The 72,089-nt window shown below is 39.4% G+C and overlaps 2 protein-coding genes, 1 long non-coding RNA gene and 2 pseudogenes across 3 annotated transcripts in view; 4 read left to right on the top strand and 1 right to left on the bottom strand.

Moving 5' to 3' along the window:
- The window catches only part of LOC113084449 (von Willebrand factor A domain-containing protein 7-like), a 3,960-nt gene extending 2,274 nt beyond the window's left edge, over positions 1-1,686 (top strand). Inside the window, exon 7 of the mRNA XM_026254838.1 lies at positions 1,140-1,686. Coding sequence (XP_026110623.1) covers positions 1,140-1,269 — 130 coding nt within the window. The 3' untranslated portion in view covers positions 1,270-1,686. The remainder of the gene's footprint in view (positions 1-1,139) is intronic.
- Positions 1,687-4,979: 3,293 nt separating this feature from the next.
- LOC113084450 (cdc42 effector protein 1-like) lies at positions 4,980-12,072 on the bottom strand (annotated as a pseudogene).
- Positions 12,073-26,002: 13,930 nt separating this feature from the next.
- LOC113084447 (alpha-2-macroglobulin-like) lies at positions 26,003-35,978 on the top strand. The gene is made up of 34 exons (XM_026254837.1): positions 26,003-26,183; positions 26,353-26,536; positions 26,599-26,755; positions 26,873-26,925; positions 27,010-27,030; positions 27,160-27,325; positions 27,408-27,492; positions 27,558-27,672; positions 27,777-27,897; positions 28,013-28,122; positions 28,187-28,357; positions 28,968-29,192; positions 29,274-29,483; positions 29,560-29,709; positions 30,429-30,554; positions 30,635-30,728; positions 31,173-31,287; positions 31,496-31,721; positions 32,120-32,243; positions 32,312-32,433; positions 32,517-32,568; positions 33,103-33,186; positions 33,283-33,459; positions 33,565-33,640; positions 33,716-33,872; positions 33,947-34,021; positions 34,189-34,351; positions 34,420-34,604; positions 34,693-34,911; positions 34,996-35,117; positions 35,361-35,442; positions 35,527-35,610; positions 35,690-35,795; positions 35,880-35,978. The coding sequence occupies exons 1-34, from the start codon at positions 26,107-26,109 to the stop codon at positions 35,918-35,920; spliced, it is 4,275 nt and encodes a 1,424-aa protein (XP_026110622.1). The 5' UTR covers positions 26,003-26,106; the 3' UTR covers positions 35,921-35,978.
- A 10,249-nt stretch (positions 35,979-46,227) lies between these two features.
- On the top strand, positions 46,228-46,626 carry LOC113084448 (uncharacterized). The gene is made up of 3 exons (XR_003283743.1): positions 46,228-46,268; positions 46,342-46,404; positions 46,487-46,626. It is a non-coding gene; the product is annotated as an uncharacterized LOC113084448 (long non-coding RNA).
- Positions 46,627-50,225: 3,599 nt separating this feature from the next.
- Positions 50,226-61,165, top strand: LOC113084446 (alpha-2-macroglobulin-like protein 1; annotated as a pseudogene).
- The last annotated feature ends 10,924 nt before the right edge of the window (positions 61,166-72,089 follow it).

The raw sequence follows: 72,089 nt of genomic DNA, 5'->3' as shown, positions 1-72,089 counted from the left end.
AGAGACAGATAGACATCTTTGTATAGTGTGCATCTTCACATTATACTACTGGGCTGTTGAATGCTTGAATCTGATCTTTGACACATTTTCTAAGGTGTGCTAATATTTTCTGGGAAATTATTTTTAACTGCTTTTGTATGCTATCAACTCAAGCCTCTCAAGTTTTGAAACTAACAACAGTGGCACTGTAAAAAACAAGAGCATTTGAAGGACAAAAGAACAGTTTTAAAATGCATCATCTGAACAATGGCTTTAGGTGTAGTAGCCATATAAGAGGATCAGCCTTAAGAGAAAATGACTCCATTACAACTTCAGTAAAATTCTTAGAGTATCTGTTTAGTCCTAAAAGTTTAAACCCAGATAAATTACCTAAAAAATAAAATAAGTAAAAGACAGCCATCTTAACTTTCTCCCTGACTAGCAGGAAATAAACAGATGAAAAGTTTAGGGATGGATAATCCAAATGTATTAGCGCCAGTCTCCCTACACGGTTTAAAACTCACCCAGTCTAAAAGGTCGTTATACTCAAACAACTGGGGCATTTTCAAGTTCAAAATGGTGCACAACGTTTTGCAACGATTTCCGTGTTGAACGTCATGTTTCCTGGAAACAGCGTGCTCCGGTGTGCAACGGGGTTTGAATAGAACATTTGACATTTGGTATAGAAATAAACAATGGTAATTAAGTGCTTTTCCTAAAAAAGAGAAAGAAAATACAGGGTATTAAAACTTATGAATTACAAATAAAGTCAGAATGTGAAGCTAAATAGATGGCTCCGAAAATTCTTCAGAAAGAACACAAAGAATGGCCTTCTCAGCTGCCATAGTTGCAACTCTTGTAACTATAAGCTCAAAGATGCACTTGTCAAAGAGACAGACAATGGCAGTGAAAAAAAGAAAGAGTTGATTTGTAAGGAGAGCAAACATTTATATGTTCTAAAACCAAAAAAAAAAAAAAAATAAAAAAAATAATATCTTTCAAAAAGGTCTCTTCAGTATAATGGATGAATAAAATAATGTTGAGTAAAATTAAAAAGTCAAAGCCTTCTTGTACTGGATGTATAAAAATCTACACACAGAATTTGCAGGCAGAGTAAACAAAGTAATAATTATGTTTTTTGTCTTTCTGTCATCTCTCAGACTGGTGGGACTTGATGAAGTAAGGCCGGCCGGAGGATGGCAAGATCTTCTTTTTTCTCTCTTTACATCTAGATATCCAGATGCAAGCGAGAGCCCAAATGAAGTTGTGGAAGCTGAACTAACAGATTAACATTTTCTAAAATGTCAAACATCTGAATATTTTAGATTTTTATCTCTCGTGTGCCTTTCTATCCAATGATTAAATTTGGCAAATCCAAATCAACAGTACATGAGATGAATATAATATCACTCAGGTCAATGTTTATTATAAAGCTAATTTGAATGCTTTTAGAACTGTTCAGATTTACAAATTATAACTGACACTTAGACATACATTCCAAATGGAATATAGGAAATTATGATAGTATGTATTAGAACAGTGTTTCTCAATCCTGAGCGCACCCCAACACTGCACATTTTGCATATCTCCCTTATCTAAAGGCGGGCATACACTGTGCGATTTCGGCGCGATTTTGTCAAGGTCCCAACTCACACTGTACGAGTAGATCGCTTGCGATGTAAAGCCAAAGCTCACGATTTTTAATGCGCTCACTGTACGGTTGCGATTTGACTGCTCACACTATATGTGAGGAATCAGCCGAATCAACACGTAGGATCCCTCAGAATGCAGGAAATTCTATGCGCAATTCTGTGTGCTGAAACGTCAAAAGAAAAAAAAAAGGCGCAGGCATATCTAGACGCGCAGGTGGCTCGGAGGCCGTGGCCAATATGGTTTATCCATTTTGCAACGTGAACTGGAGGAAAGCAGGCGTTTTCTTCCCTATTTTTTTTATTTTTCTTTGCCATAACACCACAAGTTTTCCCTCCATCACTTCAGTCCACGCTACACGCTGTGTCACCATGGTTTTGTTTATGGTTTCGCGCACGCGCAGTGAGGGAAACGCGGAAAATCGGTCCGTAGCCCTGCTTCAATAGTGCGATACCTCACGAGAGGCGACCAAAATTTCTGATATGTCAGAAATCCATCCGACCAACCGATTGCCGGTTGGGAGAGGTTAATCGCCTCTCGTTTCCCCTTGTACACTGCACGAACACTGCACGACAAACGACGCACGAAAATGCTGAAAATCGGCCCGACCCAAAATTCAGAATTTGGCTAAAAATCCGATGAAAATCGCACAGTGTATGCCCGGCCTAACGCATCCAAATTCAGTTTCTGGAGTTTCTTCTAATGAGTTTAAATGAGGTGTGTTTGATTAGGGAGACACAGAAAATTCGCATGACGCCGCCCAAGACCAGGGTTGAGAAACACTGTTTTAGAATGACAGTTTCTGAATTTTCATCTAGTCTCCCGTACTCATGTACAAATTGCCAGATTTGTTTCAAAATGTTATCTATGATTGCTGATTGTGGTTTTTCAATTTCAATGATAATAATTGCTCATTAAATCAATGCATATGCAAATGAATCTTGTGTTTCTGTAAAATACTTTACAGTTGTTGTAGCAACTTTAATTTGGACCATCAGTTTTGTTTCCTCTGTGAGTAACATGTGCTCTCAAACCAGCATTTCTGGGATGGGAAGCAGGGACGCTAACTAGGACTCTAGTCCATTGCCTCTATAGTGTCAGTTTCTAATGCACCTCTTGAGATCAAGGGAGTGAGGTTTTCCTGCACAGCTCTTATCAGCAGGCCTGTAACATGTGCAAATGCATTTGAAGACTCATACAAATCACGCTAGTCACATGACATTCGCAGACAAGCAGAGTACTATAAACATCCAACAAAATGTCTTAATAATGAAAGTGAAAAAAAGTGAAAGTCATGACATTTGCTAAGTATGGTAGTCCATACTTAGAATAGGTGCTCTGCATTTAACCCATCCAAATGCACACACACAGTAGTGAGAAATGAACACACAGCTGGAGCAGGGGGCAGCTATATCCAGTGCCTGGGGAGCAACTGGGAGTTCAGTGCCCTGCTCAAGGGCATTTCAGCCATGGGTGTTGAGGACGGAAGAGAGCACTGTTCATTAACTCCCCCCACCTACAACTCCTGCTTAAATCGCACTCAAATTGATTTGATTTTGAAGCACAACACACTGGCCCAACTCACCAATCACAGCACAACCTGGCCCAGTTTAACAATCACAGCACACCCTGACCCAGCTGACCAATCACAGCACACCCTCACCCTGCTAACCAATCACAGCACACCCTCACCCTGCTAACCAAGTCGGGAAGTAGTTGGGAAGTCATGGACTAATGGTTAGAGAGTCGGACTCGCAATCGAAGGCTTGTGAGTTCGAGTCTCGGGCCGGCAGGAGTTGTGGGTTGGGGGAGTGCATGTAAAGTGCTCCCTCCACCTTCAATACCATGACTTAGATGCCCTTGAGCAATGCACTGAACCCCCCACAATGCTCCCCGGGCGCCGCAGCATAAATGGCTGCCCACTGCTCCGGGTGTGTGTTCACAGTGTGTGTGCACTTTGGATGGTTTAAAAACAGAGCACGAATTCTGAGTATGGGTCACCATACTTGGCCTTATGTCACTTCACTTCACTTCACTTCAATCACAACACACCCTCACCCAGCAATCCAATCACAGCACACACTGACCCAGCTCTCCAATCACAGCACACCTTGGCCCAGATCAACAATAGCCGTGTTTCCACTGTCGAGCTTAAACCTGCTAGTGCATGCCAGTCGCATTTCCACTGTCACTTCCGGGGCTTGATCGTGTCTCGTTGGGGCTTCCTCTCAGGGTCAACAGCCAGGGTTTTCTGGCCCAACGAAAACCTTGGGCCAAAGCGGGCCAGCTGGGGCTAGAGGAGTGGTTCTGATCAAAATCGGAGTGTCTCTGCGTCTGGAGAGCGTCAGTGCGGATCATTTCAGAAAGATAACAGCTATAACATCAGCATTAAAGACTTTTTAAAATAAGATTTAAGGGGGAGAATTCATAAGAGTAAAAAAAATAGCATATGTCATCAAAATATAATAATGATTTTTGTTCGGGAGCTTCTAAAAAATTAGAGAATCTGCACTGCTGATAATTTCTGAACGATAACAGCTATAACACCAGGGGCATGTTCAAGTTCAAAACGGTGCGCAACGTTTTGCTACGGTTTCCGGGTTGAACGTCATGTTTCCTGGAAACGGCGTGCACCGGTGTGCAACGGGGTTTGAGATGTGTTTTCTCTTGTTTGGTGGGTGTGTCAGAACTGCAGTCCAATCAGCAGCAACGTGTAAATAAAGCACGTGGTATTAAAGTGAACTCGCACAATGGCTTCAAGGAAATTAATGTACAAATGTGTTCGTTGCAGCTCGGTATATGACACAACTGAGGATATTAGAAGACATGTTTGTCATAAGTTTTATTGTAAAAATATAGGATATCAACATAATGAAGTAGTTGTTTATATTTTTAGCTTCATTGCAAGTGTATGACATTTGGTATAGAAATAAACAATGGTAATTAAATGGGGTATTAAAACCGTATGAACTACAAATAAAGTCAGAATGTGAGGCTAAATAGATAGTTCCGAAAATTCTTCACAAAGAACACAAAGAATGGCCTTCTCAGCTGCCATAGTTGCAACTCTTGCGTCATCAGAACAGTGTGTACAACGCATCACCGTTTCTGTTTAAAAAACGTTGTGCAACGTTTTGTCGGGGCTGAACGCAGCCCAGCATTAAAACTCCCTCGCCCAAATCCAATCACAACACACTAGCCCAGCTCACCAATCACAGCACACACTAGCCCAGCTCACCAATCACAACACACACTGGCCCTTTATTTGTAAAACAAAAAAAAATAAGTCAAGAGATATTTTTTTCAAAGCACTTTGTCCATTAAGAATTAAAAACAATGACATGTACATGTTCCTAAATTTGTTTTATATTTATTTAACACTTATTAACCGTAAATTATATACACTTTTCTACTATATAAGAAACTCCTAAATTAATTCTGCATATATGAATATTATTAATTTGAGATTAATATTACTTGTTCGCTCAGAAATACAAATATCTGTCAGCATTAAGTATAAAACTGGACCAATTATTCTGGTAAAATATACAACTGGAATTGGTTTATAAAATCTAAATGTCACAATGAAAAAAAAAATACAAATACACACTGGCTTTAGCAGACAGATCTATAGATAGATAGATCTAGATCTAATTAACTGTAGGTGCTAAAGATCCTGGTAATTGCCTTTTGGTTTTGTAAATGCATATGCATATTTAAACAACATTAAAATATAAATGTACTTGTGAAAATATCGTACAGAACAGTTTTAATGAATATATACTTGATTCAAAGATTAAATCAGTTTATAGCTGAATGTTTGTTCATCTGAATGATGTTCGTTAATAGAGAAAGATGGCTCTCCATTCGTCTCTTTCAAGTCCTTTAAATTGTCCAAATAAAAATCCCTGGATTCTTATTTTCAAAACACATTTCAATTGGACTTATAAATAAAGATTGTAATACATTTTTTTAAATCAATCTGTTTTTTAATATCATAACTGTCCTTATGTTTTATTTCTGATATTCATACTTTGATTTCATCCTCTGTTTCAGTGAAGCTGTATGGCGTCCTTGTGTGTCTGAAAGAGGACGGTCTCTGACGCTCCTCTTCAGGTCTTCCTCCTCCAAAGTGACGTGCTAGCACACTAGCAGCCTGCTGAAACCTCCTGGGCTCGATGGTGACGTCTGCTGCGATCGGAGTTGTCTGACATTCATGATCCATCTCAAACACAGAGCTCTGCTGCTCTTCCTCCTCCTCCTCCTCCTGATCTCGATGGCTCCTAATGAGGCAGCAGGAGTTGTCAATCAACTCCAACACCTCACTCATGAGGGAGGGGCCGAGGTCCACCGTGAAGGACGAGAGCGAATCAGATCGCGTCATTGAGACCTCGCTGTTCTCAGGTAAGGAACTCCGTCGACTATCTGAGCTGAGCAACTCAGACGTTTCAGCAAAGCTCTGGTCGAGACGAGATGAACGAGGCAGTGTGACGAAACCAGAACGAAGACCTGCAGGAGAAAAGAGGAAAAAATCACATGTTTCTGCAGACACTTTAAAACATTACCACATTAGATAAGTGTGTATATTTGATTTAAAAAAAAAAAAACAATAAAAACATTTCATTACAAAGTATATCATTGGCATAACGTTTGAGAAAACAAGATCTCTTGGGGCTTATTATACACTTTACACCTTTTAGTAAGATTTTTTGTGTAACACTTTAGAATAGGTAACACTTGTTATCTATTAACTACCACATTTCTCTCAATAAATTCTTAATTTGCTGCTTATTAATAGTTAGTAAGGTAGTTGTTAGGTTTAGTTATTGGGTAAGATTAGGGATATAGAATAAGGCCAAGTAGTATGTTCTTAATTAGCACTAATACATGGCTAATATTCTAGTAATATGCATGCTAATAAGCAACTAATACGTGTTACCTATTCTAAAGTGTTACCATATATGGTACTAAAAATTAATATGCATGTATATTCAGGAGGTCCGTAAAAGTTATGTTTATTTATTTGAATCTTTATGCACTTCATATTTTCATCACAAAGGATATATTCTCGGCATAACCGTTTGAGTGAGAAGTTGTATTAGAAAAAACGAATATAAATTTGAGAATCAAAATTAATTTAAATTAATATCTTAATTGGAGTAAAATTCGCTATGAATAACAGTGCCTGCCAAATGTGTAAATATAAATGAAATATAATATCTGCATATTTGTTTTGTGTATCTTTTGTTTTATTGACAGCAGCACACAGGAGCTACATGAACAGATCCTGATAAAAAGACATCAGATAGTCATTTATTCACTTACAGTGCATTTGAATTGACTCTTGTGTTGCAGTCAATGTCCAGTAAGTGGCAGGACAAAACCAATCTGCAGTATGTGGGTTTCATTTAGTGCTCTTTATGTCAGTCTTTCAGAGTTGGTTTTGGGCTCCCAGAATAAGGGAAATTCCAGAATTCCAGAGACATTAAACACACACACACACACACACCACCGAAATCATCACTGCACTTTTCCCTCATACACTCAACTATATGAGTCTCTGCTAAATTTTCTGCAGGTGTGTGTGTGTGTTTGTGCACAAACTGATCACAGGTCAGTCTGTCTTTGTATCTGGTCATTATAGATCGTATCAGTGTTTTCTCAATGTCTCCTTTTCGAGTGGGATTGTTTAAAGATACAGTGTCAAGTTAAAAATAGCTCAACTTCAAACATAGTACGGCAGATCAATGTCAGTTTCAAACAACAGACCAATCAAGATTCATTAGAAAGAGATATATTTACATAAGGAAAAACGTATGAAGTGTTTAATAGAAATGGTGTATTGGAATTTAATTTGATTATGATTGCAGTATCGGTTCATTTCCGGCTGAACCATTATGTAAGTTTAGTTGTTTTGGTGGAGAAACCAAAAAGACCAAAGCCATGACTAAAACTGTGGCGCAGGAGGTGTCTCCTCCTGAGAGAAACACAGGTGAGGAGAGAGAGGTGGAGAATACGGTCCTGGGGCCGTATTCATGAAAACTGTTGGGGCTAAGAGTTGCTCCTTGTGACAAAATTCTTAGAAATCGGGTGTTGTCTTTAAAAATTTAAGAAAAGATCCTAGTAAAGAAGAAAGTAATTCAGAAAAAATCTTAACCCTTAAAAGAACTCTTAAGACGCTAAAATGTTAGGAGTTTTGACAAGGCTTAAGATTTTCTTTAGCAGTGGAGAAAACCAACGGAACATGAAGAGGGAGAAGAAATGCATTGCACACTACGCATGACATGCAACAACGCAACCACGTTAGGGACTCAAATACAATCTTTCCTCACTTTGACTTGCTCTCATGTTGGTCATGGATCTCTCTTTTAAAACCAAGACTCATAAATAAAATAATGTAAGCTAAATTATGATCCAAGTACACACTTTTTCAGATTTCCAAATCTGGAGTACCAGTGCTCTATAGAGAACTTAAATGGATATGGTGATGAAAAAAATAAATAAATAAAAGATGACGAAATAGGATTTTAAAGGGGTCATTAGATGAAAATCTTAACTTTTTCCATGTTTAAATGCTATAATTGAATGTCTTGTGTTCATGTTGTCAGTTTTGGGACCAGCAACTGCATTTCGTTAAAGATGTAAGTCTCAAAAAAGAAGCACCCAGTAAGTTTGGTTTTGTATCCTTTGCAAGCATGTGAGTAAATGAGCCGATCAGATTTCTCTTTCCTTCTGATGTATGAAGGGGTTCTTAAAGCGACAGCTGTGTACTTGTTCAGACGCCACGGCAAAAGTTAGCAGAAAACATGCTAACTCTTCTCCCGGTGGCTGCACAGACGAACACAAATCACTATTTAGAGTCCCAGTCTCAGAGGAGACAAGAGAAGAGTGTATTTATTTTATTTTTAGTGGAAATCCCAGAAGGGGGGTGGGGTGCACAGTAACTCATTATCATTTAAAGAGACATACACCAAAACGGTTGGTGTGAGCAGAGTATAATGCGAATTATTACAATATCTACAACAAGAACTATAACGATGACTAGTGATAAACGTGATGATATATGTTGTATAACTGGTAGGTGTGGTGTCTGTGTTGGTACCGTAGGAGCAGAGCGGTTCGTCCGGTGAGCTGGTGGAGGTGGGCAGCAGCGCCCTCATCAGGCCGACGTCGTTCATGTTCAGCTGAGGCAGAGAGATGGCGTTTTTAATGATTGGTGAGATGGGCGGCGGAGGGGACGAGAAGTCACGTGACCCTCCTCTCAGCCGGGGCATAGGAGTCTTTCTCACATGCTGCAGGGTTCGCGATAAAAAGCGCGTTGGTTTGGAGCCTGAGGGCGAATCCGGGTACCGTATCCCCATCACTGTTACCTGATCCGCCGTAGTTACTCAGAAACGAAGTGTCACCGAAGACGTCCCCGCCGCGGCCCACGTGCATGGTGTGGCGGAAGTCTCCGAGCGGCGGACTGATCATGTCCACCGACAGGTCGCTCTTAAACCGCCGTTTGCCCTGAGACGTGGACACCAGGCCCTTGATCGCCGGCAGCTTTCCCAGACTCATGGCGAGAAATATGACTTGAATGATCCTTAAACCAAAGCCAAAAAGTCCGTCAAAAATATAAGCAGCTGATGACGTGCTCCTCAAATTTAAACCGATGCCAGATGTGACTGCAGCAGAATGAATAGTACATTAATGTCAAATAAGCATTAGAAAATATTACAAAAAGTCACGTGGAACAAATTGTTTACAAATTAAAAAACTAGTTTAACGAAGTGATTAAATACCCAGAACAAGTAACATCAAATCATTCTGAAAACAGATCCAGAGAGAAAACAATGGTGGAAAAAATACTAAAAAGATTAATGTTAGTTTTATGAAGCAATTAATCAATCAGAAAAAACCCACTTGAGTACATGTTAATGTCAAATAATCATTAAAAGATATTTAGAGGAAGATTATTTGTGGAAAAATACTTTAAAAAATCTACCTCGACAAAGCAATCAAAAAAAAAAATGCTAAATTAACTTCAAATAATAATTTTTATAGATCTAAAGAGAGAAAAATGGCAGAAAATAAATGTATATATAAAGACATTAATTCAAACAGTAGTTTAAGCTAATTGCTAATAAGCTAATAAGTGTTTTTCTGTGAGCTGATCAGATTCACTTTAGAAACAGCAGCAGAAACACAAAAACTCTCACTTTGATTATAATATCCTGCAAAAATGTCACTGAAGATCTGAAGCACTGTGACAAACTCTCAGGTGAAAGATATGAACGCCATCATATCTACTAATGAATACTTAGTACAATTAACCAAATGCTTTTAAGTGTTCAGACGTCTGTAATATATGAGCTGCACTGATTTGTGAGCTGCTGCCCATCCCGAGCCGGAGTTTATAAATAACCTGTTAAAGAAGCCTAATAGGATTTACGAAGAACTTAAACACCTTCTAGCGAATGCAAAACTCCTGCACTCTCTCTGATGGTAGAAACTAAATTATGTTTCTTGCACAAAAACACTTCAAAAACCATCTAACGTGTCGCCATGCTTGTAAAAGAATCACTGAATCTCTTTAGAGACACGTTCAGATTTACATCAAGCAGAACTTCTTCCAAACATCACTTTCACACCATCACGTCTTTTACGTCTCCTTTAAAGCTGCATCTGAGTGCATGTCCACACCAAAGTTGAACAGCGTTTCTCCAGAAAAGTGAGGTTTTGTAAGATGAGTGACATCCAGGATCGTCCTCTTCCTTCGGCTTTGTCCCGACACACCTGACGTCCACCAGCGCTCAGAGAAGTTACTTTAGTGTTTCCGAATCCCACCGCAGGACTTCAGCATCCCAGGATCTCCCCAAACAGCCCGTCTGAAGCGCATCAGACGCACATATGATCCGCTGTGTTTGGTCTGTGGCTCAGAGGAGTCTGAACGGCTGGATTAGCTGGATTATTCGTCCTCGCTCTCTCCCTCTCACTCACTTCTTTTATTCTTCCTCTCGCCGGACCGTCTCAATCCAATTAGCCGCACGTCAGTCAGTATTTTCCTTTCACACCGTGACACGCATCCTGAGAAAGAGAGAGTCAACACCAGATGACTAGAGCGATGCCAGGTCATCTTTATACAGTAATGATGAACATTTTTGTGGCATGTATATGCATATGGTATACTGTATGGTATGTATGCACATGGAAGTATTTCTTTTACCTATATTCTCATTTAATTTCAAAAACTTGACAGATTAAAGTCTCTCCTGACAGACACACTCATTTACACAAATTAACATACAGTACAAACACACTTCTCCATCCAGACTGTTATTGTTGGGGTTTAATTACACCTCTGTGTGTTTCTCTACACACACACACACACACACACACACACACACACACACACACACACTGGTTTAGCCCATCAGACAGTCTGAGGAAGTGAGTGGGAAGTAATGGGAACAGTCTGTGATGTATTTAGCTCGTGCTGCTCTCTCTCACTCAAAGACCATGCATTATGCTTTTTATCACGATTTTTCATGTGCATATCAACTCCTTGGCAGCCTGACAATATCTAGCAACATCATTAAAATATTTTAAATATTTTTTTAAATCTGTTTTTATTTACAGAAGAAAAGTTTTTAATTTGCAGTCAATCTTTTACTACAAAAGCTGGTTAAAAACATTACAAGTTATATGACGTAGCAGATCCATATGCAACAGATAATCATAGAGACACCTGCATATATATATATATATATATATATATATATATATATATATATATATATATATATATATATAAACTATTAAGATTTTCAACTAATAACTGAACAATGTCATTGTCTGTATAACGTGTCAGTTTATTTAAAACTCTTCAGTTTAGCGAAAGAACACTTGTTTACTTACAATAACCGAACTCATAATAACATAATAAAATAACTAATCTTTCACATTAGTTTCTAATGTTTCTGATCAAATGTTCATTAAAAAGCCAATTTTATATTGCTTTAACGTTATACACATTTTATCTTACCTCAAACGCAGATTAATACCGAAGTTTGAGAGCGTTGATGAATAAACTCCAGACCAGACGCGCCACCGCTGAGCGCGCTCCCGAGAGGCGAGGACCACGCGCATGCGCACGGCGGAATCACAGTCAGGCGCGTGCATCTGAAAAACAGAGTTGACTTTTGTTTTGTAAAGACTCCGAGAGACACGACAAATAATACAAACATTTTACAGGAAGTTTGTGAACGTGTGAAATGTGAAATGATCCAAGTCCAAGTCACTCTCAAAAAGACCAGGATGAATTCACACAGATCGTTTCAGTTCTAATCCTGGATCAGCCATGACCTTTTGACCTTCAGGGACATTCGACCTCTGAACATGAAGCTCCCAAACACAAAGTATCTGCTATCAGGCTTTGAAGAGTTTAAGGAGGTGTTTTGTGCAGAGGTTCAGAAGAGCGTACTGAAGATGTTTACAGTAAGAGGTTTGTGCTACGCAGCTAACAGCTGATGTTATGAAGTTATGGACAAACATTCTTCCAGTAATATTAATGGAATGTTCAAATTAATCTTTTCTCAACACGTTAGCACAAAAAAATATTATTAGTTGGTCATTTGTGCAACTTAAAAAAAATAAAATAAAAAAAATAAAATAAAATGTTAATACTTAGTAGTTTCAACATTCAAAAGTAACATTCCCATAACGTTAGAAAATTCTAAAATGGAATATGCCCTTAATGTTTTCTCTAATATTCTCAAAAACTTTTTTTTAAACGTTTAAACACTATACAACTTGAATGTTCAGAGAGCATTCAGAATTAAGGTTTCCATGACTTGATGAAACTCATTTTTGTTAGTTGGGATATGTTTATGTGCATTTGGTGTAAGTGCATTAGGAGAATGAACGTGATTTCTCCTAGACATCTTTTTTTATTCTGCTCCTCCTTTCTCTTCTTTTCCCTCTGATTCTCATTCCATTCATCTCCAAGTAAAACAATCTCCAGCCGAGGAACTTTATTCAGCTTGAAGTGAAAAGGGTTTTTTGGACTTGACGGCGGACAAGCGCTCCCACTGCGAGGACAAAATTTCTTTGCTGTCATCTGCGTTTCTTTTTCTTGTTCTTGTGAAGATCACTGTGTGGATGTGTGATCTTTCTTCAGTGCATATTCTCTGTTTCACAGGCCGATTCCTCCGCTCTGATGCTTGTGAACCGTCAGGCTCCTCCAGCTGCTGTTTCTTCTCAAAGTCTGTGACCACAGACACACCCTGATCCTCGAGCCAAACTGCCCACACTGGCTTTCCAGAACACTTTACCACCTTCTCACAACATTTATGCAACTTTTAATAGTGTCTGCGTACTGCCACTCGGGGTTTATGAAGCCTCAAACTCTCCAGACGTCACACGAGGATCCGTCACGGTCCGGTTATGCTTAGAAATGGTTTTTGCTGGTATTTTCTGGTGTGGGCTGATGGTTTTGAAGATCCCAATGTTTCCATACAACATTGTTAACGTGAATAATAGTGTAATAGTGTTTCTGTTGCTTAGAAGTGGTGACATGTAGCAACTAAAAAGGTTATAGGTTTGATTCCCAGGAAATATATTGACTGTTAAAATGCACTTAGAATAAAACCATCTACGGAATGCATAAATACAAAATAAAAATAAAAATATCATAGTGTGTTTCTGATGGTTTTAAAGAGATGTTGTTACCTCTGGACTGTCCAGTTCCCACAAAATAGTAAAAAACCATTGCCTCAATTGAATAAAATTTTATATAAAACCTTCTTTCTGTGCCTGAATTACTAATACATGAGGCATTTGTGTGAGAGTAGGTCTGTTTGAGGGGTTTGAGGTTTCCCCGCACCACTCATCCATAACCATGACATCATGCAGAGATAGAGAGAAGAAAACAATTCTCTAGTAATGAAGAGGATGATTGTGTTTTAGGGGATTTTGATCGCGGATGACTCAGCAGCAATCCCAGGATTCCCTCAATGTGTCTTTCACTGGAAACTCACTTTGTAGATATGAACACACTCTTAAAGAAACACCACATAACCTACTGTAGGCTACCCAGCTTCTCTATGACTGTTGTGTGTTTCATGTTAAGATGTTGTATATTTAATCATCAAATTAAACCGGTCTCATGAATGTTCCCCCATGTTTCCAGGAAACATTGTTACTTCTGCAGCTGGTGTCGGGACAACCGGAGCGTTCGGGGAAGCGTGAGGACATTCCCATGTTTTTGAGGAATCAATCACTGCAGAAGGAAGCTCACAGTCAGAGATTTCTTTATTTTAGCCTCCGCAGCAGAATTCCACAGCGAGCCGAGCGCCGTCTCCTTGGTTTGGTTTTCACAAGTTCACAAACTAGAGTCCAGAGATAACACTCACTGTACAGTTTGTGTGCTGAGCAGCCGCAGGAGAGGAATCTTGCACAACACCCTGATAGCACACATACATCCCGGAGATGTCTATTTGGCATCTGCAAAACATGTTTTTTAGTGTTTGCTCGTCTACAATACGTCTATACGATGATAAAAATCACAATGTTGTCGAAACAAACCCCGTTCACGTGGATCTGTCACACATAAGTGTTGGATTGAAAATGTAATATGCATGTGCACGACGCTTTTACAAGTGTGTGTTTTTGTAGTTCATACTGAGACAATAACGGTATGGTTTACAAAAACATGCATTTTTAAAAACCCATTTTCAAAAGTTTGCATTTTTAGGCCCTCAAAAAGCTTTTTCATGTGAATCGCCAAAATGCATTAAAAGTTTTCAGATATTTTGATAAAAACAGAACATTTAGAGATCTGTGTTGTATTTAATATTTTGGAATGAAACAAACAATCAGGCAGTTGAGAGTTGGTATATCACACTTATATTGCTTTATGTGAGTATAGCCTACTGTACGCATCCCAATAAAGTTTAACACACCCAACTTTATATAAAGAGCTAGGTGATGTGAAGTTTTTTCAACAAAATACAAAATCAAGCATTTCATATTTGCTATAAAGTAGGATATATTGTATGTACATATATATCACATTACTCGTGTACTGTATGAGAATAAAGATAAAATATATTATATATTCAACTTTATAGCCTAGAGCTGTGCAGTAGCCTACTTATTTTTTTATTGCATCAATATAAACAATCAAGTGGGCAAGATTTGCTAAAAGCTTATAGATAGTCACTTTCTGACTGGTTGAACATGGTGAAGTTTTTTTTTTTTTTTTTTTGACGTGTAGTTTGCCAATCAACTCATAATTAAAAGTATTTACAACAATTTTAACTCAGTACAAAACAGACTTCATATTAGGTTTATTGAAATGACTCAAACTATTCTACCATATCAAGCTTAGGTCTACTGAAGTCACAGATCTCAATATGAACTCCAACATTTCTAATTACATTATTATTTTTTCTTATACTGTATGATACCGATTGATTAATCTGTGTCCGTGCTTAATAGATTTGAACAGAAAGATCTGAAAAACATGCTCTTTTCTGTGTCTTCTGAGCAGTGAAACGGTAATGTGTTTCTCCATCCGCAGCCGCTCTGATGATGTCAGATCTTATTCAGCTGTCTATTAATGGCTCAACAGCAGTTAAATGTGTGTGAAAGGAGTCATAAAGCGTCATTCTTCTGCAGCACAAAGCTCTGATTATGTGTTTGGATCAGACGGACAGAAGCTGCTGGACGCTGGGCTGTCCTTTGTTGCATTCCTCCCTCGCAGGACCGCTGGACGTCTCTTCTGCTTCTGGTCCAGTGTTCAGAGCTGTGCTGGTGGCACAGAGAGCCCATTGAGCACAAGACAGACGAATGAACCCAAGAAGCATGAAGAGACACTATAAAACTGTCAAACGCTGAGGTGAACATCTGAAACACATCAGCAACACAATAGAGCTCAGTCAGGGTGGCATCGTACTGAATCTGCCAGGAACTAAGATGAGGCGGTGATAGAGGGACAGGGTGCTGCTGTTTAACAACATAACAATTCAGCTGAGGAAAAATCTTTACTAAAACTTTGTCCGTCCATGTAGAAATCAATATGGCATCTAAAGAAGACTTTCTACAGCAGGTACAGTTAATACATAAATTGTTTTATAATTATTATTATTATTGAGAACCAAGCTTTCTGTACAAACAAAAATACATATGCCAACATGTCAACATTTATGTATAAAGAAAAAAGACAATAAGTAAATAAAATTTTTTGTATTCCTTTCAAGTTCATACTTTTAGATATTTGGGTCATTCCATGCTTTTTTTTTCTCTGAGGAAAGATAAACATAGTGGGGAAAGTTGTTAAGACCCAGTCAACTTTCAGAGCCAAGAAGCTTAAATTAAAATAGGACATGTGAAGGAGAAAACGTACATAAACAATCATGTCAATGAAGCTTTGACTCCCGACAGAAAGAGGGAGAGAGAGAGAGAGAGAGAGAGAGAGAGGCATTTGTGTCTGTCTGAATGTTGCTGCTGTTTTCATTCCGCTCATCTCACTCGTCCATCACCTGTGGATCATGAGCGGTAAGACCTTCTTTAAGATCAGTTAATAATAAGATCAACTAATGAATCAAATATTTGATTCAATGATCAATACGGCAGTATGGAGGTGATTGTCTCATTATGATTCACTATTAGTGTGTAGTGAAGCCGACTGCTTGCTAGTATAGTGTCAGTTAATGTACTTTTACGAAAAACTGAATTTATGTTGCATCAAATTTCACTTATTAAATGATAGTAAATTTCACAAGTAATTACAAAGGGTTAAGTTAAACCGAGGTGCAAGTGAATTAAATGTGACCATAGAAAGACTGAAAGAGTTAAGTTCTTTTTTTATTTCAGCAATCTTTAAACTTAAGTTTAGCATATTAGTATTTTTATGCTAGCACTGTTAATATTGCTGTAGTGTTGTGTGTCTTGTTTATATAAGATGATCTGTTATAGTGTATGTGTGTTAGTGTACAGTAATGTTTTGTACAGTAGCTACCTACACTACACTCCTTCACTATGAAGCATTCCCTGAGATTCCTGCATGTGTTTGGACCTACCTGACCTGAACACAGACCTTATCTTCATCATCTCTCAGGAGGAAGACCATGGAAACAGTGTATTGCTGTGTTTCTGGACAAGACAATCACAAATAAGATCTTCTAAATGCCTCAAACTGTGCTCAGATTTGAGTCTGCAATTAAAAGTTAGAGATGTCAACATGAATAATTTTATAGCTCTGCGCTCTCACTACACGATGGCAATTGTGTCGGTAGAGTGTGTTTTCATTCCTGTGAAGGAATTTTAGAAGTATCTAGGCAAAGGTGATGGTTAAATGAATCGTAACCTCAGAGCAGTAATATTTTGCTGTGCAGGTTTATAAGCAGGCCTGGATGAAAGTGCAGTTTGTGTTTCCCTCCAGCGGTGTTATTGGAGCATAAATATCAGGGGTGGTTCTAGGGTGATTGTAGATCTGGGGCTTAGCACAGAAAAATCCATATATGTGACTTTTTATTTTAATAAATCAGAAAGATTTACCTTGTTTAAAATATACAAGAACAATAAAAACAAAAACAAATTTAAAACATGTTATTTAAAGTATTGAGGAAAATACATTTGCTTTTTGCAAACAAAAATTAAGAATTGCAAAACAAATGAAACAGCGCGAAAGCAATGATTTTGCAATAGCCTACATATTTTCCATGGTCTATTAATTTATTTGCAACTCTGCTTTTATTTTGCGAGTCAGTCTAGTTTGAGCTTGCCATACCATTTTCCCTTTGCGCTTCACTTTTCTGCACATCTCTCTTTGTGGCACTGTTTTGACATGGGGGCGGAGTCAATGGACGGGGGCGTGTATGCAGCTCACTGATCCAGGTCCTGTTATGATGAGCAGAAACTTTCGAATGGATCGTTTATTTTTTTTCAGTAGCATTAAAACGTTCATGTTTTCGTTTAATTTACTTTATTAACAAATGTATGTGTATAAGCCGCGTTTGCTCAAGTTAAAGAAGTTGTCAACATGAACATCTTCTGTTTATTTCTCTCGATCTGCACACTTTTATAGCATGTATTTGCAAATCATTTGAGTCAGTTCGGGAGTTCGTAGCGGGTTCGCGAATCATTTGAGTCAGTTCGGGAGTTTGTAGCGGGTTCGCGAATCATTTGAGTCAGTTCGGGAGTTCGTAGCGGGATCGCGAATCATTTGAGTCAGTTCGGGAGTTCGTAGCGGGATCGCGAATCATTTGAATCAGTTCGGGAGTTCGTAGTGGGTTCGCGAATAATTTGAGTCAGTTCGGGAGTTCGTAGCGGGATCGCGAATCTTTTGAGTCAGTTCGGGAGTTCGGAGCGGGATCGTGAATCATTTGAGTCAATTTGGGGATCGCGAATCATTTGAGTCAGTTCGGGAGTTCGTAGCAGGATCGCGAATCATTTGAGTCAGTTCGGGAGTTCGGAGCGGGATCGCGAATCATTTGAGTCAGTTCGGGAGTTCGGAGCGGGATCGCGAATCATTTGAGTCAGTTCGGGAGTTCGGAGCGGGATCGCGAATCATTTGAGTCAGTTCGGGAGTTCGGAGCGGGATCGCGAATCATTTGAGTCAATTTGGGGATCGCGAATCATTTGAATCAGTTCGGGAGTTCGTAGCGGGATCGCGAATCTCTTGAGTCATCTGACTCCAGTTTGGGAGTTGGAGCGGGATCGCGAATCATTTGAGTCAGTTCGGGAGTTCGTAGTGGTTTCGCGAATCATTTGAGTCAGTTTGGGGTTCGCAAATCATAGCTGTATATGGATAGGCATTTTTAACTAAATTAGTAGCTAGTTATAATTACGATTTCCACGCTTGTTTAGGTGTGAAATGTGAACTTGTATTTTTTGTTTTAATGATGTGCCTTTTAACAGTATCAAGTATATTCAAAAACTAAACAAATCGTGCCTAAAAAGTGCATGCATCTAGGGTAATTTAAAGTTACATGATTAAATGTGCATTAAAGTTACTTTAATCATTAAAGTCATACTAGTGTGCGTGTGCATTTTGAGTGCGTTCTTTCACTGCATTATTTGGTGTATTTAAATGCATTTATGAAAGCATGTGAATGATCACAAAATTCAAGATATGAACCCTTTGTGCCAAAAGGGTTCTTTCTTGTCATTATAGAACCTTTTTAGCATAAAAGGTTCTTTGGAGTTGAGTAAAGAACCCTATGGTTCTATATAGAACCCCAATGATCCCTTTTTTCTAACAGTTTATTGTCAAAAATATCACAGACATCCCAAGTCTCCCGGAAGTTCCGGGATTCTCCCGCATATTGAAAGCAGCTCCCTGAGACCCGCAAATTAGTTAAAATCTCCCGGAATCTAGACCTAGCGAGCAAAAGTGCGCATGCGAAACAGATACTGTGTTTCAAACCGTGTAGCACGCGCACGGTAGAGAGGGAGAGGGAGCGAGAGGCCTTGCGTGTGTGTGTTAATGTGCGTGTGTGCGAAGCGCATTTCAGACAGAGAGCATCCTGATTGGCCTGTTTCTGAAAATCAACCAAACGATTGTCAGTGTGGGCGGGCTTTTATCTCTTCTCCCGTACAAAATTAATCAGTTATGTCTATCTAGAAACAATGAACTTTTGCTGTTCCAAAACTGTCTCATAAAGGTTGAGAATGCCCAGGCTAAAAACCTGTATAAACATTTAATAACACTTCAGATATGCTGAGTCCCTTTTATATGGTTTGTTTTATTTTATTTATTTTGTTTTAGCTTATTTTTATTGTTGTTTTTTTTTTTCTCAATCTAATTTGTTCTCCCTTGTAATGTGAACAGTATAGAAATGTATTCTCAGATGATTTGCTGGAGGTGTGACTCTTAGTTTATGATACAATAAGATTTATATTGTACATTTTGAGGATGTAATATTTTTTTTCTTCTTTTTTGTCAGATGTTTTATTGTTTATTGTGATAAGAAGAAAAAAAAGTCTAACTAGATACAGCAGCACCATGGCAAAGGGAAAGTGCCACAAAAAAAAAAAAAAAAAAAGTATAAGACACAGGGATACCCCCCTGAAATGACTTTTTGCAGGTTGGGATGTCTGATATCATACAAAAACAAAGTGAATGAGATTGTTCATTATCATACAAAGATAGCAGATCACCAAAACATAAACTGGAAAAAAGTAAATAAATAAAAGTAAATAAAAACCTAGTGTAGCAACTAGTAAATGTAGAAGCTAGTAAAGTTCTCAATTACAAAGAAACAGCAAGTATCACATTAGTTAACTTTACTGATAAAAGAAGTCTGCACAAGTCTAACCAAAGAGGTCTGAACTTCAAATAAATAAATATTCCAGTGAATGTGCTTTTACCAAATGGACCTGATTAGAAACAAATAAATTTTTCCATCATTCGTTTGCATTTTATTTATTTTTTCTCTAAAATGTGATTTAAGCAAGTCAGGTTTGAATGAGAAGTGGTTTGTGTTGAGTCAGGTCCAGTGCATGCAGATTTTTCTCCACAAATAAACGTTTCATTTTCTCAACTTTTGTTGTATATCACCAACTTGAAAAATATTCAATTGTAAGGTTCAATATCATATATTTTTTTTTTTTAAGTGTGTTTAAAACGATTGAGCTCACGAATGCGTCACGTTGGACGAAAGGTTCTTTATAATAATAATAAAAAAGGTATTTTATCACTGTGAAAATCACAATACGAATCTTTAGTTTTAACAATGTAGGTTCTCCTGACATTGATGAATAGCTCCCATCTGGAGTGATGATGATTTCTTGTTTTGGTTTGTAGGTGTCTTATGACCCAAAAGTTATTTGACCTTTGACCATTTTTGAAATACTAACTGAAGCAACCACACAAACAGGAATCATGCACTTTGTTTCTTGGTTCCCACACCACCTACAGTTAAAAAGAGCCACTTGAGGAGCAGCTGTTTCGTGTTATGACTGTAAGATCGTAAAAGCCTTCTGTTTTGTTTTGAATGGTGAATGGCTGCTGGGAGAGGCGAGTTCACTCCTTTCTCCGTCAGAGGAGGAGAAGCACGAGGAGCTGTGGAAGTAGTGCGACACAAACTGACTCGCATCTTAAACCTGGTCATGTTGAGACTGTGTCTGAGACAACACAAGGTGATCGACGAGCAGGACGAGGACGAGGTGCTGAACTCCAGTCAGTATCCTCTGAGAATCATCAGCCGGGGAGATGCAAAACATGACACATGCTTTCCAAACACTGCGTCGTCATTCATGCCAAAGGACTTCACAAAACTACACACCAAAAGCCAGAGATAAAACATCTATACTGACAGTAGTTTTTGAGTTTTGAATAATTTTTTTTTATGACTGTCAAAGACCAAACAGAAAAATTGACAGTAGCAGATTTTTACCCAAAGAGGGGACGGTTTATTATTGAAAAAATATCAAGTTTAGTAAATAATGTATGAATATGAGAATTTTAGTCATGATAAAAAAGTTACACTTTATTTCGATAGTCCACTTTAGACATTCTACTCACTAGAAGTAACTTTTTTAACTACATGTCAACTAATTATCATTAATTTGCTGCTACATGTCTACTAACTCTCAGACTAGACTGTTAGGGTAGGTTTAGGGTTAGTGTTAGTGTTAGGGGTAGGTTTAGGGTTAGTATAAGTTGACAAAGAAAGTGTTAGAAGATATTAAGCAGACAGTTTACTAATACTCTACTAACTGCTAGATGACATGTACTGTATTTTTCGGACTATAAGTCGCACCTGAGTATAAGTTGCATCAGTCCAAAAATACGTCATGATGAGGAAAAAAAACATATAAGTCGCACTGGACTATAAGTCGCATTTATGTAGACCCAAGAGAAAACATTACCGTCTCCAGCCGCGAGAGGGCGCTCTATGATTTCAGTGTAGACTATTCATTGCTCTTAGTTAATTTCTCTTGGTTCATGTCAAATTAATTTTGTTAAATAAGTAAGTCCGGAAAATACGGTAGTTGCAAATTTACTTACTGTTAGGAGAATGTCTAAAGTGGACTATCGAAATAAAGTATTACAAAAAATATATATATATATTCCATGTGTTTGTTTTGCTATTGCAATTTGCATTTTCAAAACATCTGGTGAATTCAATTAACTAATGTCTAACAGGTTCTTAACTAATTTGGGTTCACATTTGTAATCAAGATTCAGTTTTAATAACAAATGTTTGCATAAATGGGTAAAACTAACTAACTAACTAAATACTATGTAACCAAATCATGGTAAAAATACGCCATTGCTTTGAAAAAGTCAGCATTTTCTTCCTACATGTACACCATTTTGACCAGTTTCACTAGCTTCAAAAGAGTGAATCATGTAGCACTGGCAGACTGTGTCTAATAGATTACACTTGTAGAAGAGATTTTCAATTGCTTTATAAAAAGTTACTATGCGTTTATGGATAGAGTTCTTATTGCATTTACACTGTTTTGTCCAGCTTCAAGAGCTGAATCATTTTGCATTTTTAGGTTCCATTTAATAAAATTACTCCTTAATGAAAACATTTGCGATAGGAGTCTTTCAGCATTATTCGGTTGCTCCTGTAATTGCATTTACACAGTTGTGACCAGCCAGTGTCATCAGCATGCTTCCTGAGCTCTTTACAATAGTGAATCACTTTGCAAAGCAATTTGTTCAGTTGATTCAGTTCAGCTGATTCTCTCCCCCATCACTTATGTATATTAAATATGTAATCCAAACATTATTTGCATGCGGTGTACTCTGTGAGCATGATAAATGTCTCACCAAAATTGGGTGAGTTTATCCTCAAAACAAGAACATATTTTCTCAAAATGAAGTGGGTTTATGCTTAAAACAAGAACAGTTTTATCAAAGATATGTCAGTTTGTGAATACCACAGATTTATCAAAATATGTGGGTTTATGCTTTGAGCAAGAACAAATGTATAAATTAATGTTGATAAAAACCTGTTATACTAAAACCACTCAGACATAAAATAAAAATGTTTACAAATCTGTATAGACATTGAAATAACGCTCAGATAGAAAGAAAGTTTATTGTAATACATTTATTTCAGTTGTTTTTAGTTCTATATAATGAACTGTTATACTCATATATGTATTTTTCATGAAAGAAAAATGTAGTACATATTTCATGCCTTATTTACTTGTGCTAACATTTTATTTATTGCATGACATTTTTTATAATTTCTATAGATGTTTATTTAATTTTGTGTATCTGGGGTGTTTGTAGTCTCGGTGTGGAATCTACTAATCATACTACTCTGTTTCTCTATATATATATATTACACGGATGTTATGCTTATTAGTTTTGTTTGCCCACTGAAAGTGGATTTGACATTTAAATAATATGTATTTGGAAGATAAAAGTAATTAAAGGTCCATACAAAATAAAAGTCAGATTAATTCATGTAGCACTTTAAAAAAATATGTTAAACAAATTTCCATAGTTTGCTGCCAATTCCACACGAATGTTTCTGAAACTCTATGAAATTCTGAAAAGTGGACGTAAAATAATAGCAGACTTCGCTGCACAAGATATGTATATAATAATCAAACAACAATAATGTTGATAAAATACAAATTTAAAAAAAATCGCTCACTATTCTTGTTTGAAAACTTTCAAATACCTCAACGCTCATTTTATTGCTTGTAATGTGTTTCTTTGCTATTCATTTAATTCTAAATGTAAAATAAAATTATAAAATTTTATTTGTATATTAATTTATTTTTATTTAATCATATTTATCTTATTCACTGTGTATCTGTTGTTGTTTTTAGCTGATTTTGTATTGAACTACCTAATTTAAGTGTTTTTATTATGTGTTCTGGTCAGTGTCAGCTGACCTTCAAATATGCTTTAGAAATAAAATGTACTAATTGTCTTATCAATTTGGGTATTATTTTAAAGAGTACTTTTATAATTACATTTTATAAATTATGTATTTAATGTAGTAAAACAGTTACAAATAAGTTTTTTTTTTTTTTTTTGTTAAAAATCTCAGTATTGAATGACGGGACGACGCCCTGGATTGGCACCCATCTTGTGGAAAGTCTACAAATGTTTTTTTAAATGTTTTTTCATTTATTTATGTATGTTATTTTATATATTTATTTTCTGCTATTTTGTCTTCCTATCTCTTTTAAAACCCTGTAAAAGTTAGTTTCCCTTGTTAAACAATTTTAAATATTATATATATATATATATATATATATATATAAAATAACAAATTTAGCCTTGCTAATTAATAATACATATTTTAAAACACATATTATACAGGTGCTGGTCATATAAATAGTATATCATCAAAAAGTTGACAATTATACACTTACAGTTTGTTTCATAGTGCATGAATACAGATCATGCATCACAGTCAATTTTCATGATCTCTTTAGCATAACTGAAGTAGTCGTGAAGAAGCCCCATCAGCACATGTGACATCTTCTACATCATCAGTTTAGAGGAAAGAAGATTCTCCTCTCTGACCAGCATTCATCCGAGTCACCGCCTGCTCTTCATCAGTGGCCTAGAAAGAGAAGCACTATTGAAAAAAGAAAACATTTAATTAAACTCTATCTATTTTCAGGTAGAGGTGTATTCACATCCATAAGGATAGCTAAATTAATAAGTTTCAACACTTTGTGTGTTTGTTTAAGGTCTCGGTCTACCACAGCGCTCCTGAAAGCTATAATGGCAGCACTACTGTGAGGGCAGAATTTAGAAAGGCTCAGCTTTCTGGGCTTCAGAAAGCTTCTTTACTGAAACATTAAAACAGACATGACATTCACATACCTGACAAATGTTCATGTATGTGGAGGACTGCTCTTCAAACGGTTAGTTCACCAAATAATAAAAATGCTCATAATTTACTATCCACATGTTATTCCATACCCATACAAACTTTGCTCATTTTTGGAAAACAAATAAATATATTAAAAGTGAAGTGAAAGTGACATTCAGCCAAGTATGGTGACCCATACTCGGAATTCGTGCTCTGCTTTTAACCCATCCAAAGTGCACACACACACACACTGTGAACACACACCCAGAGCATTTATGCGGCGCACGGGGAGCAGTTGGGCACTGTACATGCACTCCCCCCACCCACAATTCCTGCCGGCCCGAGACTCGAACTCACAACCCTTCGATTGGGAGTCCGACTCTCTAACCATTAGACATTAATATTCTCTTAATTTGTGTCCTCCATTGCTAGTCAGGAAGACCAGTATTTTATTTTGAACATACATGTTTGCTATCTCTCACACAAACAGATTCTGTCTCTTTAACTCTCGTTGTGGGGACAATGAAGACACAAGCTCGATAAGTCTGAAATATTACTTGCAAAATACTTTTAACAATTACCACTTCAACACCCTCAAAATAATTATGCTAGACTTTACTACACAATGCCGTTTCAGGAGACTAACATACATTCAGTTTAACCGTGAAAACCATATCCGTCTATTAACACCTGAAAAAGTGCAGATAATGTAAAATCTTATGTAAATATGACAAAAGACATTCACGGACGTTATATTAAAAGTAGCTCTTCCGTTCATTAACGTTAAATGAGGCCGTTAAGTCCTCCGTGTCTGAGGCGAAAACCGCGTCCATGTTTTTTACAAATAAAAAGTTACGCTCCTTTGTTTCTGCCTTTCATAAAACTTTCCGCCTTTAATACAACCGGGTAAACAAACAACGATAACTTTACATTTTGAATCTTTACTTACCATAGTCTCTCACTCGCTTCTCGCTTATTTCATGCTGAGAAAATGGCGGCTGCTTGCACCGGAGACATACGTGCGTGCTCTCCTTCACATCCGCGTTCCCAACACTGCGCCGCTGGGTTAAAATCGAGACTCATTTTCAACCCAAACTTGGATTAAAACAACCCAAAGTCCAACGCAGCGGTCTCAACCCAGCGTTTTTTAGTGTGTTATATTCAAATTTTCTGAGATACTGAATTTGCGATTTTCCTTAGTTGTCAGTTATAATCATCAAAGTTAAAAGAAATAAACATTTGAAATATATCAGCCCGTGTGTAATGAATTTATATAATATACAATGTTCACTTTTTTAATGGAATTAGTGAAATAAATAAAACTTTTTGATTATATTCTAATTATACTTTTTTTTGCATGTTTTGTTTTTGTAGCATTTACACAGTTTTGACTAGCAGGCGTCACTAGAGTGTGGTGTTTCGAGCACTTTGAAACAGTGAATCATTTTGCGCAGCAATTGGTGAAGTTGAGTCGAAGCTTTGAAAAAGTTCCTTTCTCCCATCACTAGCTGGAGGTTAATTATTGACATTAACGAGCTCAATGAACTCCTCCAATTAAAAGCGTTTAAATATAAATGTCATCAGTCCAGCTGATTGAGAGTAACTAGAGCAGTAGAAGTACTGCAGGGTTTCTGAAAGAGGCACTTGATTTGATTCTAGTCTTGGATTACCATCCTTATCCACAGTTATGAATCAGTTTTGTGTTTGGAAAGGGCTCATTTTAGTCCTTTTTCTCTTTGCTGTTGATGGACAGAGATCAGGACCGTGAGTAAATGGGGTTTGAAATGAAAAATAAGATGTCTTTATGTTTTAATGTGATTTCTCAAAGTTTGTTTTAAAGTCTCTAGTATGGAGCCTACTTCTCTTATACATTTATATTGGATGTGTGCTGATCGGACTTCTGACCTTTTATTGAACGTGTTTGTTTCCACAGATCCTTCTTGGTGATGTTTTCTGCAGTGATCGAGTCTGGCTCTAATGCCAAATTGTGTGCAAGTCTTCTGAAACCCAATGAGAGTCTTGCAATGACCATCTTTCTGGTTGATGACCAGAACCAGACAACACCGCTTGCGCAGCAGAGTTCTTCAGATGCATTTCACCGTTGTTTTAGTTTCAAGGTCTGTCTCAGTGTGGCACATGCAGTGTTCTTTCTTTCCTGTATTAAAGTGTTTCTCTACAGGCTCCAAAGGTAGATGGAGAATTAGTGCAGAAAGTGAGGGTGGTTCTTCAAGGGAGGTTCTTCAAAATGACTGAAGAGAGGAAAGTCCTGTTCAGAAGTTACCTGCCTCTGACCTTCATCCAAACCGACAAACCCATCTACAACCCAGGACAAATGGGTGAGATACAAATGACCCTTGTATTAATATTAGAAGTGATCAGAACTTGTAGTTTAATGGACTTTGTACACCTTCAAGTGCATTATGAAATCCAAGTGAGCTGTTTCTCTTCTACAGTGAACTTCAGGGTTCTGACCATGGATGCTAAATTTGTTCCTCTTAATCAAATGGTAAAGCCTGAGCTGCTTCTGGTCTTCCAGGATTTTTTCTTTTTTTTTAAATAAGTTGCCTAATGTTATGTTTTGTCTTTACAGTACAGTCTAGTGGTGGTGGAGGTGAGAACTTGTTCTGGACCAAGTCTTTGGAAAGATACAACACTGGTTTACCTCTACATGTTCTTTGTGGTTTTACTGTTCTTTCTTGGGCTTGCATCTTTTCATTCCAAGCTTTTCCCCTCCAAATAGGACAATAACAAGAACCGGATCGGTCAGTGGACAAATGTTTCCTCAACTGGGTGGATATTGCAGCTTTCTCACCAGTTAAACCCTGAGGCTCAGGTTGGGATGTATGCTCTGAGGGCTTTTATTGGTGACCGTATGATTTCTCAGGATTTTGAGGTGAAAAAGTATGGTAAGTTACCACACATGATGTGCAGTGGGTAGTCTTGATGACTGACTGGGGTCCTAATTTAAAGCATTGGTTTCTGGTTTAGTTTTACCCAAGTTTGACGTCACCTTGACCACACCACAGATGTACAGTGTGGGAGATGTTGGACTGAAAGTTGAGGCTTGTGCCAAGTAAGTGTGAGCTCTTATATTCTTGACTTTTTGGGTGATCTTGTTCCTTAACCCTTTACTCACAGATACACGTATGGGCAACCTGTACCTGGTCAAGCGTTGGTGGAAGTGTGTCGTGAGCCGTTCCCGTTTTCTGTGGTACCTGGTGTGTCTCGTGTGTGTCTTAACAAAACCGCAATGGTAGGAGACCACTTTAAAGAGCAGGATTAGCGTGTGGTTTTTTTTTTTTTTTTTTTTTTAAACCTGTCCACACCCAAGTCTGACCACCTTTGTTTTGCTACCAGATGAACAACACCGGTTGTGCTTCCCTTACTATCAGTACGTCAGAGTTTTTCACCACCAAATTTGAAGAGAACCTGCAAAATTCCTTCAATGTTAATGTGAATGTCACTGAAGCGGGAACAGGTGAGCAGCTAGCTGGAATATATATATATATATATATATATATATATTATATATTTTTTTTTTTTTAAACCAGTGACTTGTTTGGTACGTCTTTATTCGTAATGTTTCCTCCCAGGTGTAATGATGTCAAAATCCACAACCGTGTTCACTACGTTTGAAGTTGGCAAGGTCTCATTTTTGGACCTCCCAGGTTTCTTTAACTATGGATCAGTGATCAATGGAAAGGCAAGTAAAGCTACATCTAAGACATCCTCATTGGTTCCCCTTCCTAACCTTTCTATCTCAACAGATCTCTGCATCTTATTTCAACGGGACTCCAATAGCAAGGAAGGCTGTCTATCTCCTGGATGGTAGCCAATGGCCCAACAAACTGTTGCTGAATCTGACTACGAACCTGAATGGAGTGGCTTCTTTCTCCCTCAACACAGCTGACTTCCCTAAAGCTGGTCTTACTCTGGTGGTACGATTTGCCTTAATCCTATTCTGAGGTGGAAGGTGATGAATTGCATCTACTTGTGCTACTATAAGGGTTTTTGTCTTCTCTCATGCAGCATGAGTTAAGATACATATTTTTAGACCCACATATTGCCTGTTCGTTCCATTTTTGACAAGTAATTTGAAATTTGCATCTCTTGAGCAATGAATGTGTGGCATTCCTCAATGACTCAATATCTGAATGATTCCGTTCAATTGCAGAGTCTTAAGTGACTTTCTTCCACATTCTGGTGGTCTTGAGGTCTCATGTAAAATGTCTCGTATATCAAAGATTTTCAGATTTTGTAGGTCTATCCCAGGCCTATTAAATTGTTTAATTACAGTTACATCTAAACTGTGCAGGGCTGTTACCCTCCGGTTTTGGAGTTTGACACCTTTAGCCTATCCCGTTTTTGCCTCCCCACTGTTAAAGTTTAACCAACTCATTTTTACTGAGTACATGAAGTGTGCTACTATATGTAGTAAGTTCACTTTAATAGTACTGGAGTAGAATTTGTAATCTCCACCTCTGATCCCACTTATCAATTAAGATTTATCTTGCATGAAGCTAAATTCATCCTTTTCTGTTCTTTCAGGCAAGTGCTACTTCACCGGTTTTTTATGGTTTTAAATCGCCCTACTTCAGTACCGAAAGGAAGAATGTGCCGCTTTTCCAAGCTGCTACTGAAAACCCAACGTTTAGTCAACTGACTATAGGGAAGCTTGAGCAGCCGCTGAAATGTGGTGCCAAGTATCCAGTGACAATCAAGTATTCTTTTGTTGGAGAGACTGGTGACTACAGTGCCGACATCGTCTATATGGTGAGTGGATGCTGGTTTTGATGACTGCACTTGTTGGTTCTCTTTTTGGCACCTCTTATGCCCCAGTCTGTCTCTTGTCAGGTCTTGTCCAAAGGAGTGATCGTCCTGCATGGATTTCAGACCGTTCAAGTGAGGGCCCTGAATGCACCAAGTGGCACAGTGTCGTTCCAGCTGTCTGTCAGTGTCGATATGGCTCCAGTAGTGCAGATTCTGGCCTTCTGTGTTCTGCCCAGTGAGAATGTGGTTGCTGCTAGTGCAGCTTTTGACACTGAAATGTGTTTCCAAAACCAGGTGTGTGGACATCTAGCACCTCGACTTTGTGGGTTGTGGCAGCATGTCCTTCAGCTTGAGCTTGTTCTTGTTCCAGGTGTCTCTGCAGTTTTCTCCCCCTACAGCTGTTCCTGGTGAGGGAAATGTTTTGACCGTGTCTGCTCAAGCAGGATCCCTGTGTGGCCTCAGTGCTGTTGATCAGAGTGTTCGGATCATGGAGCCAGGAAGACGTTTGAATGCTGAAGCGGTATCCATGTGCATTTCATTAGTCTTGTCAGACTTGACTTGACATCCTGGTTTAGTCTCAGAATTTGAGTTCTGCAGATGGATCAATTGGACGGACCAAAGCTATTGTGGCTTGTCATACGTTACTTTGCATACAACGTGTCAAATTATTGTTTGACAGTCCCAGGTGATTCACTGACTTCTGATGCAATTGCTGGTTAAACTTACCTGGATTCGCATCCATTGCTGACATGCCTATTAGGAAAAACATCTGTTTCTCAGTAATCCATTAAGTGCCAACACCCATTTTTGGAATATAGATGCGAGTACCCGGTTCAGAATTTGATTTTGATAATTCATGGATTCTTTAGAATCCCAACCTAAGGTTGAACTTTGTTTTTTTTTAAAAAACTGCATATTGCAGAAGTGGAATTTCAAAATGGAAATATGGTTTAAATTAAAGATGAAAAATGGTACGTTTGCTTTAAGTTGTGTTCCCAGTTTGAAGAGTGAGGAAAAAGAAACTGAGATTCCTGAGAGCTTATTTGACTGTTTCACCAATGTGCCATGGTTGTATTTCATTCTGCTTGGTAACTGATCTCATCCAAATGCCTAAATTTATTACTTAAAACTAAAGAGTTTAACACTTGGTAGCTTGCTGTGTGTCCACCTGGCTTTCCTCTTAAACTGCTCCGTGAGGTGTGTTTGACCTAACACTTCCCTCCCCTTCCATGTTTTTAGGTGTTCAACCTGCTCCCAGTACGAGCTCAATCCTATTATCCGTTTCCTGTTGAGGATGAACAGGAGTGCCTGAATGTTCGACCCCGTCGAGCTGTTCCTACAGACCAAGCTTACGAAGCTTTCCAGGTTGGAAGTAGTTTGCAGTCATTTTAGTCGCTGAATACTGATCCATTCTTCAAATTCATCTTTATGCTTTGCTTTGACAGAGTGTGGGGATGAAGGTTGCAACAAATCTGGCTGTCCAAGAACCTAACTGCTTGACCTACAGAGGCCTGAATTACTATCGCAACTTCCGTGGCAGTAAGTCTTTTTAGGTTCTTGATCTAGACATCCCACCCTCCCCCCACCCACACTTTTTTTTTTTTTTGTAAAGGTTTTTACTGGGTGAAGTGGCACAACCACTGCCTGAATAGTGTTCTTCCAGACTTTCAGAAATAAAATTCTGGGATGGGCATTCTCTGGCAAATCAGGGTTTACACATCACATTCTGGTAACTGTATGGCTTGTTTAGAACTTTAGCCAAGCTGGTACTAAAGTGCCAGATGTTGTACACCGGGTAACCCCTGACCCAAAATGTACATGTTGTACTGTGGCACTTAAAACTTTTTTTTTTTTTTTTTTTTTTTTTACTATTGGCTATCCTGGCACACAGTCCTGACTTGCCCACTTATTTATAGGCTTAAACAAATCAATTGGCTGTTGCAGTTCTGGTATAAAGTGTGGCTGTTCTTTTGTTTCTCTCAGTGTTTTTAAAGGCGCCTGAAAACGAGTTTGCTGGAGGTGATGACCGCTCCTCTATTGACGTGACTGTCAGGACTTACTTCCCAGAAACCTGGATCTGGCAGCTTGCTCAAGTGGGGTAAGTGAAGAATCTATAGCACTTTAGGGTCTTTGCATTTTCATGAGGACAAAGGTTTTTTTGGGGGGTTGGGTGTATGGTGTGTTGAACTCTGTTGGGCTGTGGTCCTCCCAGGAACTGCGGTTGACCTCACTGACCTAAAGCCACTTGGGCTAAACTTGTTTGCCTCTCCTGCCCCCTCATTTATATCTTCTGGTGTGCTTTTCAGAAACACTGGATCCACGAGAGTTAATATGACGGTTCCTGACACAATCACCACATGGGAGACGGAGGCATTCTGTGTGTCCTCCAAAGGCTTTGGCTTGGCTCCTCCTGTTCAGCTGACGGTCTTCCAGCCCTTTTTCCTGGAGCTCTCCCTGCCTTACTCCATTATCCGTGGAGAGTCTTTTGAGCTGAAGGCCACAGTCTTCAACTACCTGTCCAAGTGCATCATGGTCTGGATTCATATTAGTGTAACGGGTGTCTTGGGTGTTCTAATTGTTTGAGATGTGCAAGCTGATAGCGGCTCAATGGTCCGAGCTTTCACAGTAAGATGTAGCCTATTTTAATGCTGTTAGAATAAGCCATTTGAAATAGAGCCCCTTTCCATGAGTTGTGTTCCATCAAAGCAGTATCATGTGCAAGAATGACTTCAAGTCTTAATTTCGGTCACTGTTTACGAACTGCCCACAACTAAATGTGGAAAACTTCAGTTGACCGTTCTCCCTGATGGGCCTAAACCAGCCAAGTTCCTAGTGCAAAAAATTATATCCCAGAAAACGAAGCTTGTCAAAATCACACTCTCAAAGAATCTTGTCTTTACTCTGTGTGCACTAATATAATTCTTTGGCAGGTTAAAGTGACTCCAGCTGTTTCTTCGGACTTCAGTCTTCGACCTTTTAATGATCCGTATTCCTCCTGTCTCTGTGCCAATGGGAGAAAGACCTTTAAATGGATTCTCTCCGCATCGGTTCTTGGTCTGTTTTTCATGGTTTGTCTCTTCTAAATTGAGTGAGTTATTGCTCACTTCCCCTCTGTATTATAGGATCTGTAAATGTGACTGTCAGTGCTCGGGCTGATCAATCCCAGGTTCGATGTGGCACTGAAGTTGTGACCGTGCCAACAAGAGGACGCATTGACATTGTTACTGAAAGTCTACTTGTTCTGGTAAGCGTTAACCAGCTTTCTGGAGTCTGATCATGGAGCTCATGCAGTTTTACTGATTTGGTGCACTTCTGCTCCTTTTATAGCCTGAAGGAGTTGAAAGGATCTTCACCCAGAGTTGGTTATTTTGTCCAAAGGGTTTGTTTGCACTCAGTGACTTTTGAAGTGATTTTCTCCTTGTAAACTGTAGTGCCTGGTTTTTCACACCTTGTCTGCTATGTAGTGTTTTGGGTTTGAGTACACCAGTGTTAATGGACTAGCGTTCCCACTGTACATGGTTGTGGTCTATCAGTGCATGGTAAAAACGTTTGGCTTTAGCGCAAGATGTAGGCTGTATGCTTTAAGTGTTTTGCAACTTGGTATACAATCCTAGAAGTCAAATGCATAAATGCGACGTTTGAGTTTAAACTCAAAGGCTGTGATTTGTTAAAGTACTGTGAGGACCCAAACAACCGTGGATCCATAGCAGACTACAAATGAGTCCTATGTGAAAGCACGAGTCTGGCTTCTGCACTGTATACGTAACCCACACGGGCTGCAAGTGGTCTGCAGACAGTGTGTGTAAAACTGGTGTAGCCTAGCTCTGTGCTGATCTGTTCCTTCCTTATTTATGAAGCACTTTTACACTTGTCACTGAACACAGTGCTGTCCCTGTTCTGTTTTGGTCCACAGGGAGCGTCCTTTCAGAAGATGTGTCTCTGATGTTTCCAAGAAATGTGATCCAGGGATCTGCCAAATGCTCAGTTTCAGTCCTTGGTAAGGCACTTCATTAAGGGGGAAGTGGACCCGGAGATGTTCAGCAAATTAACTTTTGGTTTCTAAGGGTTTTTGATTTGTTTTTGTACCTCTTAGGGGACATAATGGGTCGTGCGCTAAATAATCTTGATGGCTTGCTACAGATGCCATCTGGCTGTGGAGAACAAAATATGATAACTCTTGCTCCCAATATCTACATCCTGCAGTACCTGGAAGGCACTGCGCAGCTCACCCCAACCATCCGACAGACTGCCACTGGTTACCTTCAGAGCGGTACAGATGACCGAATCCTACAAGTCCTACTCGGAGTTCATTTGGTGTAATGTGAATCCTGACCAAGGTTTTTTTTTTTTTTTTTTTTTTTTTTAACTTGAACAGGATACCAAGGACAGCTAAACTACAGGCACAGTGATGGTTCATACAGCACATTTGGCTACGATGCTTCCAATACATGGTATGTTTCATGCCGTTCTTTTATTGTGCATTGAATTGGGACTTTTAATGTGGCTTTTTTTTTTTTCATGGCCAGGTTGACCACCTTCGTCATGAGGTCTTTTGGCCTAGCAAGGCGTTTCATCTTCATTGATCCCAGTGTCCTCAAGAGTGCACAGGATTGGTTGATCAGCAAGCAGGGTTCAGATGGCTGTTTCATGCAAGAGGGAACCCTGTACCACATTGACATGAAGGTGCATGTTTCTTTAAATGTGGTGTAACTGATCTGAAGTCTGTCTGACAAAGCGTCATGCTGCTCCGTTTTTAGGGTGGTGTTGGTGATACTGTGACCATGACAGGCTACGTTGTTGCATCACTCCTTGAAATGGGCGTCCTTGTCACGGTAAAACATGTCTTCCAGTTGTTTATACAAGCTCCTTGACCTTCCAGTTGTGTAGTCCAGTCATTCCTGGAGACCCCTCAACATTGCATGTTTTCCCTGTCTTAAATGGCCTCCAGGAACTTTGTTTGGAACCACTGGTGTAGTGACACTTTCTGCTTTGCTTTCAGGATCCGGTCATCACCAATGCTCTGTCTTGCTTGAGGCCTGTCGTTGGGAACCTGGGAAACACTTACACGACGGCTCTGCTCGCCTACACCTTCAGTCTGGCTGGAGAGACCAGCACTCGAGCTCGGCTTTTAACTGCCTTGAAGAACATTGCCATTTCTGAAGGTGAGGTTCACTAGTCTCTTGATGTTCAGGTTCTTTGGCATCAACTTTCTGTCCTCTCTTGTCCTAAGGCAACAAGCTCCACTGGTCTCAGACGTCATCTGGTGACACTCTGGCGGTGGAGATCAGCTCGTATGTGCTGCTAGCGGTTCTCTCTGTACAGCCTCTCACGACCACTGATCTGAGCTATGCTAACCGCATTGTCAACTGGCTTGTGCCCCAGCAGAATCCTTATGGAGGCTTTTCCTCCACCCAGGTGAGACCACACACCAAATAGGAGCACAAATGATGTCTGAGGGTTTTTTTTTTATTTTTTTTTTTTTAAACCTCTGGTTTATTTTTAGGACACTGTGGTGGCTCTTCATGCTCTGTCTCTGTTTGCCACTAAAGTGTTCAGCCTGGAGGGCTCCAGCACTGTTACTTTACAGTCCTCTATGGCAGGAGAGGTGTATAACTTTGATGTGAATCGGAACAACAGGCTGCTGTATCAGGAGAAGCGGCTGAAGAATGTTCCTGGCAGATATAGTGTTCAAGCGAGGGGCTCCACATGCGTGTCTGTGCAGGTTCGTAAACTTCATCTGCTTGACTTCTACCTCCTATGCTTGTCCCAGTTCTTGTCATGTGTGGGTTTTTATGTACTACACCAGGTTGCGTGTTTCTACAACATCCCGACACCCATTAAAGTTTCCAGTACACTTGGTGTTGAAGTGAAGGTGGCAAGAGACTGCAAAGTGCGTGGAGCTGATCTCATGCTGAACATCACTGTGACGTAAGAACCACTTTGTGTCCTGTTTGACCCTTAACTCTTTACACAGCTGAGTCAAGACTTCTCTGTGCTTACGCTGTAATGGTCACATGAAAGCCAGTCTAAATGTAGTTCTCTCCCAACTCTGGCCTCAATATCCAGGCATACGATGTGTGTGTTGGGTTAAATGCCACCCCTGAGCAACATTAAGCCATCTTGATAGATGCACCCAATTACTTATTTTAACTTTGAAACCTCTTCATTTAGGTACAATGGTGCAAAACCAACTACGAACATGGTTATTGTGGATATTAAACTCCTGTCAGGTTTCACAGCAGATACATCACTGGTTCGTATGTTTTAAGAGGACTCGTATTTAAAGTCCCAAGGTGCTTGAAGCCACTTCAGATATTAAACCATTTTTCCTTCTCAGCTTGGATCTCCACCAGATTCATTTGCTCCACTAGTGCAGCGGGTTGATGCTGGAGATGACCATGTGCTGGTGTATCTGAAAGGGGTGAGGTGTGCACAGGGTAGCTTCTCTATCTACTCCTTCATATCTGCTTATGTGCTTCTCCATCCCTTCTGTCTTGCAGGTTCCTAAGGGTGTCCCCATGACCTACAGGCTACAACTGAAACCGGGTCCTGCAGTGCAGGATCTCAAGCCGGCGGTCGTTGAGGTTTATGACTACTATCAGCCAAGTATGCATTCAGTGACTTGTGCTTTTAGGCTTAATTCCCGGTTGCACACGTGTCAAGCTGACTTCTTGTTCCTTTCACTTACAGGTGATGGGTTTGAGACCACATATATGCCTCCCTGTCCATGATTTCTGCTTCATTTCTGGCTACAGGATGCATGAACAAAATAAAACTCCTTTAAAATAACTTGCCTCTTTGTTGAACAGATGCCATGTCTAAAGCTGGACATCTTAAACTCAGTTAATGGGTTCCTTTTTAACCCTGTGATATGAGTTTCTTGCATGGTGGCTTTTTTTTTTTTTTTTTCTTGCAATGGCTTTTACTTTGGACTCTCTTGCTGGTCAACATATGAAATCAAAATACTATGGCAGTTTTATTTCTATAGCACTATTTACAACCAGTGTTGACCAATGTGCTCTACAAATACTGCAAAGATTAAGTTCTTCAACCAGATTTAAAGGCCTTACTTATCAGCTAGGTTTCTAATTTAGGATTTAAAACTGGCCACAGATGAAGCCATTCTAATAAAAATTGGCAGATGATTCCAGAGTCTTCGTGCAATTTGAAACCAGTGTGATCCACTCAGTGTTGTCTTGGGGATAAACCAGAGTCTTTGGAGGACTGAAGAAGTCTAGTTGCATCGTGCATAATAAATCCAATGTATATGAGGGAGCCATACCATTTAGTGACTTAATAGACCAGTAGTAAAATGAAGTCCACTCTAATGCACATGAATCCCTGTCAAAAGTCTAGTTGCCACATTTTGAACTAGTACTAGATTAAGATGTTTGACTAATCCCAGCATACAGTGAGTTGCAGTTATCTACTCTAGAGGCAATAAAGGCACAAGTTTTGTAAAAGTAAAGTTTTCACTTTAGGACCTGCAATTTTAAAAACATCAGGCATTCATGAAGTACCACACTTAAATGTTTTACATCTTAACACATGACAACCCACCAAGAGAGTGGGTTTTTTCATCAATTACATTCTTGAAGTTTAGTGACAATGCCTTTACATCTGTCAAACAGGCCAAGAGGGCATCCAGTCAAGTTTATTTCTAGAGCACATTTACTTCTGGTTTTTAGCTGACCAAAGTGCTTTACAGTAATCACGACAAAATACATACTAACCAACAACGTCACTATCAACAATCAATTAAAGTGCATTAAAAGATAAGTTCAAGTATATCACACATTAAAAGCTACTCCAAACAAATATGTTGTTAGCGCTGTTTTAAACTCCGATAAAGTGGAAGCCATTTTAAGATGAATAGGAAGAATATTCCATAAGGTAGGGCCCACCACTTCAAAAACTCTATTTCCCCCTTTTTTTCAAGCGGGTTCTAGGAATATTAAGGAGGGATTTGTTTCCTGATCTCAGTTCTCGCTTTGAAGTATATGGGTGGAGTAAATATGATAAATATGATGGTGCAAGATTATTTAAGGATTTGTAGACTAATAGTAAAAATTTTTAGTCGATTCTATATTGGACAGGTAACCAGTGAAGGGATCTCAAAAGAGTTGTCACATGATCAAATTTTTTGCATCCTTCCAAAGACGTGCTCCTGCATTCTGAACAATTTGTAATCTAGAGATTTGATTCTTGGAAATCCCATAAAAAAGAGAGTTGCAATAATCTAGCCTGGATGTTGTAAAGGCATGAATAGCAACTTCGAGAGAATCATTAGATAGGAAAGATTTAATTTTGGAAAAAGAGCGCAGATGAAAAAAACTAGAGCCCAGTACCGAGGCAAGGGCAAAAAACAATAGCTTCCGATTTAAGTCAGATCAGTCCATCCGAATTCCATTTTATGGGCAGATAAACTTGTGTATAGTCAGCATTACAATGGAATAACAGCCCATAATATCTGCATGCTCAGTAGAGTGATATTTTCGGAAACCAGACTGAAATACCTCAAAGATCATATTGTCAGCTAGAGAAGTTTGCTATTTTTCAAGAACTTTTTTCTCCAGAATTTTTGTAATGAATGACAAATTTGAAATGGGCCTACAATTTGCAAAAACGGTGGGATGCATGCCCTGTGTTTCAAGCAGTGGACAAACTTCTATTTTGTAGTAGGGATAATGAGCAGAGACCAGCAAGCAGAAGAAATAATTTCGACAATCAACATTAAACAAAGTCTTATGATCAGAGAAACCATTTTTACACACCTCTAGGTCACACAGAGAGAAACCATATGTTAACACTAAATCAAGTGTATGGCCATGCTGATGAATGAGTACAGTGACCTGAAGAGTTAAATCAAAAGCATCTAAAAGGTTAATAAATGCCATTGCTAAAAAATCAACTGCACAACAAACATGAACATTAAAATCTCAATAATCAATAAATCTGTGCAACCAAAAGAGGCTTGTACACTTCCAGTGCAAACAACTACAGTTCAAAACTATTATATTAATTTGAAGCAATGGGACAGCAGGAAAACATGTCTTTTTATATGGAGGTCAAACCTCCACCTCATCCCATAGTAAATGGTGAACTAAAAAAACAAAAATCCTAAACCAAGGTGGGTGTTCAGAAGAATCCATAGACAGTTTTGCATCAGATAGCAAATGAAGATGGCCCGTACAGACACCTCCACCTCCACGCAAAAGCCTTCTATCCTGTAGGGAGCATGGCTAACGGTGTAGACAGTCAGGTTTCAACATCAGTAAGGGAGGTGGAGCATAATGAATGGTGTTGTTTTTGGCAGCCTGTTTTAATTTCAGTTTTAATTTCAGGCAGAAATCAGGAATAACGTCAGGTGTGTCATGGATAACCAGAATCAAAACCAGAAACAAGTGGATATCGGGGCATGCAGCAGAAAAATCAGAGTGGAATACACAGTCCAATTCCACACGGGAACAACAAACACAGGGGAAAACCGCTCAGAAATGTCAGACAGGCTAAACAAGACTTCAGAGTGAGTAAGAGTGATTATATGTGTGTATAAATGAGGTGCAGGTGTGGCAAGGAAATTGGCTGATGAATGAGGTGCAGGTGTGGCAAAGTGATTGTGATGCAGTGACTCATAGGCTGTGTCCCAAAGTGAAGTGCGTGGACTCCGAAGTGCGCATTTGAAGTGCGAATGCGTCACAGCAGCGTGACGAAGGGTGTCCCAAAGTGAAGTGCGTGGACTCCGAAGTGCGGAGGTGGAGTGTGATTGCGTCACAGCGTCACGACGTAAGCTGTCCCAAAGTCAGAATGGGCACTTGGAAGGGCGCATTTGAAGTGCGAATTCATCACCGTGGCGCGACAAAGGCTGACGAATTTCGAAGGCGACTTCAAATGCGCCCTTCAGTTCCCATGAAAACTAAGTGTACATGTGATGGACACTTCGCACCCTGCCATATCCCAGAATCACTTGCGTGCATACGATGACGGTGTTTATATTCAAATAACAAGGCAGTGTTTTTTTTTTTTTTACATAAAGCCCACAAACAATAAGACAGTCAAGTCAAAATTATATATAGTATAAGGCAATTGTCTTTCCCTTTGTTGTGTTTTTGAAGTGCTGTCATGCAAAAGATGTCTACAAATGTTAGCACTTCAGTATTTTGTATGCATGTCCTGCTTTGTCATATTTTCTAATGTTAAGATCTCTTTGTTTTTTTTTTTTTTTTTTTTTTTTGTGTTTCCATTTTCTCATTTTAGTACTATTCTGGAGAAAGTGAGCCTGCTGGGGAAAGACTTAATACAAAGTTAATAGACAATTTATTGCTGAAATTCATTGTGCTGTCGTTGTTAACAAGCATGGTTTATTTGGTAAGTGTCCTGGGACAGGTGAGGGAGCGAGTGGAGCTGCTCAGGGAGGACATCAAACTAGAGAGAGAGAGAGAGATAGAGAGAGAATGTGTGAGAGAGTGAGAGAGAGAGAGATAATGAATGAATGAGAGAGAATGAGAGAGAGAGAGAGCGCTCTCTTGAGAGAATGCTTAAATATATTCTTCATTAGTCAAGAGAAAACAGTTGGGAAAAATGGGTGCATTACAGTTTTTCAGTATCTTTTTTAAATATCATATTGTCAATGAAACAACCTAATTTCTGTAGTTTATTTTTGTGGTGTAAATTGTATACATTATTATTTTTTTATGTGTAATTTTTTTGTAAATAAGTACATTTTGTATATATATATATATATATATATATATATATATATATATATATATATATTTTGCATATTCACGTGTAAATAAACATTTTATATACATTATTTTTATATACAAAAAATATATATTTTTTTCTCAAAACATTATTTTATTTTTTCACCCTGTAAATTTTTTTTACACATTAAAACAAATTGCTCTATAATTGAAAGTACTTTTTACAACCAATTACAGCATAGTTTAGGTTTAAAATCAGAAAAACAACATCAGTTTAAGCCCAGAACTGCTTCCATGTGTTCTGAGGTCTTCAGGAGGTGAATCTCTTGGTGAAGCAGACACTTGGAGGACAATGCAGTGACAGTGGAATGAGGCACATGTCAAACACTCTGGAGACCATCTTTATGATGTACCACTGGCGGACAGAAGAGAAACACCAGGGTCTGGACTGTGGCAACCATCACTGTTGGCATTCTGTTCTCAGAAGATCCAGCAGCACTCTCAGGGCCAAGACCATTAAACACCTGTCCAGCACTGCCACATTCAGCTTCATCCTGCAGTACAGGGGTACAGTCTGATTTAGGGAAAGAAGGAAAAGATAAATTGTTTAGCTCCATGACAATGTAATTAGTAGAAGAAATATTGAGCTACTTAAGTAAACTACTTTTAATAACTACCAATACCATATTGGCTAAAATCTACTAGTCATGTTTAAAACCTTAGCTGAAGGGACAGTTAACCCAAAAAGGAAAATTACAAATCTGGAAAAACGGGGTGAGCAAAGGATCACAGATCCTGTCATTTTTTGCTGAACTAACCTTTAAGTAGAAGTATTATCTTGTATACTACTTACTACATAGTAAAAGTAAAGGTATGTACAGTATTGTTCTGAAAAACAATTTGTTTAATTTCCAAAAAAGTTTCAATGTATTCAATTTAAAGTTGCCTACTAATGCACTGTTGGGTAGTTTAATCTACAACAATGCATTATGTTGTAAAATACCATATTTTTGTAGTGCTGCTGTCTATGAGAAAAATAAAACACAGTACTTTATATTTGTTTATTTGAGTAAACTTAACTTAAAGTACTTCCTTACAGTCCACCTCTGATTAAAGTAACAACATTTATTGTCTGAATATTAAAATCAAACAGAGCACTGTTCATACTATGCGCTTTTTTCAGTTTTATTTTCATGCTTAACTGCTTAATAAAAACAAGTTGCAAACATGTCTACATATGATCACCATGGTCAAGACAATAAATTACATAAATTCGCACCTTTGTAAGATCAGTAAGCATTTTAACTGATGTGTGTTCGTGTATTTTGTAGTTTTTCATATGTATCATTAACGTTAAATTATTCAAGTACGTTACAAACCAGTACCTGCATTTAAAGCTTTAATCCGACAGCAAATCAGTGTAACTTGGCCTCGGTCTTGGTTATGCCGGAGGCTTCTCCACTTTGACGTAAAACATAAAAACAAAAACCGCTCTGGCTCCACCTCTCCTGGCAGGATTGTCCTCTCGTCAGTGCTCCGCTCGCACCATTGCTATGCGACAGAGCGCTAATAGGAAACACCTGGTGGAGGAATTAGGAAATCCTGCGAAGGCGGAGCATCCACGCACTTCGGAGGGCCCTTCGTGCACTTCGGAGACCAGTCTTCGAAGTCCGTGGCCTTCGAAGTGCATACACTCAACTTTGGGACACAGCTATAGTCATCTAGTCATGCTCGTCTTTATTTTAGTCCATGAAAACAGATGACATTTAGTCTGTATTGTAGTCTCTTTTTAGTAATGTACTTCTATTTAAACCAGTCAATATAGTATAAGCCCTAACCCTAACCCTACCCTAACCCTATACCTAATATTGACAAAACCAAATTTTTCTTTTAGCCAAACCCTTTTCAAACAAAATTATATTATTGTTACCTTATAGACTCAAGAATGCATCCTTTCTAGACACGGAATACTCACTGATTTGAATTTACAACAATTATTTTTACCAACCAAACATGTTAGAAGTACACACATCGGTCTGATAACCGCTGATAAAAGAGATTTAAAAGATAATATCGATCATAGGTTAAGACTGATGAAGCACAATGCATTAGACATAGCATAAAACGGGTTAAAACAGACAAACTCAGTGCTGCACTGAGCGACAGACGGCAAGCCACCCACAATGGCGCCATCTTGGATCAGTATATCCAGTATATTCTACTATATTGTTGCTATTCACCTTATTACGCCCCACCCACTTTTAATACTTCGCATTTCCGCATTTTGTCATCCGACTCCCGCTAAACTGATACGGCACATCAGGTAACTAGTTCAGTAGTTGTACGATTGTTTATAGCTAGCTATAACTGTGACGAAATGACAAAGAACTTTAATACCGTAAATGTTATAAATTGAAAGTACGATGAAAACTTTTTACGACGATCAAATGGTCTCAAATTGTCCCATCCATCGTCGCTGTTAACAGAGGTAACGTTAGATGATTTGAAGAAGTGGCCAGAGGTAACCTAACATTATATATTTAACTACTTCATCCTGTCAGAAGGAGTTGACGGAACAGCAAGGAAAAATTATAAAAGTACAGAGGCCTACCAGTATTTACATAGTGAGAAAGTGGGTCGTGTACTGTTACACAGCGAGGGTAATTGGGGTGGGATGTAGAGGGTGTGAGTGAAGACTGTAAATATATTAAATAACTTGTTTTAAATCAGTTGTTTTAAACAAGAGACAGACTGTGTTTTGGGTTTGAAAAATTTCAACATTTAATTTCCATATGTAATAAACCAAGATGGAATTAACTTGCAAACTTGACATGACTTATTCCTTCAATTCGGAGATTATAGATTAAAAAAATCAAATTAAGATAAATAAATAAAAACTTTTCACAGCAGGTAATGTCAGGTGACACTGTAAAGGTTCGTAAAAATAACAATTACAGCAGGTAACTTCTGGTGACTTTCAGCAAGATTGGGGGCATGTGGATCTGATCACCCTCACAGTTGTCCACTGCATCACTGGCGGTCATCAATACATCTGTGGAAATAATTAAACATTTTTACATTAGTACTTAAAATATATTACGAGAATTAATATATGATTGGACCCGAACTTAGAACAGTGTGTGTGCGAGAGAGAGAGATGCATTAGAAACAAAACAGTATACAAGTTAGTGTTTGAGGTCTTTACACACACACAAGCGACGTTCACTTGCAGAACGCAAGCTTCTAAATGGTGTCTAAAGTCTGAAGTAATGAATTTAGGTAAATGGATGCAGAGCTAGTGGTAGTTTTGTAGGCAAACATCAATTCCTTGAATTTTATGCGAGCAGTTATTAGTAGCCAGTGCAAATTGATATGTATTCATAGAACGGACTTCATAAATCTAATCTCTTAGGCGAGCAAACACATAGCTAGTTAAGTTAAGGTTAGCTTACCCAAATCTGACAACCTTTTCAGGCCCCGGCGTGACTTCTTTACATCGTAGTCGAGCCATTTCTCGGGGTAAAAGTGTTCGTCAGTCGCCTTCCTGTCCATGAGATGTTATGAACACACATAAGAGCGCTAGGGTGGGCACTTCAAATTTAGCGCCTTTATCCATTGTCTCAGGTGCTTCTCTTCTTTAGGTGGTGGGTGTAAATTGCTTCACAATGTGTTCGTTACATTGTTGGTGCGATTGTTTTTTTTATACAATTGTTATTCAGCCCCTAACTGAGCATATAATACTTTTACATTTATTTGTGTTCTGTTATATAGCCACTAGCTTAGGTAACGTTACACCACTTCTCCTTTGCTGAGATAATCATCCACCTCACAGGTGATACATATAGATATTGAGTAGACAGCATGATTATTGCACAGGAGCGTGCCACTGGTATGCTGACTGCAAGAATGTCCATCAGAGCTGTTGCCTGTGAATTTAATGTTCATTTCTCTACCATAAGCCGTCTCCAACGGCATTTTAGATAATTTGTACATATAACCGGCCTCACAAACGCAGACCATGTGTTACCACACCAGCCCAGGGCCTCCACATCCAGCATCTTCACCTCCAAGATCGTCTGAGACCAGCCATCCAGACAGTTTCTGCAACAATTGGTTTGCAGAACCAAATAACTTCTGCACAAACTGACAGAAACCATCTCAGGGAAGCTCAGCTGCTGCTCGTCGTCCTCATCGGGGTCTCGACCTGACTGCAGTGCGTCGTCGTAACCGACTTGAGGGGGCAAATGCTTTTTTTGGAGAGGTGTTCTCTTCACGGATGAATCCCGGTTTTCACTGGACATGGCAGATGGCAGACAGTGTGGGTGAGCGGTTTGCTGATGTCAACGAGTGGCCCATGGTGGTGGTGGGGTTATTGTATGGGCAGCAGAAGCTTAATCTATGTGCCAGAAACATACTTTTTGTTTGTTGTTTCATGCTGAACTGGTGTTGATGAATGTCAATTCAATTAATATTCTCACTTTTTTTAAGTTGCATTGTCTGGAGATTTTTGTTTCTGTTTGATTCATTATTAAGGGGCAAATTATAATCTATATAAAATAAAAACACATACACACACACACATACACATGTGTGTATATATATATATATATATATATGTGTGTGTATATATATATGTGTGTATGTAGGTATGTGTATATATATATGTATATGTGTGTGTGTATATATATATATATATATATATATATATATATATATATATATATATATATATATATATATATATATATATATATATATATATGAGTGTGCGTGTGTGTGTGTGTATATATATATTTGTAGATTTATTTACAATATATTATGTGAACATTAAGTTTATTTACTTATATGCAATGTACAGTTAAAAGAAGCATTAATTGAATATTTGAATGTTTTAAAATTTATTTACATTTCTAAAAATATGTAGATATACATGCAATATCGGAAATTAATATATTTTACATAGTATATTTACATTCCGTATTGGTTGAGCTCGCCTCCCAGCGGCGAACCATTGATTGTCTCTGATCTCAGATCAGTTGTATCAATTTGTAGACATTTTTAACGAGACATTTGTATAATTAAAGGATGAGCTGTAGTCTCTTACTGGGGGGTATATATTCCAGAAAGCTTGGTGAACTTACCATTTGATAAACTAAAACCTCTGGGTTGATTTACCCCAAACAGGCATACCATGAGTATGTCGGTTCCAAAACACCTGAGAAGAGTTAGTTTAATCAACCTCTGACTGGTTACCCAGAGTTAATGCGCGTGCACGGTGCATGTATAAAGACATTTTCAATGGATCGCCGATTTCACGAATCACCATGGAAACTCAAAGCGAAAAAAAGAGAGCGTCGTATTTCACAGAGGCTGAGTTGGAAGTTTTAATGCATGCTTATGAGGAGTTTAAGCCAAGAATATTAAAAAGAAGCAATACAGCTGCATCGGCTAAAGCAAGAGAGCTGGCTTGGCAAAAAATAATGGACAGAGTAAATGCGTGAGTGTATTAAATTACAAATTTGGTATTGGCTCCCGTTTTATTGAAATGCAAAATAATTAAGTATGACTTATACATCCTTTTAAATATGTTAAATCACGATGAAAGCATTTACTTTTCCTGCCATTTATTTCTTTAGCTTGAAATAATAATGTATATTTCTTATTTAATAATGTGTAATCCTTCTGGAGCCACAATAACTTTAAGCCAAGTCAAAATGAAACACAAAAACATTCTGCAAAAAGGTAATATTTGATTACACAATTACTGAACTATTATTATAACAGGATTTAGTATATTCATTCTGTCATGCAGCTAACAGAAAGAAGACTGAAGCCCGTCTAACTGGCGGGGGGCCACCACCACCTCCCCTCACCCCATCTGAGGAGCTGGCTCTGTCCCTTAATAAAGGGCGACCAGTGGTTGCTGGCATTCCAGGGGGCACTTCATCACACATACTATGCACCACAAGTGATGGTGAAAAAAGGGTGAAATGTAAGTTTACCTCTATGATTTGTTTTCATTTTTTGTCCTGATAAATTACTATCTACTGTCACTTAAAGGCTTTTTGAACAAGATTAATTTTTTATGTAGGCTTATTTTATTTAACTGCATATGATGTATTATTTTCTTTGATAATATTGAGAATTTAACGGGTTGTGTGTTCTTATAGATACTGATGGACGGATTGTATTATTGGACTCTCCAGAAAGAACACAGTCTGTCACAGTTGTAAATGATTTGTTGTCAGGTACTTTTAGGGATTTTTTTTTTTTTTTTTTTTTTTTAAATAATGTATACTTGAATATTTCTCTTGTATGATGAAGATGATGATCTGCTGTGACCGAAGTGGACAATGCTGGTAGATCCACTGAGGTATGATGCATGCCATTATGATGTATGGCCCCTTTTTGCATTAGAGTAACAAACTGTCATTGTCCTTTCATAGTACATACCTAGGGATTTGCCCACAGATGAGGGTCCTTCAGCCTCAGCACACAATCTAAGCAGGGTAAGAATTTGTGTCCATGTGTCCATATTTGAATTTTATTGTCTGACCAAACAATCTCATTTATTACATTTTTCCACCTTAGTTGCCAGCAAAGGAGCTGTATAAGGTCCATCTTCAAAAACAAATAAGAAAAAGTGACATGGAGATGGACCTTATACAGCTTCAAATGGAAGAGAAAAGGCTCCTCATTAAAAAAGCAGCACTTGAAATAGAATTACTTGAGAATCGCTTTAAGGTGAGAACTTGTCTGAATATTAATCTGTTGCATGTTAAAAGTGGTCTGTCTGTCTGTATGTATGTATGCATGTATGTATGTGTAAAGCAATATATAAAAAAAACATTTTAATGAATTTTACTTTTATTGTTTTTCAGGAAATGAAGAAATAAACTGCCTGGCAGACCAGTGCAAAAAAAAAAAACTAATAAAAGTAATTTTGACAAATCCTGTCTCTCAAAAGTCTTCCGTCTCTGTTGGCATCTAAAATCTGTCGGTGTTCCTCTGGGCCATCTTCCTCAATACAAGGAGGGTGGCTCTCTCCTCTTACAGTGGCAATATTGTGAAGCACAACACAAGACACAATAATGTTGCATGCCCTCTCTGGACTAACCTGGAGCCCACGCAGACACTGAAACCGAGATTTGAGGATCCCTATAGTCATCTCCACCTTGGCCTGTGTTCGGCTGTGAGCCAGGTTAAACCGTGTCTGTGGTCCAGGCTCAGGTTCAGGGTAGGGTGTCATTAAATAGGGCAGACAAGGGTATCCTCTGTCCCCCAGCAAGTAACCATTGTACTGTCCTGTAATGATTGAAGTGTACAACACAAATATAGTAAAAACAAAAATTGTATAAAGCAAATCATACCCTGCTGAAATGTCTGGCATAATGATGACTCGCGGAAAATTCTGGCATCATGCACAGATCCTGGCCATTTTGCCTTGACATTGGTGATGATTTGGGTTGTCTCACATATTACCTATAGTTAGTGGAAAAAGTAATGACTTTGATGATTTTAAGAAGGGGAAAAAACTAAGTTGTTACCTGCACATTGATACTATGAATAGATTTCCTATTAACATAGTCTCCCTCATTTATTGATAGAGCTTTAATAGGAATGTGAGTGCCATCAATGCACCCAATTACATTTGGAAACCCTGAAACAGAAAGTTATGGAAGTATGAAGTGTGTGCATAATGAATACATGTATAGATATTAATAATATGACTAAATATTAAATATTCGTCATATATTTTACTACAAAGGACAAACCTGCCTCTCTGTGGAATTCGTCTTTAATAACAAGCAGAGGTTTATGGCCAGGGAACTGTACAAACGTGGGTAACAACTGTTTAAGTGCCAGACACACTGTACGAACGGCTCTACACACAGTTGCCTTTCCCACATGCTCTGAATCGCCCACACTGTACAAAAAATGGCCAGACGCAAAAAACCTAAGTGCTATGCACAGAATGTTTTCTGTGCTAAGCGCAGAGCCGCGGTTTGTCACATTTGCGATATGCGGTTTTAAAAGACGTGTTAAATCAATCAATCAATCAATCACCTTTATTTATATAGTGCTTTAAACAAAATACATTGCGCCAAAGCACTGAACAACATTCATTTGGAAAACAGTGTCTCAATAATGCAAAATGATAGTTAAAGGCAGTTCATCATTGAATTCATTGATGTCATCTCTGTTCAGTTGAAATAGTGTCTGTTTTAATTTGCAATCAAGTCAACGATATCGCTGTAGATGAAGTGACCCCAACTAAGCAAGCCAGAGGCGACAGCGGCAAGGAACCGAAACTCCATCTGTGACAGAATGGAGAAAAAAACCTTGGGAGAAACCAGGCTCAGTTGGGGGGCCAGTTCTCCTCTGACCAGACGAAACCAGTAGTTCAATTCCAGGCTGCAGCAAAGTCAGATTGTGCAGAAGAATCATCTGTTTCCTGTGGTCTTGTCCTGGTGCTCCTCTGAGACAAGGTCTTTACAGGGGATCTGTATCTGGGCTCTAGTTGTCCTGGTCTCCGCTGTCTTTCAGGGCTGTAGAGGTCCTTTCTAGGTGCTGATCCACCATCTGGTCTGGATACGTACTGGATCCGGGTGACTGCAGTGACCCTCTGATCTGGACACAGACTGGATCTGGTGGCCACGGTGACCTCGGAACAAGAGAGAAACAGACAAATATTAGCGTAGATGCCATTCTTCTAATGATGTAGAAAGTACGGTGTTATGTGAAGTGTTCCGGTTCCAGTTTACCTAATTAATGCAGCCTAAAAATCCTTTAACGGATTTGGATATTAAAAGCATATTAGTATGTTATGTGTAAGCCAGGTTAAAGAGATGGGTCTTTAATCTAGATTTAAACTGCAAGAGTGTGTCTGCCTCCCGAACAATGTTAGGTAGGTTATTCCAGAGTTTAGGCGCCAAATAGGAAAAGGATCTGCCGCCCGCAGTTGATTTTGATATTCTAGGTATTATCAAATTGCCTGAGTTTTGAGAACGTAGCGGACGTAGAGGAGTATAATGTAAAAGGAGCTCATTCAAATACTGAGGTGCTAAACCATTCAGGGCTTTATAAGTAATAAGCAATATTTTAAAATCTATACGATGTTTGATAGGGAGCCAGTGCAGTGTGGACAGGACCGGGCTAATATGGTCATACTTCCTGGTTCTAGTAAGAACTCTTGCTGCTGCATTTTGGACTAGCTGTAGTTTGTTTACCAAGCGTGCAGAACAACCACCCAATAAAGCATTACAGTAGTCTAACCTTGAAGTCATAAATGCATGAATTAACATTTCTGCATTTGACATTGAGAGCATAGGCCGTAATTTAGATATATTTTTGAGATGGAAAAATGCAGTTTTACAAATGCTAGAAACGTGGCTTTCTAAGGAAAGATTGTGATCAAGTAGCACACCTAGGTTCCTAACTGATGACGAAGAATTGACAGAGCAACCATCAAGTCTTAGACAGTGTTCTAGGTTATTACAAGTAGAGTTTTTAGTATTCATTAAATAAACTAATGAATCTTTTGAAAAACGATAACGCTCTTTTAAATATTCATTAGGGTATGCAAACACATCAATACACGGTCTTATAACCCTCTCCCGACGAAAAAAACCTCGTATAATTTGTGCTTCTACGTCCACAGGATCCTCGTCAAAAGGGCACGCCATGCTCACCAACCTTCTGAAACGAAGTTACACTGAAACATAACCTGCTCTCGAGCAGGTTATCTTCAGAGAGTCAGCTATGGTTACATACATACCCAGAAAGTTACCTCTGTTTTTGGAACCGAACGTTGAGGTTATCCACGAACTTACCCTTAAACATACACAGGTATGTCACATAACCTGCTATTTGGAATACCCCCCCGGCCTGTTTAAGCTCTCCACAAAACAAACAAAACAAACCCTGCAAATGATTAATACTTATTTTAAAACATATATTATACACATAAAACACTTAATATTTAATAGTATTTCATTACTTTGATTGCATTTATATATTATACTTTAAAGAAAGCATTTGCATGTGTTTTACAAAAAGCATTTTTTAACATGTTTTAGCCTGAGTTTTTGTAGCATTTACACAGTTCTGACTAGCAGGCGTCACTAGCGTGTGGTGTTTCGAGCACTTCGAAACAGTGAATCATTTTGCGCAGCAATTGGTTCAATTGAGTCGAAGCTTTGAAAAAGTTAGTTTCTCCCATCACTAGCTGGAGGTTAATTATTGACATTAACGAGCTCAATGAATTCCTCCAATTAAAAGCGTTTAAATATAAATGTCATCATACCAGCTGATTGAGAGTCACTAGAGCAGTAGAAGTACTGCAGGGTTTCTGAAAGAGGCACTTGATTTGATTCTAGTCTTGGATTATCATCATTATCCACAGTTATGAATCAGTTTTGTGTTTGGAAAGGGCTCATTTTAGTCCTTTTTCTCTTTGCTGTTGATGGACAGAGATCAGGACCGTGAGTAAATGGGGTTTGAAATGAGAAATAAAATGTCTTTCTGTTTTAAAGTGATTTCTCAAAGTTTGTTTTAAGTCTCTATTATGCAGCCTACTTCTCTTATACATTAATATTGAATGTGTGCTGATCGGACTTCTGACCTTCTATTGAACGTGTTTGTTTCCACAGATCCTTCTTGGTGATGTTTTCTGCTGTGATCGAGTCTGGCTCTAATGCCAAATTGTGTGCAAGTCTTCTAAAACCCAATGAGAGTCTTGCAATGAACATCTTTCTGGTTGATGACCAGAACCAGACAACACCGCTTGCGCAGCAGAGTTCTTCAACCGCATTTCACCGTTGTTTTAGTTTCCAGGTCTGTCTCAGTGTGCCACATGCAGTGTTTTTTCTTTCCTGTATTAAAGGGTTTCTCTACAGGCTCCAAAGGTAGATGGAGAATTAGTGCAGAAACTGAGGGTGGTGCTTCAAGGGAGGTTCTTCAAAATGACTGAAGAGAGGAAAGTCATGTTCAGAAGTTACCTGCCTCTGACCTTCATCCAAACTGACAAACCCATCTACAACCCAGGACAAATGGGTGAGCTACAAATGACCCTTGTATTAATTGGAAGTGATCAGAACTTGTGTAATGGACTTTGTACACCTTCAAGTGCATTATGTAATCCAAGTGAGCTGTTTCTCTTCTGCAGTGAACTTCAGGGTTGTGACCATGGATGCTAAATTTGTTCCTCTTGATCAAATGGTAAAGCCTGAGCTGCTTCTGGTCTTCCAGGATTTTTAATAGAAGTTGCCTAATGTTATGTTTGTCTTTACAGTACAGTCTAGTGGTGGTGGAGGTGAGAACTTGTTCTGGACCAAGTCTTTGGATAAAACACTGGTTTACTACATGTTCTTTGTGGTTTTACTGTTCTTTCTTGGGCTTGCATCCTATTCAAAGCTTTTTCCCTCCAAATAGGACAATAACAAGAACCGGATTGGTCAGTGGACAAATGTTTCCTCAACTGGGTGGATATTGCAGCTTTCTCACCAGTTAAACCCTGAGGCTCAGGTTGGGATGTATGCTCTGAGGGCTTTTATTGGTGACCGTATGATCTCTCAGGATTTCGAGGTGAAAAAGTATGGTAAGTTACCACACATGATGTGCAGTGGGTAGTCTTGATGACTGACTGGGGTCCTAATTTAAAGCCTTGGCTTCTGGTTTAGTTTTACCCAAGTTTGACGTCACCTTGACCACACCACAGATGTACAGTGTGGGAGATGTTGGACTGAAAGTTGAGGCTTGTGCCAAGTAAGTGTGAGCTCTTATATTCTTGACTTTTTGGTTTGTGATCTTGTTCCTTAACCCTTTACTCCCAGATACACGTTTGGGCAACCTGTACCTGGTCAAGCGTTGGTGGAAGTATGTCGTGAGCCGTTCCCGTTTTCTGTGGTACCTGGTGTGTCTCGTGTGTGTCTTAACAAAACCGCTATGGTATGGCACTGTACAGAGCAGGGTTAGGATTTTTTTTTCTTTTTTTTTCTGCATGTCTACCCCTAAATCTGACCACCTTTTTTATTCTGCTACCAGATGAACAACACTGGTTGTGCTTCCGTTACCATCAGTACGTTAGAGTTTTTCACCACCAATTTTGAATTGATGCTGCAAGATTCCCTCCTCCTCAACGTGAACGTCACCGAAGAGGGAACTGGTGAGCAGCTGGCTGATTTGAACCAGTGACCAGTGTTTTTTTTTTTATTTTTATTCCGGTTTCCTCCCAGGTGTAATGATGTCGAAATCCACAACCATGTTAATTACATACGAAATTGGCAAGGTCTCATTTTTGGACCTCCCAAATTTCTTTAACTATGGATCAGTGATCAATGGAAAGGCGAGTAAAGCATCTCTTAGACCGTCCTCATTGGATCCCTTTCCTAACCTTTCCATCCCAACAGATCTCTGCATCTTATTATTATTATGATGGCCTTCTTCCACTTGCAAGGGAGGCAGTTTATCTCCTGGATGGTAACCAAATGCCCAACAAACTGCTGCTGAATCTGACTACGGACCTGAATGGAGTGGCTTCTTTCTCCCTCAACACAGCTGACTTCCCTAAAGCTGATCTGAATCTAGTGGTACTATTTGCCTACCTATTCAGAGGTGGAAGGTGGTGAATTGCGTTTACTCGTGTTACTATTACCCCCCCCCCCTTTTTTTTTAAAGCAGCATGAAAACGAAGACTTGCGTTTTAGACCCAATATGGTATTTTTCTATTTTGACAAGTAATTGTAATTTGCATCTCCTGAAAGCAATGACTGTGTGGTGTTCCTGAATTAACATTTGAATGATTCGGTTCAATCCTTTTTTTTATAAATTTTCATTTAAAGTGTGTTGGGGGTGTACCCAGGGGCGCTGCACAAGATCCCGGGCCCTATGCATAGGCAGTCCTAATGCCCCCTCCCCCCTTTAAAAATATATATTCTAGACTTGTCAAGGGCCCTCTCTTCCTTTGGGGCCCTGGTAATCCGTACTGGTTTTACCCAGAGTCCGACGCCCCTGGGTGTAACATGTAACAAAGTAATTTTTACTGCGTAAGTGTGCTTAATAATAATAATAATTTTTTTTAAATGGTACTGGAGTAGACTTTTTCATACTTTCCACCTCTAATTCCACATTGTTCAATTTGTTCTGTTCTTCAGGCAAGTGCAACATCAGAGAATTCTTATGGTTTTAAATTGCCCTACTTCAGAACAGAAACGAGGAATGTGCCGCTTTACCAAACTGCTACGGACTACCCAACGTTTAGTGAACTGACTATAGGGAAGCTTGAGCAGCCACTGAAATGTGGTGCCAAGTATCCAGTGACAATCAATTATTCTTTTGTTGGAGAGACTGGTGACTACAGTGCCGACATCGTCTATATGGTGAGTGGATGCTGGTTTTGATGACTGCACTTGTTGGTTCTCTTTTTGGCACCTCTTATGCCCCAGTCTGTCTCTTGTCAGGTCTTGTCCAAAGGAGTGATTGTCCTGCATGGATTTCAGACCGTTCAAGTGAGGGCCCTGAATGCACCAAGTGGCACAGTGTCGTTCCAGCTGTCTGTCAGTGTCGATATGGCTCCAGTAGTGCAGATTCTGGCCTTCTGTGTTCTGCCCAGTGAGAATGTGGTTGCTGCTAGTGCAGCTTTTGACACTGAAATGTGTTTCCAAAACCAGGTGTGTGGACATCTAGCACCTCTACTCTGTGGGTTGTGGCAGCATGTCCTTCAGCTTGAGCTTGTTCTTGTTCCAGGTGTCTCTGCAGTTTTCTCCCTCTACAGCTGTTCCTAGTGAGAGAAGTGTTTTGACTGTGTCTGCTCAAGCAGGATCCCTGTGTGGCCTCAGTGCTGTTGATCAGAGTGTTCGGATCATGGAGCCAGGAAGACGTCTGACTGCTGAAGGGGTATCCATGTGCATTTCATTAGTCTTGTCAGACTTGAACTGACATCCAGGTTAAGTCTCAGAATTTGAGTTATGCAGATGGATCAATTGGACCGACCAAAGCTATTGTAGCATACCAAACATTACTTTGCATGCAACATGTCAAACTATTATTTGATGGTCCGAGGTGATTCACTGACTTCTGATTCAATCGCTGGTTTAATTGGATTCGCATCCATTGCTCTCATGCCTATTAGGAAAAATTGTACCTACACCAATTTTCACCAATAGTCCTATTCAGATATGCATCTTTATAATTCATGGACTCACTAGTATCCACACCTAAGGTTGGACTTCCTGAGATTATTTAGGGTGTTATACTACTTGCAGCCACTGGGTGCCATCAACTTTTTTTTTTTTTTTTAATTCATTTGTCACATGTTTAAACCTGTCAATTACAAAACCACCAAATATTGTATTGAAACTCAGACCTATGTGACTTAAAAAAAAACTTAAGTGCTGCCTGCCTTTTTATTTTTTGGCACGTCTGTGAGCGGTATTTCACCAATGTGCAATGGCTGTATCTTTCTGCTTTGTATCCGTTGTCTCAGTTTTAATCACTAAACTTAACAGGCCTTTGGATGAGACTAAAGAGTTTAACACTCCGTAGCTTGCTACATGTCCATCTGGCTTTCCTCTTAAATTGCTCAGTGAGGTGTGTTTGACCTAACACTTCCCTCCCCTTCCATGTTTTTAGGTGTTCAACCTGCTCCCGGTACGATCTCAATCCTATTATCCGTTTCCTGTTGAGGATGAACAGGAGTGCCTGAATGTTCGACCCCGTCGAGCTGTTCCTACAGACCAAGCTTATGAAGCTTTCCAGGTTGGAAGTAGTTTGCAGTCATTTAGTGGCTGAATACTGATTGATTCAAATTTCTTTATGCTTTGCTTTGACAGAGTGTGGGGATGAAGGTTGCAACAAATCTGGCTGTCCAAGAACCTAACTGCCTGACCTACAGAGGCCTGAATTACTATCGCAACTTCCGTGGCTTTTTAGGTTCTTGATCTAGATCACCCCCCCACCCCCCTTTTTATATCTATTTTTTAATTTTTTTTTTAAATGTATCGTGCTTTCTACAATGGACCCCTTAAAAGTTTGTAAACGGTTTGTCTCTGGGTGGGGCTTAGCTGGAGGCAAAAAGAGGTGTGGACGCAATGTTGACAAGCGTAAGCTAGCACGTTTAAGGAGGGATTTATTAAATCTGGATCCAGAAGAAGGTTCGGAACTGTCCGAATCTGTACAGTCACTGACTCTGCGGGACCGTGACGGCTATTTTTGTAAATCAACTCTCGTGGATGGTCATATGGAACGTATGGTCATATTTAATACTTTTTGGGTGGCTTGGGGAATTGTCAAGGCTTATTTTCTAATGTAACCTATCACTGGACTAACTATGATTAGCAATGTGTATTTTAAGAGACCATCAAAGGATGGCACACACATCTATCGCTGTATTTTTAACTTTTAAACTAGCTAGTGCGCTGAAGGTTGGCGACTTCTCAACTATAAAACAGAAACTTACTGATTTACTAGATAAAACCAACACACCAGTTCATATGCATAGATTATTTGACCTGATATGAAGTGTGCACTTCAAACACAAGCTTTATGATCCTCTCTGTCCAGTCTGTACGCCGTGTTGCATTCAACCACAATTGTCTTGATTTCTGTGACGGAATGTCTGCCGGGATCTGGTAAAACTTTAGTTTTGAAACTCCAGTGCTTTTCCTTCTATTCTGGCATACAAAAACACAAGACATTTTAAAGTCAAAACCTCAAACTTTTAGTGCACCTGCTATGAGTTTTGCCTTTGTTTTGCCTCCAGCTAGAGCAGTGACTTAGGCGATTTTCAAGGGGTCTATACAAATCACTGCAAAGCAACTTCACAGATTAAGTTGGAAGTTTAATGTAGGTAGTTACTTCTCTATGGCCAACCGATGATCAAGGTTTACACCTCCTTGTAACTGTATGGCTTCTTTAGAACCTCAGCCAAGGTGGTATAAAAGTACCATGTACTGTACACAGTTGACCCCCCCCCCAAACAAAAAGCATGTCTCATTGTTATATGGTGCTCTTCCATTGTACAGTGAGTCTTACTCAAATTTAGTTCTTGCTATATGATTGCATGGTGCACAGTCCTGACTTGTCCATTCATTTATAGGCTTAGACAATCCTCGTGTGGCTTCTGCAATCGAGGTGGCTGGTGGTGATGACGGCTCCCCCTTTGACGTGACGGTCAGGACTTACTTTCCAGAAACCTGGCTCTGGCAGCTTGCTCAAGTGGGGTAAGTGAAGAATCTAATTTCAGCAAACTTGAGCCCTGTCCACGAACATGGGCATCTTCAAAACTGCAGCTTTTTCTATTCAGTTTGGTGCTTTTGAAGCACACCTCCAGTATTGGGTCACTGAAACGAAACCCTCTTGAACCACTGCCAAAATGAGTATTCGGAAACAATGCAACTGGAGATTTTTGGCTTGTCACATTGGGGTGCACTGTTAGTTCCTCTTTACATGACAAGTCTGTAATTGGCCATTGTGACTTTATGTTTGGGTTTATATTGCCACTTGTTGGATTGGCATGCTATTGACAGCACTTCAGGGTCTTTGCATTTTCATGTGGACCAGGGTTTTTTTGGGGGGTTGGGTGTATGGTGTGTTAAGATTAACTCTGCTGGGCTATGGTCCTCCAAGGAACTGCGGTTGACCTCACTGATCTTCTGGTGTGCTCTTCAGAAACACTGGATCCACAAAAGTTAATCTGACTGTTCCTGACACCATCACCACATGGGAGACGGAGGCATTCTGTGTGTCCTCCAAAGGCTTTGGCTTGGCTCCTCCTGTTCAGCTGACGGTCTTCCAACCCTTCTTCCTGGAGCTCTCCCTGCCTTACTCCATCATCCGTGGAGAGTCTTTTGAGCTGAAGGCCACAGTCTTCAACTACCTGTCCAAGTGCATCATGGTCTGGATTCGTATTTATTAGTGTAATGGGTGTTTGAATTCGGTTAGAGATGTGCAAGCTGATAGCATCTCATTGCTCCAGTCTTTCACAGAAAGATGTAGCCTATTGTAATGCTGTTAGAATTAGCAATACCAAATACAGGGCCACCTTCCATGAGTCTCGTATTCCATGAAAACTAAACCATATCATGTGCAAGAATGATTTCAGTTTAATTTCGGTCACCACTATGAACTGCCCACCACTTAATCTGGACAATTCAGTTGACATTCTCCCTGACAGGCCTAAACCAGCCAAGTTGCTAGCGCAAAAATGCCATCCCAGAAAACTTAGCTTTTCAAGATCACACCCTAAAAATCCATAGAGGAATCTTGTCTTTACTCAATGTGCACTAATGTAATTCATCGGCAGGTTAAAGTGACGCCAGCTGCTTCCTCTGACTTCAGTCTTCGACCTTTTAATGATCCGTATTCATCCTGTCTCTGTGCCAGTGGGAGAAAGACCTTTAAATGGATTCTCTCCGCATCGGTCCTTGGTCTGTTTTTCATGGTTTGTCTTCTAAATTGAGTATGAGTTGTTGCTCACTTCCCGTCTGTATTATAGGATCCGTAAATGTGACTGTCAGTGCTCAGGCTGATCAATCCCAGGTTCGATGTGGCACTGAAGTTGTGACCGTGCCAACAAGAGGACGCATTGACATTGTTACTGAAAGTCTACTTGTTCTGGTAAGCGTTAACCAGCTTTCTGGAGTTTGATCATGGAGCTCATGCAGTTTTACTGATTTGGTGCACTTCTGCTCTTTATAGCCTGAAGGAGTTGAAAGGATCTTCACCCAGAGTTGGTTATTTTGTCCAAAGGGTTTGTTTGCACTCAGTGACTTTCTAAGTGCATTCTCCTTGTACCAGTAAATTGTAGTGCCTGGTTTTTCACTCTGTCTGCTATGTAGTGTTTTGAGTTTGAGTATACCAGTGTTAATGGATTAAAGTGTTCCCACTGTACATGGTTGCGGTCTATCAGTGCATTCCAGGAGCATGCAGCACATTGTTCATGGTGAAAAATGAGCATGTACTGACTTATTTCACAACATGATGTAACAGGCTTTTGGGCTAGACTGTAAAATGATGGAAAAGTGCACTTTTAAGAAGGCAACAGATTCACTTGTGGTGGTAGAAACCTTTTCAAGACTCGGGAGATTGTCTGAAATAAGACTTAAATGTGAAGGAGGGCACGAGTTGACCTTGTCAGTGGTGCGTTTATTTTAAAACATTTGGCTTTAACGCAATATGTAGGCTTTAAGTATTTTGCAACTTGGTTTTTAAATCCTAGTCAAATGCATGAAGGTGTTGTTTGAGTTTAAACCAAATGTCTGTGACCTGTTACAGTACTTTGAGGACCTGGCTTCTGGACCTTATATGTAACCCAAATGGGCTGCATGTGCTCTGCAGACAGTGTGTAAAACTGGTGTAACCTAGCGCTCTGCGCTGATCTATTCTGTTTTGGTCCACAGGGAGCGTCCTTTCAGAAGATGTGTCTCTGACGCTTCCAACAAATGTGATCCAGGGATCTGCCAAATGTTCCGTTTCAGTCCTTGGTAAGGCACTGATTATTAACTTTTGGTTTCTGAGGGTTTTTGGGTTTGACTGTTTTTCTTCCTCTTAGGGGACCTAATGGGTCGTGCACTAAATAATCTTGATGGCTTGCTACAGATGCCATCTGGCTGTGGAGAACAAAATATGATAATTCTTGCTCCCAATATCTACATCCTGCAGTACCTGGAAGGCACTGCGCAGCTCACCCCAACCATCCGACAGACTGCCACTGGTTACCTTCAGAGCGGTACAGATGACCAAATCCTACAAGTCCTACTCCTCAGGGTTCATTTGGGATAATGTGAATCCTGACCAGGGCTTTTTTTATTTTTTGACTTGAACAGGATACCAAGGACAGCTAAACTACAGGCACAGTGATGGTTCATACAGCACATTTGGCTACGATGCACCCAATACATGGTGCGTTTCATTCCATTCTTTTATTGTGCATTGAATTGGGACTTTTTAATGTGGCTCTTTTTTCCATGGCCAGGTTGACCACCTTCGTCATGAGGTCTTTTGGCCTAGCAAGGCGTTTCATCTTCATTGATCCCAGTGTCCTCCAGAGTGCACAGGATTGGTTGATCAGCAAGCAGGGTTCAGATGGCTGTTTCATGCAAGAGGGAACTCTGTACCACATTGACATGAAGGTGCATGTTTCTTAAAATGTGTTGTAACTGATCTGAAGTCTACGTCTGACCTAAAGTGTCATGCTGCTCCGTTTTTAGGGTGGTGTTGGTGATAATGTGACCATGACGGGCTACGTTGTTGCATCACTCCTTGAAATGGGCATCCTTGTCACGGTAAAACATTCCTGCCAGTAGTTTATAAAAGCTCCTTGACCTTCCAGTTGTGTAGTCCAGTAATTTCTGGAGTCCCCTCAACATTGCTTGTTTTCCATGTATTAAATGGCCTCCAGAAACTTTGTTTGGAACCACTGGTGTAGTGACCCTTTCTGCTTTGCTTTCAGGATCCGGTCATCACCAATGCTCGGTCTTGCTTGAGGCCTGTCGTTGGGAACCTGGGAAACGCTTGCCTACACCTTCAGTCTGGCTGGAGAGACCAGCACTCGAGCTCGGCTTTTAACTGCCTTGAAGAACATTGCCATTTCTGAAGGTGAGGTTCACTAGTCTCTTGATGTTCAGGTTCTTTGGCATCAACTTTCTGTCCTCTCTCTCGTCCTAAGGCAACAAGCTCCACTGGTCTCAGACGTCATCTGGTGACACTCTGGCGGTGGAGATCAGCTCGTATGTGCTGCTAGCGGTTCTCTCTGTACAGCCTCTCACGACCACTGATCTGAGCTATGCTAACCGCATTGTCAACTGGCTTGTGGCCCAGCAGAACCCTTATGGAGGGTTTTCCTCCACCCAGGTGAGACCGTACACCAAACAAGCACAAATGATATCGGAGGCTTTTTTTTTTTTTTTTTTTTTTTTTTTTTTTTTTTTTTAAATCTCCTGTTTATTTTTAGGACACTGTGGTGGCTCTTCATGCTCTGTCTCTGTTCGCCGCTAAAGTGTTCAGCCTGGAGGGCTCCAGCACTGTTACTGTACAGCCGTCTGTGGCAGGAGAGGTGTATAACTTTGATGTGAATCAGGACAACAGGTTGCTGTATCAGGAGAAGCGGCTGAAGAATGTTCCTGGCAGATATAGTCTTCAAGCGAAGGGCTCCACATGCGTGTCTGTGCAGGTTCGTAAACTTCATCTGCTTCTATGCTTGTCCCAGTTCTTGTCACGTGTGGGTTTATTTTATGTACTACACCAGGTTGCGTGTTTCTACAACATCCCGACACCCATTAAAGTTTCCAGTACACTTGGTGTTGAAGTGAAGGTGGCAAGAGACTGCAGAGTGCGTGGAGCTGATCTCCTGCTGAACATCACTGTGACGTAAGAACCACTTTGTGTCTTGTTTGACCCTCAACTCTTTACACAGCTGAGCCAAGACTCCACTGTGCTTGCTTGATTCTGTAACCGTGTCACATAAAAGCCAGTCTGAATGTAGTTCTCTCCCACCTCTGCCCCCCCAATATTAAGGCATATGATTTGTGCGTGGGGTTTTTTTTTTTTTATTTTTTTTTTTAAATCCCACCTCTGAGCAGCATGAAGCCTTTTTTTTTTTTTTTTTTTTTTTTTTTTTTTTGTGGTTGCACCCAATTGCTAAGTTAACTTTTCTCTTAGGTACAATGGCGCAAAACCAACTACGAACATGGTTATCGTGGACGTTAAACTCCTGTCAGGTTTCACAGCAGATACGTCACTGGTTCGTATGTTTTAAGATGACTTGTATGTAACATCCCAAGATGCTTGAAGCTGCTTCCGATATTAAACCATTTTCCCTTCTCAGCTTGGATCTCCACCAGATTCATTTGCTCCACTAGTGCAGCGGGTTGATGCTGGAGATGACCATGTGCTGGTGTATCTGAAAGGGGTGAGATGTGCACAGGGTAGCTTCTCTATCTACTTCTTCATGTGTGCTTATGTGCTTCTCCATCCCTCCTGTCTCGCAGGTTGCTAAGGGTGTCCCCATGACCTACATGCTACAACTGAAACAGGGTCTTGCAGTGCAGGATCTCAAGCCAGCAGTCGTTGAGGTGTATGACTACTACCAGCCAAGTATGTGTTTTTGCTAACTCGTGCTGCTTGCTGAATTCCCTGTTGAACAGGTCAAGCTAACTTCCTGTTCCTCTTCTACTTTCAGATGACTCATCGGAGACAAAGTATATGCCTCCCTGTCCATGATTGTGCTTCATTTCTGGCTATAAGACGCATGAATAAACTCCTAACTAGTCATTGTTTGCCTCTTTCACTGGAACTTGCACCGTTCATGAGATCCTTTTTTCTTTTAAGACCACTGTATCTGGTCAGTGGCTGGTTATTTTTGAAGATGTGTCTGATAGATCAGCTGTTTCAGTGTACATATGAGGTGGCAATTTCTCACTGCAGCGGTGAACCGAACCCACACACACAATCCTGACAGTGGAAGACAATGTGTGCAGCATTAATTTGAATATTACTCAAACATTAAATCAAGTGTGCAAAATAAATTTGGTCCAATAAATTTCTATAGTCTGATTCAGTAAATCCCTCATTCAAACGCTCCAAGCATAGAGACACACCTGCCATCTTACAACAGTCAATTTTGTCATTTACTAAAAGATGCTACAGTTCTGCGCAACAGATTATTGTAAAAACTGCAGGGATTTAAATTCTTGATTTAAAAAAGAGAAGCCTTTCACAAGTGACGATGCCAGTTGAATATTCCTTGTGGTGAATGACCTCAAGTTGACCTTTCCAATATTGTGGATGGCTTGTGTATAGTAGCCCATAGATTCACTGAGGCATCTACATATACATACAGTATTGTTCAAAATAATAGCAGTACAATGTGACTAACCAGAATAATCAAGGTTTTTCGTATATTTGTTTTATTGCTACGTGGCAAACAAGTTACCAGTAGGTTCAGTAGATTCTCAGAAAACAAACAAGACCCAGCATTCATGATATGCACGCTCTTAAGGCTGTGCAATTGGGCAATTAGTTGAATTAGTTGAAAGGGTTGTGTTCAAAAAAATAGCAGTGTGGCATTCAATCACTGAGGTCATCAATTTTGTGAAGAAACAGGTGTGAATCAGGTGGCCCCTATTTAAGGATGAAGCCAACACTTGTTGAACATGCATTTGAAAGCTGAGGAAAATGGGTCGTTCAAGACATTGTTCAGAAGAACAGCGTACTTTGATTAAAAAGTTGATTAGAGAGGGGAAAACCTATAAAGAGGTGCAAAAAATGATAGGCTGTTCAGCTAAAATGATCTCCAATGCCTTAAAATGGAGAGCAAAACCAGAGAGACGTGGAAGAAAACGGAAGACAACCATCAAAATGGATAGAAGAATAACCAGAATGGCAAAGGCTCAGCCAATGATCACCTCCAGGATGATCAAAGACAGTCTGGAGTTACCTGTAAGTACTGTGACAGTTAGAAGACGTCTGTGTGAAGCTAATCTATTTTCAAGAATCCCCCGCAAAGTCCCTCTGTTAAAAAAAAGGCATGTGCAGAAGAGGTTACAATTTGCCAAAGAACACATCAACTGGCCTAAAGAGAAATGGAGGAACATTTTGTGGACTGATGAGAGTAAAATTGTTCTTTTTGGGTCCAAGGGCCACAGGCAGTTTGTGAGACGACCCCCAAACTCTGAATTCAAGCCACAGTACACAGTGAAGACAGTGAAGCATGGAGGTGCAAGCATCATGATATGGGCATGTTTCTCCTACTATGGTGTTGGGCCTATTTATCGCATACCAGGGATCATGGATCAGTTTGCATATGTTAAAATACTTGAAGAGGTCATGTTGCCCTATGCTGAAGAGGACATGCCCTTGAAATGGTTGTTTCAACAAGACAATGACCCAAAACACACTAGTAAACGGGCAAAGGCTTGGTTCCAAACCAACAAAATTAATGTTATGGAGTGGCCAGCCCAATCTCCAGACCTTAATCCAATTGAGAACTTGTGGGGTGATATCAAAAATGCTGTTTCTGAAGCAAAACCAAGAAATGTGAATGAATTGTGGAATGTTGTTAAAGAATCATGGAGTGGAATAACAGCTGAGAGGTGCCACAAGTTGGTTGACTCCATGCCACACAGATGTCAAGCAGTTTTAAAAAACTGTGGTCATACAACTAAATATTAGTTTAGTGATTCACAGGATTGCTAAATCCCAGAAAAAAAAAATGTTTGTACAAAATAGTTTTGAGTTTGTACAGTCAAATGTAGACACTGCTATTTTTTTGAACACACCCCTTTCAACTAATTGCCCAATTGCACAGCCTTAAGAGCGTGCATATCATGAATGCTGGGTCTTGTTTGTTTTCTGACAATCTACTGAACCTACTGGTAACATGTTTGCCACGTAGCAATAAAAAATATACTAAAAACCTTGATTATTCTGGTTAGTCACATTGTACTGCTATTATTTTGAACAATACTGTATGCCTGCAACCTTTAGCCAAAAAAGACTAAGGCAAATGTTGCAGCTTTGGTATGTTGGGAAGGAGGCCAGATGTAAAGTGTTCCCTTCTCTTTGGAGTATTACAAGCTGTTCGTGAATAGATAAGATCCCTAAAGTTGCAAATATTAAAGTCTCAAACCCAAAGAGATATTCTTAAAAGTTAATACTTGTCCATGTCCTCCTAAAACGCCTCATTTTAACATGCCCCACATGTCTATGCAATGATGTGAGAAGGTTTGCATAACGGCGCCTAAACTTTCACACAAAGAAGGCACCAAATTTAATTGTTGCGGCCACCATGTTAAGGCCCAGTTTCATTGCGAAAGTGAGAATAAAATGTAAAAAGAAAGTATAAGTCATTATAATCAGTAATTATGTCCCAACTGGATGTAACAAATGCCTCATTTACAATGGCATTTAATGTTTTTGTCCTGTCGCTGTGGCCGGGACAAAGCATCATAGTATGCCAAGGGGTGTAACATTTCTGTCATAAACTTGAGGTATTCAGCCAATCACAACACACTTGATAGCTGGCCTATCAGAGCACACCTCGCTTTTCAGAACGTGTTTCAGAAAGGCGGGGCATAGGGGAGCAACAATATTGTACAGTATGTGGAAAATAAAGTTTTTTTAACTTTAAACTGCATAAACATTTCATTACACCAAATACACAAAATAATGTTATTTTCTGTAATATCATATAACCCCTTTGATAGAGAAATAGACTATTGGAATCTTGGAATTAGTGGAATTACTAGGAATTTCACTGTTATAATATTTGACATGGTTTATTTTCATGTTTGGTCGTCAGAGTCACCTGGGTAGAGAAAAACAGCCTCCATAGGGATTCTGCTGGGCCACAAGCCAGTTGACAATGCGGTTAGCAGTATTGATTTAAAATAACATCTCAGCCCTTAAAACCATTGGTTATGGCACATTTGAAGAAACATGACCACCTTCATTGCATAATGGTACTGCTGTTCCCTGCTGCATGAAAAAGCTCACTGAACCCTGCCTGCTGATCAACCAATCCTTTGCACTCTGAAGGACATTTGGATAAATGAAGATGAAACTCCTTGCTAGGCCAAAATATCAAAACCAGTCAACCTGGCCATGGAGGAAGTTTCTTGACAAAGTGAACATACAAACATGGTGCCACAATGGATGATACACAAGACGAGAGAAACAGCATGAAACTCACCACGTGTTCAATTCATTGTAACTAAATGTTCTGTATGAACCATCACTATGCCTGCAGTTCAGCTGTCCTTGATATCTTATTTAGGTCAAAGACTACATAAGTGGATAGCCTGACATGCTCTAGTGGGAAGAGAAGAAATTAACGTCCTTGGGATTTAGTCTCCCAAGTAATAAAAAAAAGATTGTCATCCACACCTCTTTGAAGGTAACCAATGGAGGTCTGCTAGATGGCTGCGGTGAACTGTGCCATGACTTATAAATACTGCAGCATGTAAGTATTGGAAATATAGTGTTCTCCTCAGCCATATGGCATCCATAAAAATCCATCAAGATACTTCAGCACATGGCCCATTATGTCCCCTATGAGAGAAAGAGATAGAAGAGGTCAAGCCAAAAAAACAAAAAACAAAACCACAATAAAAGCCCAAGTTATTCTGATAAATGTCACAGTGTTTCTTTCCCCTTAAATGCATCACTTAAACAAGGACTGAAATGGAGCACCTGGCTGATCCCTGGATCACATTTGTATGAAATGTCAACAAAGTTTCCTGCAGACCAAACAGAACGGATCAGCACAGAGTGCTAGGCTAATATTTGACTGTACAGGGAGAACGTTTTGGAGAAGTCAATGAGCACAAACAAACCCTTTGAACACAGTTACCAATGGGTAATGGTTCTCAACTCCTTCCGCCTACAAAAACAATAAACACCTCACCAAAATGAGCTCCATTATGCAGAAATCTGGTAAACACACAGACCAGGACAAGAAGACTTCGAGTGACTATATCAGTGCATCCTCTTGTTGACACTTGGATCATCACATTTACAGATCCAGTAGTACAGACAGGATTGAGTAAGGATACATGCTAAATTGTGTTTTAATTGATTATGTTTGCCTCTCAGTTAATCATAAAAAACAGCCTCCACAAGCTTTCATGGTCGTGGTTGCTAGGCACCAAGCAAACAAATCCCCCTCCCTGAGCTTTTCTCTTTAATGTTGTTGAATAGACACAACCTTTGTAACAAAGTTTTTGTTGTTTTAATAGAACAGAAAGTACAAATTTGGAATTGTTGGAGTTATTATTTGGAATTGTATTGTTTTTTTGCTTTTGAGAAAAGCTCCTGAGACCCAGAACATTGACTTATGTCCACTGTAGTGGACATTTGAGTTTCATCCCTCTTGTTGAACATTGGTGACCTTGAATGTGCTCTTATTATGACTGTTGTCTAAGAGGGTGTGAGTCTAAGGGGTGTGGTTCATTCATTATGCTGTTCAGGTGTTGCAATTTAATAAATGACTGCATGCCCCTGTGAGTGTGCACGCCAGTCAAACGAAACCCGATGGCTACGTGAGTTTATTCCTCCGTCATGTTTTAGTCGGCTTTCTACCCTTTGTTACGATGGCAGCTTCAACAAGTTATGGGCCCAGGAAGGAGTTTGGAAGCCGGTGGAACCGTTTATGTTTTGACGGGGATGAGAAAAATTATGAACTGTGGGAAACTAAGTTTCTGGTGCACCTGCGTCTGCTCAGTTTGAAGAAAACCATACTGAGCGAACCACCTGATGATGACGGTGACGGTGCAGAAGAAGACGCAAAGAAAAACGATGACGCGTATGCAGAACTGGTTCAGCTGTTGGATGATAAAAGCCTTTCCCTTGTGATGAGAGATGCAGCGGATGATGGAAGAAAAGCGCTGAAGATTCTGAGAGAACACTATGCTGGTAAAGGGAAACCACGAGTGATCAGCTTATACACAGAGCTTACGTCTCTCAAGAAAGCTGTCAATGAGAGCGTCACAGATTATGTCATTCGCGCAGAGACCGCTATTACAGCTTTGAGAAATGCGGAAGAGACTTTAAGTGATGGCTTGTTGATCGCAATGATTCTGAAGGGCCTACTGGACTCTTTTAAGCCATTTTCCATTCACATAACCCAAAGTGATGAAACGATAACTTTCACAGAGATTAAAACAAAGCTGAGGAGCTTTGAGAGCACAGAAAAGTTTATTGCTGCTTGCTCAGAGGATGACAGCGTGATGAAGGTGAAAGCTAGAGACGGGTGGAACATGAAACTGACCTGTTTTAACTGCGGACAGAAGGGACATAAGGCTGTGGAGTGCACTTCTGCTACGAGCGAGCATAGAGAACAGCGACAGGGGTGTCATCTTTGCAAGAGTTCCACGCATAAGGATGTGAACTGCAGACGGAGAAAGCGGGACAACGTGAAGCGGGTGGTGGATGAGGAGGACCACAACTTTGCTTTTAAGGTGGGCCAAGTGGATGCCGTTCCGGTCAGCGGAGTGAAGGAAAAAGGCCTCATGGTTGATACAGGAGCCACGTCGCATATTATCCGGGACATCACACACTTCAAGGACTTTGACAAAAGTTTTGAGCCACACAAGCACATCCTAGAGCTGGCTGATGGAGAGAATCCCAGCGGTATTGCCTTGAGGAAAGGTACAGCCAAAGTTCGGCTGAGAAACAACAAAGGTCGAGTGATGGAAACGATGCTGATGGGGGCACTGTATGACCCATATTTTCCACAGGACATCTTCTCAGCGACGTCCCAGGGAGCGACGGTCATTTTCAAAGAAGGTCAGAACAGACTTGTTCATAAGAACAGTGTAACATTTAACATCCAGGTGTATGATAGACTGTTCTATTTAAGCACTGTTACAGATGATGTTGATCAATGTCATGGATTTTATGATATCCACACATGGCATGAAATTCTCGGTCACTGTAATTATGAGGATGTGTTGAAGCTGGAAAATGTTACCAAAGGGATGAAAATCAAAGGTAGAACTGAAATGTCTAATCTAAAATGTGAAGTGTGCACACAGGGTAAATTTGTTCAGAGCAGGAATAGGGAGGCAGATGAAAAAGCAAAAATTCCCCTTGGACTTGCGCACACAGATTTAGCTGGACCTATGGAGCCGATAGCAAAAGATGGTTTCAGATATATCTTGGCATTTACTGATGACTATTCAGGTGCAATATTTACATATTTTTTGAGAGCAAAGAGTGATACAGTCAAAGGAATAGAGAAGTTCACTGCTGATGTTTCACCCTATGGCAGAATTAAATGTATGAGATCTGATAATGGCAACGAGTTTACATCCAGGGAATTTCAGTCCATGCTCAGTAAAAATGCAATTAGACACGAAACCTCAGCCCCCTATTCACCCCATCAGAATGGGACTGCTGAGAGGGGCTGGAGAACTTTGCTTGACATGGCAAGGTGTATGTTAATCGAGAGTAGCTTACCAAAAATGTTATGGACGTATGCAATCCAGACTGCAGCTGCTATTCGCAACAGATGTTATAACAGACGTGTAGGACAGACCCCATATTATATGCTGACTGGAAAGAAGCCTGATCTTTCAAGAATGAAAATATTTGGGTCAAAGTGTTATGCATACAAACAGAACAAGAGAAAGTTAGACTCTCGATGTGAAAAATCTAGTTTTCTATCCAGACTCAGGAAAAGTGAACAAAAGCAGGTTGGTGGAATTTCTCACAAAGAGTGGGACAGAATGCAATGTCAATATCAGTCAATGTCAGTCAATGTGTGAAGATGATGTGCGTAGGGAGAGCGCTGAAACTCACATACCAAAACCTGAGATAATAGAATTAATAAATTCCCAGGACATAAGATCTGAAACGTGTGACCCAAGCCCCAATACAGGTGAAAGGGAAAGGGTTGAGAGCAGGCGTTATCCACAGAGAGAGAAGAGGCCTCCACAGTACTTGAGGGATTATGAGTATGGAATAAAATGTGATGATGACCATGCACTAACCAGTATTGATTATTGTTATAGAGTTGCATGTGATGTACCCCACATTCTAAAGGAAGCTATAAGCTCACCAGAGTCAGAATTGTGGAGTAAGGCCATGCAGGAGGAGATGAACTCTCTTAAGGAGAATGATACGTTTACCCTTACAACATTACCTGAAGGTAAAAATATAGTGGGGGGCAGATGGGTCTACACAGTGAAGGAAAACCCAGTTGGAACAACATACAAAGCTCGGTATGTGGCGAAAGGGTATAGTCAAGTTGCAGGCATTGATTATAATGAAACTTTTTCTCCAACTGCTGATATGGCTTGTCTGTAGACTAAACAAATCACTTTATGGTTTGAAACAGTCAGGGCAGAATTGGAATAAAATGCTAGATGATTTTTTTTATTAAAAATGATTTTAGTCAAAATCCTGCTGACCATTGTGTTTACAGTAAACAAACTGGAGGTGAGAAAATCATACTGATAGTCTGGGTTGATGATCTTCTTATTTCAGCAAGCGATAGTCAGACACTCAGAAATGTGAAAAGAATGCTGGAGGAAAGATTTAAAATGAAAGATCTTGGTAAACTTACACATTTTCTGGGTATTGATTTTGCACAAGGAGATGGTGAAATAAAAATGAACCAGAAAAGGTCCATTATTAAGATTTTGGAGAGGTTTGATATGATTAATTGTAAACCGAGGTCAACTCCATGCGAAAACAAAATGCAATTTGATAATGAAGGTGAACGTGTTGATCCAAAACTGTATCGAGAAGTGGTTGGTAGCGTTATCTATCTAATGACCTGTACTAGACCAGATCTAGGTTTCATTGTCAGTAAGCTTTCACAACACTTTTCTGAACCAAAGAACCAACACTGGGTAGCTGCTAAGCATGTATTGCGATATTTAAAGGGAACTGTGTACAAGGAATTGTGTTATAGGAGAAATGATGTAAATCTTAATCTCTTTGCATTTAGTGATGCTGATTGGGCAGCAGACCAAAATGATAGAAGAAGTACATCTGGTTACTGTTTTAGTTTGTCTGCCACTGGTCCTGTTATTTCTTGGAGGTCTAAGAAACAATCCACAGTTGCTCTTTCCACATGCGAGGCTGAGTATATGGCTTTGGCAGCTACTGCACAGGAAAGCCTATATCTTGTCCAGCTATTAAACAAAATGGACAATGAATGTATTTACACACCAGTGACAATTTATGAGGACAATCAAGGGGCAATTGCTTTGTCCAAGAACCCTATATGCCGTCAAAGGTGTGAGCATGTTGATATTAAGTATCATTTTGTTCGATCTGCACTTGAAGATGGAAAGACAACTATTGAATATTGTCCCACAGCAGCCATGGTTGCAGATATTATGACCAAACCTGTAACCAAAGCCATGCTTGATAGATTTGTGTTTTATTTTTGGTGTGATGTAAATGTACATGATAACTGTATGTTATTCACCCTAAGAGCAAGTGGGGGTGTTGAACATTGGTGATCTTGAATGTGCTCTTATTATGACTGTTGTCTAAGAGGGTGCGAGTCTAAGGGCTGTGGTTCATTCATTATGCTGTTCAGATGTTGCAATTTAATAAATGACTGCATGCCGCTGTGAGTGTGCACGACAGTCAAACGAAACCCGATGGCTACGTGAGTTTATTCCTCTGTCATGTTTTAGTCGGCTTTCTACCCTTTGTTACGATGGCAGCTTCAACACCTCTCCTTGGGATCTTTTGTGCAAGTCTCTTAATTCCCGCTGTACTGTACAGAGGACATCCTGGGCTTTTCAGTGATATGTTATTTGATTGGCTGGGAGGCCGGCATAGGAACAAGCACATTTTATGGAAAGATAAAAGGTGAGTAAAATATTGTCTATGGTTTTGTAACTATGATATATTTTCTTGTTCATTAACCCTTTAACTGCCCCACCAAGAAAAAAACATTTTAAAATTTTTTTGTTTGCATTTCTTATCTCCTTATGTCATTAGTTACCACACTCAATGTATTTTTTTTCAACACGTCCCATAATTTTTAAAATATCGGCCTCTACCAAATGGTTGATATGTCACTTTATGGCAAAAGTACCGGAATTCATACACATACTATGGAAATAAGAAAATATTAACTATAATGAATGATCAGAAAGTTATATTTCTCAGCAAATAGTACATTCTGACAGCAGAAAGGATTATCTGAAAACATTAGCTTAGCTTTTCTACGTTTACCATAAAGTGACAAATCAACCATTTGGTTGAGGAGGCAGTTAAAGGGTTAAGGTGTTAGGAATCATATATTTAGTTCTGATAGCAAATACATTATGTATCTTTTGAAAAATTTCCAATTTTATGAATGTCAATTATAGTGGACATCAGCACTATCTTCATATAAATAATGACTCCACATTGTTATAGGAAACAGAACTGAAGCAGATAGAATTCTTTACAAAACAGTCGAGGGAGATTCAGATTTAGAGTTGTCAGATGACGAGAGAGATGAGGATGAGTTTCAACCAGTGAGACAGTGATGAAGAAGAGGAAAATGATGCAGAAGGCTCAGTTGAAGGGACAGATGCAGACACAGACAGGGATGAGCAGGAAACTCGACACCCTCTGTGGGCTAGGAGTAATATATATGTCTTATGCAGCTCCACAATTTTTAATTCAGCTGCATTGAGTATTTAAACTTATTATTTATCATTTATTATTCTTTTTCCTTCATATCAGATTTGCACCAGTGTTACCTGGGCTTCCTGTGTGTCAAGATGACCCTACAACACGTGCAGACTGGAGTCCAATTGAATATTTTTGGATACCAAGCATGCAGAAAGATGCAGAAATAAGGGCTGCAAGAGCAAGACGTACATGAGATGTACCAAATGCAAGATGTTCCTCTGCATTACCAAAAAGAGAAATTGCTTCCAGGACTATCAGCACTAACAAAGAACCAAATGAAAAGTGAAGGAAAAACTAGATTTGATTCAGTTTGAAAAAAGGAAAAAAAAAATCCCCCAAAAATCAGTTTCACCTTAGTTCTATGTTCATTGTTCAAATAACACTAAAATGATTCAATGGGACCAATAAAAGGATACAGACATAAAGTGTTAAGCTTTAATAGTAAAGATATACTTGCAAAATGTAAGGAAAAGGACTGAAGAATGATAAATGTGTCTATTGTATAATCAAAATGTCTGTATTCTTGGATAATAGTCAATTTACAGCCCAAAATGTATGTATTCTTAGTTAAAAAAAAAAAAGAAAAAAAAAAAAACCTTATAATCTGGTAAAATTTGTATCTACCAAATGTGTTTGTTTTCATACTCAAATGATCCTATTGTCCACTACAGTTGACATGCTGTAAAACAAAAATAAAAATGTCTAAATTGTAAGAATGTTTTTTTTTAACCCTAAACAGGTCTGGAATCACAAAAAAAAAATATTAGGAAAAAAAATATTTTCCTTGGTTCTCAGGAGGATAGTGTTAATTTATGATTTATATAATTTGACTTAATATTACCAAGAAACTAGATGGTCAAATAAACCATACATGTGAATTGTCATTGTTGATCTGTACTTGCATGAAAGTGCAATTATTCAGATGAAATGCAAATATATCAAAATTACAACAATTGTGGTTACCAGGTATAACCATTATCGTGGAGTCCTATAGCAAGTAACACCTCACATACCCCTTTTCCACCAAGTCAGTTTTGTGCTGGCTCGGACC

The sequence above is a fragment of the Carassius auratus genome, unplaced genomic scaffold, assembly GCF_003368295.1.
Source record: "Carassius auratus strain Wakin unplaced genomic scaffold, ASM336829v1 scaf_tig00040041, whole genome shotgun sequence".
NCBI classification, from domain to species: Eukaryota; Metazoa; Chordata; class Actinopteri; order Cypriniformes; family Cyprinidae; genus Carassius; species Carassius auratus.
The sequence above is the reverse complement of the archived record's forward strand: the minus strand, read 5'-3'. Positions and strand labels throughout refer to the sequence as shown.

Excerpts from the sequence above, each read along its gene's own strand:
- LOC113084447 (XM_026254837.1), top strand. The coding sequence starts at position 26,107 with ATGAATCAGTTTTGTGTTTGGAAAGGGCTCATTTTAGTCCTTTTTCTC. Across the intron at positions 26,184-26,352 it reads GATGGACAGAGATCAGGACC|ATCCTTCTTGGTGATGTTTT; the intron begins GTGAGTAAATGG and ends TTGTTTCCACAG. Across the intron at positions 32,244-32,311 it reads TCTCTCCGCATCGGTTCTTG|GATCTGTAAATGTGACTGTC; the intron begins GTCTGTTTTTCA and ends TCTGTATTATAG.